A 72,089-nucleotide genomic window follows, 5' to 3' on the forward strand; every position below is an offset into this window, starting at 1 on the left:
ATAAGGGCTTTATTTTTTAATCTTCATATTCTCTTCAGTACCTGGCTTAATGCTTGACATATAGTAAATGCCTAGTAAATGTGTGTTGAGTGAATGAATCTTCAGGAATCTATAAACTGTCCTGGTTGGATTATGTAGCCTGTCATTTGTGCTTGGTTTCTTGGGATGGCTTTGGGTTTCTGACACCTTGAGTTAGGGATTAACTGAGATGCAGCTACCGTCAGTGCCTGAGAACATCACTAAAGGTTTGAGGGCGATGAGTGTAGCTGTGACTCAGACATTCACAGGCGAGAAGGACATGGGCCTTTGCTTTCTTGTTTCTGATTTTTGTCCTTAATCTCTTGTTATCTCTCTTTGAGTTCGGACTGAGCCTGTTTGGCTTTTTTGCTGTTTCTTCAGAACAGGGCCCTGGAGGAGCTCCCTGAGAGCGTGAACAGCTCTCATATGGTGCTGTGGTAGGCAGAGTTCTAAAATGGTACCCCCAAATTTACCCCTAATTCCAGACTGTGAATATGATGAGATATCATGCCTGTGATTATGTTACATTATGTGGCAAAAGGGATTTTGCAGATGTAACTAGGGTTACTAAGCAGTTGACTTTGAGTTTAACAAAAAGAGAAATTATTTAAGTGGGATTAATCTAATCACACAGGTCATTTAAAAGCAGGCATTTTTTCCAGCTGGTTTCAGAAGGGAAATCAGAGATATTAGAAGTGTGAAAGGGATTTGATTTAAGGGATGTTCTCCATTGCTGAGATGGAAGGGGCCTTGTGACCAGGACCTGAGAATAGCATCTAGTAGCTGAGAGTGGTCCCTAACAGGACAAATGTAGACCTCAGTCTTATAACTTCAAGAAACTGAATTCTCTGATCTACTAAATGGATATTTTGTACCTGATAGATTGAATTAGCTGTTTGTTTATTTTATTTTTAAAAATTGAGATAAAATTAAAATACACTGAAATGCATACAGATCTTAAGTGTACAATTTGGTTTTTGGTAAATGTATACACCCATGTAATCACCACCTGCATTGAGATGTAGAACATTTCCACGAACCCAAAATGCTCTCTTGTGCACCTTTGTTGTTAATTCCACCCCTATGGTGAGTTCTAACACCATTCATTACTATTGCCTATTCCTGAACTTCCTTTAAATGGCATCATATCATACATGCTCATTGTGTCTGCCTTCTGTGCACAGCATAGTGTTTTGGAGATTAATCTTATGTTGTTTTAGCCTAAGTTTGTGCCCTTTTTATTGCTAATTAGCATTCCATTGTATGGATATTCCGCAATCTGTTGATCCCTTCACACATTGAGGGATATTTGGGTTGTTTCCCCTTTTTGGCTACTGTGAATAATGTTACTGTGAACATTCGTATGTAACTCTTTGTGTGGATATCTGTTTTCATTTCTCTTGGGTAAATACTTAGGAGTGGGATTGCCGCACTGCATGTTTAACTTTATATGAAAATGCCAAGCTCTTTTCCAAACGGCAAGTTGTGCCATTATATGTCCCCCAGCAATATGTAAGAATACCGGTTGTTTCCCATCCTCACAACACTTGGTATTTTAAAGTTTAGCTCTTTTCCAATAATTTCTTTTCGAGTACCTCTCTGTGCCTTGCAGAATAGATTATTCTTCTCATGGGCATCTCATAGAATGTTCTCCAACTCCCCAGTTTTTCAATACTACCTATTTTAGGTCAGTGTTTTCTAACATAAAATATATGTGAGAATCACCTTGGAATTTTTAAAACTACACAAGCCCAAGTCTCACTCCAGACATACTGTACCAGCTTCTTCAGGGATGGTTTATAGACTTATCATCTATGTTGAAAAAGTTCTCTAGGAAATTCTGAATCGTACTTCTAGCTAAAAACCACTGCCTTTAGGCTCAAATTGTACCTATTATAGCAGGGGTTCTCCATCCTGGCTACACGTTAAATTTATCTGGGAAGCTTTAAAAAACTACCATTGCCTGGGTTCCACCCCACACCAATTAAATCAGGATCTGTGGGTGGGGCCTGAGTATCAGTTGTTTTTAAAATTTTCCCAGTCATTCTAAGTGTAGCCATATTTCTCATTGGATTTCTCTGTCTTCTCTTGTGGCATTTATCCATTTCTATCTTTGTATTATAGTAACTTTTCATGTCTTATCTCCTGTCTTAGGCTTTATGTTCCCTGGCATAGGGACTTTGCCTGTCTCATTTCTGTATCTTTCATGGAGTCTACCACTGAGCCTTATAGCACAGTAGGTGCTCAATAGGATTTCATGAATACAGGAACTAATCATCAGGAAAAGATTCTCAATCGTGGGTAGGTTGTGTCTTGTGTCTCAGGTTCACACGTTAATGCTACAAGGTCTTTGTCCTCCCTCGGGTCGGAGTTGTTGCTCATGATGACTGGCGTAGGTAACTCCCCTGTGAGAGAACAGGGACAACATTGCCCTGTTTGGTGTTTGTTTTCAGACATGTCGTTGGGACTAAGAATTATATGTTTATATGGGGTGGGGGGGCAGGGATGGGTAAAGAAACAGATCTAATTAGAATGGAAAAATTACACTAGAGAATAGTGGTAAAGAAAGTAAGAAATGTTCCTAAAGAGAAAGAAATTTGAACTTATCTGGTAGGCCAGGGTAGACCAATATAGATTCTTGAGTAGGAGAGTGAACCACTTTTTAGGAAGGTAATGAGGCAGTAGTATGCAAGGAAAATTTCAGTAGTGAGACCAGAGACAAGAAGTCAAGCTGTACTTCCAGCAGCCAAGTTGTTGAGGGTCTGGGTTATTAAGGTTTATGAGAACGGAGAGAATAACACAAGTGAGAGATATTAAAAAAGAATCAACAGGTTTTGATGACATATTTGTGTGGGAAACAAAAGAGCAAGGGCTGAAGGTATTTGCATGTATCATGAGTTCTGGGAAGGAGCAGGTGTAGAGATAGAGATGTAGGAGGCATCTGCAGAGAGGTCACTGAGCTGTGGAAAGAGGGTGGTGGAGGGAGACAAGCAGGGTCTGAGTACTAAATCTGGTGTGGGGGTGCAGTGCATCGGCTGTGGATGGGAGGAGGAGAGTGTCCAAGAAGGAAAAAGTTGTCTGTGGTCTTAGATGTTGTAAAAGTGAACAATGTGAGGATGGTGAAAATATCTTGGAATTTGGCCAAGAGATGGATACTGATTTTATGCTGCTTCCAGCAGTCTTGTGTCTGGAGGCACTACAGCAGAGGCCCTGGAGAAATGAGGTGATGAGGAAGGGGAAAGACAGCACACATGTTTCAATAGTTTGGAAGTGAAGGAGATGAGATAATAGGTTAATACTTAGTGGAATTAATTAATGATGGTTTTTCAGGCCAGAAGAGATCTGACCCTCTGAAGGAACTGGGGACAAGGAAGATAGAAGGTGCTGGAGAGATTTCTATGTGACTGAACCCGTGGAGACTCCTGTGCGTGAAAGCTGTATTGCTGCATTTGATTCACTGAAGACACCTGTGCGGGAAGGGTTACTTGTCCCTCAGAAAGAGGCTGGTTGAAATCTTCCTCATGAAATCATCTTCTTTCTGGGAGGAAAATAGGCATTTTCTTTCAGGCAGCTTGGAGCTTTGGCCTGTTGACTCTAGACAGACCTACTTTGTTAACAGGTGTGCAAATGAATTTAGCTAATTCTCTAATCACTAGATGAAATACCTATAGACTTAGAAATAGGCTTACTCTGTTAGCCAGTTCAGTGATTTCTCTTTCTTCTGCCTGTAAAGAAGACATTGTGTAAAGTAGTTTCAACTGTGAGGCAGCATGTTGATGTCTGATATATAATTTTTATTGTAAGTATAGAGCATATTTTACAAATAATTCCTAAGCAGCCTTAGCCAAGCAAAATTAAATAACACAGAATAGCGTGGATGAGGGGGAGGTATATACAGTCTGTGTCAGGGTTAGAAAACCCTGAAAGAGATACCTGAGTACAGAGAACTCCTAGGTAACCCTCTTTGAGGGGGCCTCTCAGACACAGCATGAGATCAAGTAATCAGGATTGAATAAAACCTTTCTCTCAAAAGCCCCAAAGAGATTCCATCTGCGTAGAAGGCTGGGTGGGAAGTACATTTGTCTCTCCTTCTCCTGCCCTTCCTTTTATCCTAAGACTCACAGACCCCATGAGAGAAAACAAATTTCAGAGGCTGTTCAAGAATCCTAGGGCCCAGTTATAATATTCCCCTTGTGTCCTAAGGAGCATCAGCACCAGTGCAGCTTTCTGGGTTGTAAACAATGCCAAGGACATGAGTGATAATGTTCCCTTCAGGGCGCTCCCACTTCTCAAGGACCAAATGCATCTTAGCAGGGGCCCAGCTTTCCTGAGAAAGTGAGTGGGGCAGACAGATAGAACATGCACAGGCAGACACATGGGATAGAACGGTGGCTGGTGATTGGCCCGAGAAGCTTGGAAACTGAGTTAGATCCATTTCCAGCCATGAAGGAGGAAAATGGCTTCTTGTTTTCTATTTGGAGCCCCTGACATAGAAGCCTTGAGGAGCTCCTGGCCAAGGGGACTTGAGGGATTTTGGTGGCTTCTTTTACCTAAGGCAGTCAGATTGGCTTACACAGCTAAGATAAGTAAAAATAACCCCTTTCACATAAATAAGCAGTTACAAAAATTAAAATGGCAGAATGTCTCAGAGAAAACCCAATTTCCCAAATTGTGCATTCTTTAACAATTATTTAAATTATCTCTGAAGGGTAGCTCTCTGATTTGTTTCCCAAATTCCCAGCAGATTGTCTCTGTTAACAGCTGACTGTTCCCTAAAGCTGTAACCCCTCCTTCTGTGGGCATTTACTTGAATAAAGCCCATAAAGTGATTAAAATGTGCGTGCATTTTCTTTTTGCATTTTCCAGTAGGAGTCGCCTATGGACCTTGGCAGATAGTTTTCCTAGTTGCTTCTAGTGGGTTCTCTGAAGACAGGCTTGCCAAAGGGCTTAGGTGGTATTCCCACTAAGCAGCAAGGTTCTTAGGCTCTGGTCCTACAGGTAGACACCCTAACAATATGTAGAATTTCCCAGTTCAGAATTGGTTCTATATTTGTTTTCCTGTGTCTTGTGGGTTCACCCTGGGCTTTGGATTGACTGAGAAGCGTTTACTTTTACTTTTTCTTTGTTCTTTTCTGGCACATGCATTTCAGTGGATAAGGACATACCTCTCAAGCTTATGGAAATTCAAGCTAGACTGGGATAGGACAGGACTGGGGTGGGAAGGTGACTGTGCTCTGAATAGGTAAGTTTAAAACAAGTCTCAGTCAGGAGAAGGGGAGGTGCGGGAGGTTCTGGCAACTCTCTGAGGGTCTGCTTTGCCAAATTTCAAAGACTAGGAAGGTTGGGTTTCCTACAGACTCCCAGATGTACCTATTCATGTATTGACACTGAAGGGAGGGTCTGTGACTGGGCAGCCTGGAGATGCCTCATTTGGGAATTAAAGGGAGGAAAAGAGGCTTCTTCCTCTTTTCCCTGAGGGAAAAAGGATCCTTCTAGTGATGGGGATGAGAAGCTTGGAATAAGTCAGCAGTGCAGCGAGCCTGGCAGGTTGCATTACTTCTTTTTTACATCTCAATAAACTACTTCTGTGGCTGATGAGGATGGGGAGGCTGAAGTTAGTTAGTTTCTTTGATTCCTGGGCATTGAAGTTCAGGGAAAAATATGCAACTTCATGGACCTGAAAGGCAGGAGCAGCGGTCAGTTAAATCAGTGTCACAGGTCAGGCCCTCACCTGGTCTAGTGTGTTTTAGTACCACGTGCTATCACCACTTTGAAACTTTTAGCTTTGGAGAAGGGCTTTTATCACCCATTATCTCTGCTTGCTAACACCCTGTGAATGATCACTGCAAGAGAGAGATTATAGTATTCGTACAACGGAATACGATGATACAGCAACAAGAATAAACCAACTACAAATGCATACAACAATATGAATGAATCTCACAAAACAAGTTTGAAGGAAAGAAGCCAGACACATATAAGGATATACTGTGTCTTTCATTTATGTAGGAGCATAAAGAGGCAAAACTAATCTAGTGCATTGGTAGTCAGGATAGTGGGTACTCTTTGGAGGCAAGTAACTGGAGGGTTTTTTGGGGGGAGGATGACATGTTTTGTTTCATGATGTTGGTGCTGCTTACATGGGTATGTTTAACTTGGGAAAATTCATACACTGTTAAGATATACTTATGATTTAAGTACTTTTCACTATATATCTGTATGCTATTGAAAGGTTAAGATGAGAAAAATTTGGTGAAATTATTACAAAGTAAAGGAACTAAGACCTCAGATCCATTAGAATGGAAATTATCCTTTTACAGTAATAGCAGAGTCAGACTGAAGGTAGAAGATGGGGAATGATCGAGGCCTTCTATGTGTTGGGCACTGTGCTGGGTGCTTTACATTTGTATCTCACGTAATTCCTTCAACTTCACTTTGAAGTAGGCAGCAACCCATTTTACAGATGATAAAGCTGAGGATCAGAAAGGGTAAGCTAGTTGTCCAAGGTCAAAGAGCTACTAAGAGTCTCAGCCATGATTCAAACACAGGATGGGGATAATTCCAAAGTCCACATGCTTGCAATGAGGTAGACTCATGGGGGTCATTTACAAACACTTCTTTGCTGCTGCACTGAGGAACTTAGACCGAAACCTCATCTCACAGTGATGTCTTCAAGAATAACCCCTTCTACACAGAGATATTTCCATGAGAAAGTGAACCAGTGAAACTGGCTGTGCTTACCTTGTTAGGGGAGTTGTCAGAGCGGCCCTGACCTGGGGAAGCAAAAGAAGAGTTACCAACCCATGGAAATACACAGCTGACTTATGGCCTTAGAACGATGGTGCTCCTAAGCTGTTGTGATTTCTAGCTGAAGGAGGTGGCCGGTAGTGGGAGGGTGGAGTGTGGAGATGGTCCATGATCACTTAAGGAATTGGCTATCCTCAGAGCGTCTGGTCCAGACCCAGGGCATTAGTACCAGAGGAGGGGCAGGAGTAGAGCCACAGGAGGCCTCGTCCACTTCTGAAGACTTTCCTGGTCAAAAGGCCTTGATTTTTATCCCTGATGTGTTTCTCAGCAACAGGTTTCAGTGGCCAGGTGGGGTATTGAGGCCCACAGCACTCAGAGCACCACAAAACAGGGAAAGTCTCACCCAAAGAGAATGCCCACATTCGTAAAGAAGCAGAGGGTTGGGGGAAGGAGGAGGCTGAGGAAATGGCTCCTGGAAACATGTCCATCTTACTCAGGCCTGTCGGGCCCAGGCAGTGTGAGCACGATTCCTGGGGCTATATCCCAGGGGAATCTTTTGTGGCTAAGAAGGGTGCGAGGACCTATGTCAACTTAAGGTTGGGAAGTGGAGATCCCCTCTAAGAATTCAGGAGGTAGGGAGTGGTTGGGAATCCAGGATGTCCTGCTAGGGCAGGACACGTGGTGGAACACACCAGCTGTCACTGGGTGAGGGACTTTACTTACTGTGGTTGGAGGCTGAGGGTTTGTGCTCTGTGAGAACATGCTGGTCACTTGCCCTAAATAAATATCAGACACTGTGACTGCTATTCCCGAGCATAAGATCTTTGCTCCTTGAATGAGGAAGGACACTGTCAGCAGATAATTCCTCAGGGCTCCTCAGTGTTCATTTATACCATAGTGGGTACTGCCTTTCCTCTGAGGTCCTCCATCCTCAGCCTACCCATGATTCCTTCTAGTGTTTACTCCTTTCCTGTTTGCTGGATGTGCACTAGGTCCATTCTTTATCAACTGCTCCTGAGCCTACTTCTACACTGACACCTTTCCCTTTTTGTAGGTAGATGCTGTTTTTTTTTTGTCACTTTATTTATTGCTCAAGAGGCCTTTGGTGTTTCTGCTTTTTCTTAGGTTCTCTTTCTGTCTTATCCCTCACTCCTGCTATGGTCGACAGAGCACATGACTCACTTTCTCCTGCCCCTCCTTTCTTTTTTTTTTTTAATAATTTTATTTATTTATTTATTTTTTCCCCCAAAGACCCAGTAGATAGTTGTATGTCATAGCTGCACATCCTTCTAGTTGCTGTATGTGGGACGTGGCCTCAGCATGGCCGGAGAAGCGGTGCATCGGTGCGGGCCCGGGATCGAAACCGGGCCGACAGCAGTGGAGCTTGCGCACTTAACCGCTAAGCCACGGGGCCGGCCCATGCCCCTCCTTTCATTTCCTCACTTTGTTTCCTTCTTGGGCCTTCGCTTCCCTGACTGGAGGGCAGAGTAACATAATTAGATCTGTCCCCTCTAAACCAGATGGGGATGGGAATAACCACGTCCAACAGGTAGTGGGGTATAGGAAGCATAAAGACCAGGGAAGAAGAGACCTGAGGGAATTAGTGCTGAGAAGCAGGGGTTTAGGAAGGAGGAGGAGCAGATCCAGGCCCAGAGATGGAGTTGAAGGCTCCTTCCCTCCCCCAAGCATAGCAGTTCACCTTGGAGAAGAGAAACACTAAGAAAGGCGATCATACCCTCCAGTCTTTCAGATGTAGAGAAAGGACACCGGTGCTATCAGAGCTGCCCCAGCCAGGACTCCAACCACGATGCCGTCAATAGCCCCAGCTGAGAGGCCAGCAGAATTTGGTTCTGTCATGGAAAGAAAAGAGAAGAATGAGTGAAGGTGATATTATTTTACAGTGGGGGTGCCCTGGGAAACAGCTCTCAACATGGCGTAGTCTCTACTGGTTCTTTCAACGAATAAGTTTTCTGTGGGCAGATTGCTGTGAGGTGATTAGCTGACTATATCCTTATAAATTTTTTCTCCCACTATATTTCTCGGTCGGTCGTCGGACTTGCCTCAGTCTCACCCTGGCCTTTCTGCACTCAGGTGTTTTTGAAGGCTCTGTAAATGTGAGAAAGGCTGATGGCTCTTTTTGTACGTTATAACTTCCCACGTTTTCATGGTTGCATCTTTTTCTGTGTACCAGGTGTGGCAGCCATGAATATGTGCCTCTCAGGTCTCTTGTGGTGGGGAGTTAATTGACAGAAGGCCTGGGCTAGTGCACTCTGAATTCCTCATGTCCATTCACCATCACCATTCACTGCACAGAGACCACACTTCCCACAGGCTCCCAGCAGGGATATGAAAGCAATCTCAATTCTGCGAGAGATGATTTTCCTCTGCTGGGTGACGTTAGCTCAAGGACTCCCTGTCAGCCTTGTAGACACTCTCTTAGAACTGCACTGCAAGCTAAAGCTCCCTTCCTTCTCTTTCTCCTTCACAAGGATCATGCATCATGGTCGGAGGAATCCCCCGGGCTCCTCACACTCCTGCCCCATATTCCTCACAGGCATTTTCCCCAGTAAATGTCTTGTATGTCTAGTCCCATCTTGGCTGTGATTCAGGATGAAAACTAACAAACCAGACAGGAAACTGTGCACTCAACTCCTTTTTTTTTCTCTCGTATATTTAATCAGTACCCGTGTTCCCAGTGATTTTCTGTGTTATACCTCCCATCCCCACAGTATATATTTCCTTTTGCATCTGTTTCTTCTTTTTTGTTTCTGTTGCCCTCACCTGTCAACTCAAGACTGATAATTGCTCATGTTAGCAATTATTATGAGGTGCTGTGCCAGGCTCTATGTTCTATAATTTACATATATCTCATTTGATTCATGTAATAAAGCTGTCAGACATTATTTCCATTTTAGAAATGAAAAATTGAGGCTTAAAGTGGTGAAAAAACTTGCCTAAAGTCACATTTCTAGTAAAAGGTGGATCCAGAGTCATGTAGTCCTTGCCTCTAGGGCTTCCTGATTTCATAAAGGCTAATGATAATAGAATAGAAGCTAACACTTATGCAACATTTCCTCTGACTGTGGCATTTTGCTAAAGGTTCAATTGAAAATTACATTAAATCTTTAAAACAATACCATGGAACAGGTACAATAATCCCTCAGTATCCATGGGGGACTGGTTCTAGAACTCCCGTCCCCACCCCCCGTCCCGGCAGATACCAAAATCTGTGGATGCTCAAATTCCTTATATAAAATGGTGTAGTATTTGCGTATAACCTACACACATCCTCCTGTATACTTTAAATCACCTCTAGATTACTTATAATACCTCATACAATGTAAATGTTATGTAAATAGTTCTTATACCATATTGTTTAGGGAATAATGACAAGAAATAAAAGTCTGCACATGTTCGGTATAGACGCAACCATAGTAGGCCTTTCGATCCTTGGTTGGTTGAATCTGTGGATCCAGAACATGTGGATACGGAGGGCTGACTGTGCTCTTACTGCAATTTTCAGTTGAGCCCTGAGGCTCAGAAAAGTTAAGAGTCTTGTACAAGAAGTTTATAATTGTAAATGCTTACATTAAAAAAGAAGAAAGATCTCCAATCAACAACGTAACTTTACAACTTAAGGAATTAGAAGAGAAGAACAAACTAAGCTGAAAGCCAGCTGAAAGAAGGAAGCAATAAAGATTAGAGTGGAGATAAATAAAGTAGACAATGGAAGAACAATATAGAAAATCAATAAAACCTAAAGTTGGTTTTTCAAGAAAGATGAACAAAATTGACAAAGGTATAATTAGATTGACTGAGAAAAAAAGAGAGAAGATTCAAATTACTAAAAACAGTAATGAAAGTGGGGACATGACTACCAATTCTACAGAAGAATAAGAATTTTAAGAGTACTATGAATAATTGCATGCCAACAAAGTTGGATAACGTAGTTAAATGGACAAATTCTATGAAACACAATACCTACAAAGATAGAATCATAAAGAAATAGAAAATATGAATAGACCTATAATTAGTAAGGAGATTGAATCAGTAAAAGCATTTGATAAAATTCAACATTCTTTCATGGTAAAAACACTCAAACTAGGAATAGAAGGAAGCTAAGTCAACATAAGACAAGCCGTGTATAAAAAACCCACAGCTAACATACTCAATGGTGAAAGACTTTAAGTTTTTGCTCCAAGATCAGGAACAAGTCATGGATGCCTCCTTTTGTCACTTCTGTTCAAAATAGTATTGGAAGTTCTAGCCAATAATTAGGCAAGAAAAAGAAATAAAAGTCATCCAAATTGGAAAGGAGAAGTAAAATTATCTCTGTTTGCAGATGATATGATCTTATATGTAGAAAACCCTAAAGATCCCACAAAAAACTGTTAGAACTAATAAACGAATTCAGCAAAGCTACAGGATACTCAGTCAACATGTAAAAATCAGTTGTGTTTCTATACAAGAACAATGAACAATTTGAAAAAGAAATTAAGAAAATTTTATTTACAATAGCATCAAAAAGAATAAATACCCAGGAATTAACTTAGCCAGGGAGGTGAAAGACTTACACACTGAAAAACTACAAAAACACTGCTGAAAGCAATTAAAGAAGGTATAAATAAATGGAAAGGCATTCCATATTTGTGTATTGGAAGACTTGATATTGTTAAGATGAAAACACTACCCAAAGTGATCTACACATTCAGTGCAATCCATATCAAAATGCCAAAGACCTTTTTTTTGCAGAAATAGAAAAATCCATCCTGAAATTCATGTGGAATTTCAAGAGACCCCAAATAGCCAAAACAATCTGGAAAAGAAGAACAAGTTGGAGGACTCACACTTCCTGACTTCAAAAATTACTACAAAGCTACAATAATCAAAACAGTGTGGTGCTAGCATAAAGACAGACATACAGACCGATGGAATAGAAAACCCAGAAATAAATCCTTGCAAATATGGTCAGACGTTTTTTGACAAGGGTATGAGACCATTCAATGGGGGAAAGGACAGTGTTTAAAACTAATGGTATTGGGAAAACTGTATATCCATGCAAAAGAATGAGGTTGAACTCGTATCTAACACCATATACAAAAAATTAACTCACAATGGATCAAAGATCTAAATGTGAGAGCTAAAACTATAAAACTCTTAGAAGAAAACACAGAGTGCAAGCTTCATGACATTTGATTTGGCAGTGATTTCTTGGATAAGAAACCAAAAGCACAGACAACAAAGAAAAAATAGATAAATTGGACCTTATCAAAATTAAAAACTTTTGTGGAGCAAAGAACATTTTCAAGAAAACAAAAAGACAACCCACAGAATGGGAGAAATAATTTGCAAATCATGTATGTGACAAAGAATTGATATCCAAATGTATTAAGAACCATTAGAACTCAACAAAACAACAAAAAGGGCCCAATTTAAAAATGATCAGAGGAACTGAATAGACATTTCTCTAAAGAGGATATACAAATGGCCAATAAGCACATGAAAAGATGCTCCATATCACTAATCATTAGGGAAATGCAAATCAAAACCACAACGAGATTCCACCTCACACCCATTAGGACGGCTATTGTTTAAAAACCCCCAAAAGAATACAAGTGTTGGCAAGGATGTGGAAAATTGGAACTTCTGTGCATTGCTAGTGGGAATGTAAAATGGTGCAGTGACTGTGGAAAATGGTATGGCAGTTCATTCAAAAATTGAACAAAGAATTGCCATTTGCTCCAGCAATTCCACTTCTGGTAAATATGGAAAAGAATTGAAAGTAGGGATTTGAACACCCGTGGTCATAGCAGCATTACTCACAATAGCCAAAAGATGGAAAGAACCAAAAAGTTCATCGACTGATGAATGATAAGTAAAATGTGATATATACATTCAAGGGAGGTAATTCAGCCTTAGAAAGCAATGAAATTCTGATATATGCTACAACATGGATGGAAGATTGACGACATTATGCTAAGTGAAATAAGCCAGACATGAAAGGACAAATACTGTATGATTCCACTTATACAAAGTACCTAGAATAGTCGAATTCATAGAGACAAAAAGTAGAATGATGGTTGCTAGGGACTGCGGTGGGGAAGTGGGGAGTTATTGTTTAATGGGTACAGAGTTTTAGTATAGTAAGATGGAAATTTCTAGATGGATAGTGGTAATGACAGGACAACAATATGCATGTGTTTAATGCCACTGAGCTGTTCAAGATGGTTAAAATGGTAAATCTTATGAATAATTTAGCACAAAATATTTTATGATTAAAAAAATGGTAACAGAAAAAAAAGAATCTTGTGCAGGTCGCACAGCAAATGCCAGACTCAGGATAAGAAACTTAGTATATTTGATTCAGAGACTGACCTCTTAAACAGTTTCCCATTCAGTTTACTGGAATGGTCTCTTAGTTGATATTCTGCCTCCTGTGTGTTCTATCCATTTTGCACAACAGTGGTAGAGTCACCTCCCCAGGAAGATGTAGGATGGGGCAGGTGGTCACTTACCATTCACATACAGTGTGAGGATGTCACTTTTGCTGGAACTGACGAGGTTGGAGACCTCACACTGATAATCCCCGGCATCCTCCCTCCTGACGGGGTCTATGGTGAGGGTGCTGTTGTCCTGGGACAGCTTCATCCTCTCTGTGAGCCATAGACTCTGGTTATTGAAGAACCACTGGATGGAGATCCCAGTGTCATTTGTGATGCAGGTCAGGACCACAGGTTCCTCATCTTCTGTGACTGTGGTGTTGCTGGCTTGGATGAAGGGCTGTGCAACTGAGTCTGTAGAGAAACGGTGGAGGTGAAAGAGAGTGGGCCTGGGGTCATTTTACTTCCTCAAAGATCTGAGCCAGTTCTCAGATCCCACAGAGAGCTATGTAAAGGTGACCCAGAGGATGGCCCTGACCCTGTGAACAATGGTGTAAGTATTTATTCGGGTGATAGTCTGTAAGGAGAGGGCTGCACCTTTTCCCTGACCCAGATCACCCCAGGATGACCACTGACCAGTTCCCCTGGACATCTCTGTAGTACCACTACCAGGAACCTCTTCTCAGGCCATGTGTCCTGCATTTTCATCATTAAGTGGAATTTTTCTCTCATGAACTTTTGTTGCCTTTTTTCTAGAACTTTCTTTGACTCTAAAAATATCAGGTCCTATTCCCTATATACACTTCCATGTATGTTGGAGAAGGCAGGCTAGCCAACTCTGTCCATCTCTGGGGCCAACGTAACTGTATGTAAGTAGCGAGGACATGTACTTGTTGCTAAATAAGTTGTTAGGGAATGAGGATGGCCCTGCACTGTCTTCATAACCTTAGTCATTGAAGCGTTTTCAATCAAAGGATTTCTCACCCTGAGAAGGACGTTTACTTCCGGGTCTATGGGTTAAATATCATGGTGAAGGAAAGCTCTAGAGAAGTGGTTACCAATTTAACAAAATACTGGCACTCTTAGGAATAGAGGGAAACTAGTGTAACGCAGTGAAGGCCTTATAGGGAAGTCCCACAGCTAGCATCATACTCAATGGTGAAACACTGAAAGCTTCTTTTCTTTTTTTGGTGAGAAAGAGTCACCCTGAGCTAACAACTGTGGTCGATCTTCCTCTTTTTTTGTTTGAGGAAGATTAGCCCTGAGTTAACTGTTGTGCCAGTCGTCGTCTATTTTGTATGTGGGTCGCCACCACAGCATGGCTGATGAGTGGTGTAGGTCCTCACACGGAGGTGAACCCCGGGAACCCGGGCCAGCGAAACAGAGCACGCTGAACTTAACCGCTACGCCATGGGGCCGGCCCTTACAGCTTTTCCTCTAAGATCAGGAAGAAGACAAGGATGCTCCTTTCACCACCCCTATGGAGCACAGTACAGAAGTTCAAGCCAGATCAATTGGTCAAGAAAAAGAAAGGGAAAGCCTCCAAATGGAAAAGAAGAAATACAATTACGCCTGTTTGCAGATGGCATTAACTTATATGCAGAAAACCATAAAGATTCTACAAAAACCTCTTAGACTAAGAAAGGAATTCAGCAATGTTGCAGGATACCAAATCAACGTATTTAAAATTAGTTGTCTTTCCATAGACTGACAATTAAGAATCTGAAAGGGAAGTTAAGAAAACAGTTCCATTTACAATAACATCAAAAAGAGTAAAATACTGGGGAATTAACGTAACCAAGGGGATCAAAGACTTGTACACTGAAAAACTAAAAGACATTGTGGAAAGGAATAAAAAGACATAAGTAAATGGAAAGACATTCTGTGTTCATGGATTGGAAGACTTAATATCGTTAAGATGACGATGATACCCAAAGTGATCTACACATCAAATGCAATCCCTATGAACGTCCCAATGACCTTTACTTTGCAGAAACAGAAAAAGCAACCCTAAACTACATGTGGGATTTCAAGGGAACAGAAATATCCAAGAGTATCTTCAAAAAAAACAAAGTTAGAGGACTCACACTTCCTGATTTCCAAATTTACTGCAAAGCTATGGTAATCAAACAGTGTGGTACAGGATAAAGACAGACATGTTGACCAATGGAATGGAAAAGAGAGCCCAGAAATAAACCCTCGCATATATTGTCTACAGATTTTGGACAGGGGTGCCCAGACCATTCAACGGGGAAAAGACAGTCTTTTCAACAAATGGTGTTGGGAAAGCGGGATATGCATGCAACACAGTGAGGTGGAACCCTTACCTAACACATTATACAAAAAATTACCTCAAAATGGATCAAAGACTGAAATGTAAAATCTCTTGGAAGAAAACATAGGGTGAAAGCTTCATGACTTTGGATTTGGCAATGATTTCTTGGACATGAATCCGAAGGCACAGGTAACAAAAGGAAAAATAGAAAAATTGACTTCACCAAAATTAAAAACTTTTGTGCATGAAAGAAGACTATCCACAAAGTGAAAAGACAACCCAAAGAATGGGAGAAAATATTTGCAAATCATATATCTGATAAGGGATGAACATCCAGAATATAGAGAACTACAGCTCAGCAACAATAAAAACCCAGTCAAAAAATGGGCAAAGCACCTGAGCAGACATTTCTCGAAAGAAGATACACAAATAGCCAATAAGCACATGAAAGGATGCTCAGCATCACTAATCATTAGGGAAACTCAAATCAAAAACACAGTGAGGTACCACCTCACACCCATTAGGATGGCTATTTAAAAGCAAAGAAACAAACAGAAAACAACAAGTGTTGGCGAGGATGTGGAGAAATCGAACTTCTGTGCATTGTTAGTGGGAATGTAAAATGGTGCAGCCACTGCGGAAAATGGTGTAGCAGTTCATTCGAAAATTGAAGGAAGAATTACCATTTGATCCAGCAATTCCACTTCTGGAAAATACCCCAAAGGACTGAAAGCAGGGATTTGAACAGATATGTGTCTACTCATGTTCATAGCAGCATTGTTCCCAGCAACCAGAGAGTGGAAGCAATGCAGAAGTTCAAAGATGGATGAATGATAAACAAAATGGGACATATCCATACAAGGGAATATTATTCAACCTTAACAAGGGATACAATTGTGGTATATGGTACACTATGGATGCAGACTTGAACACATTTATGCTAGGCGAAATAAGCCAGACACACAAAGGACTAATATCATCTGATTCCACTTATACTACTTACCTAGAACAGTCAAATTCATAGAGACAGAAACTAGAATGCTGGTTACCAGGGGCTACAGCAGGGAGTGAGAAGTTATTGTTTATTGGGTACAGAATTTAGTATAGTAAGATGAAAAAGTTTTGGAAATGGATAGCGGTGTTGGTTGCACAACAGTATGACTCTACTGATGCCACTGAAGTATACACTTAAAAATGGTTAAAACTGTAAGTCTTAGGTATATTTTATGACATTAAAAATGGTAACAGAAAGAAAAAGAAAGAATCTTGTGCGAGGTCACACAGTATAAGCCAGACTCAGGATGAGAAACTTACTACATTTGATTCAGAGACTGAGCTCTTAACTATTTTGCCATTTTGTTTATTGTAAGCATCTCCTAATGGATATTCTTCCCACTGTGACTTCTATCCGTTTTGCACAACATTGGGAGAGTCATGGTCCCGGGAAGATGTGGGATCGGAGAAGACGTCACTTACATTTCACATCCAGGCTGAGGAGGTCGCTTCTGCTGGAACTGACCAGGTTGGAGACCTCACACTGATAATCCCCGGCATCCTCTCTCCTGACGGGGTCTATGGTGAGGGTGCTGTTGTCCTGGGACAGCTTCACCCGCTCTGTGAGCCAGAGACTCTGGTTACTGAAGAACCACTGGATGGAGATCTCAGTGTCATTTGTGAGGCAGGTCAGGACTACGGAGTCCTTATATTCTGTGACTTTGGTGTTGCTGGCTTCGATGGAGGGCTGTGCCACTGGGTCTGTGGAGAAACAGAGGAGGTGACTGAGTGAGAGTGGGGCCGGGCTCTGGGGCTATGCTCCTTCCTCAGAGATCTCAGTCAGTTCAAAGATCCCACAGTGGGCTGTGCGAAGGTGACCAAGAGGATGGCCCTGGCCCTGTGCACAAGGTTTTAAGTATTCATTAAGGTGACAGTCTGTAAAGCGAGGGCTGCACCTCCTCTCTGACCTGCATATCACCCCAGGATGACCCCTGACCAATTCCCTGGACCCCTCTGTACTATCAGCACCAGGAACCTCTTCTCAGACCACATGTCCAGCATCCTCATAATCAAGTGGAATTGTTCTCTCCTGAACTTTTGTTGCCTCTTTTCCTAGAACTTTCTTTGACTCTAAAAATACCAGGTCCTATTTCCTACACACACTTCCGTGTATGTTGGAGAAGGCAGGCTAGCCAACTCTGTCCACCTCTGGGGCCAGTGGAACTGTATGTAAGTAGCGAAGACATGTACTTGTTGCTAAATAAGTTGTTAGGGAATGAGGATGGCCCTGCACTGTCTTCATAAGCTTAGTCATTGAAGCGTTTTCAATCAAAGGATGTCTCACCCTGAGAAGGACGTTTACTTCCGGTCTATGGGTTAAATATCATGGTGAAGGAAAGCTCTAGAGAAGTGGTTAGCGATTTAACAAAATACTGGCACTCTTAGGAAGAGAGGGAAACTAGTGCAACACAGTGAAGGCCTTATAGGGAAGTCCCACAGCTAGCATCATACTCAATGGTGAAACACTGAAAGCTTCTTTTCTTTTTTTGGTGAGAAAGAGTCACCCTGAGCTAACAACTGTGGTCGATCTTCCTCTTTTTTTGTTTGAGGAAGATTAGCCCTGAGTTAACTGTTGTGCCAGTCGTCGTCTATTTTGTATGTGGGTCGCCACCACAGCATGGCTGATGAGTGGTGTAGGTCCTCACACGGAGGTGAACCCCGGGAACCCGGGCCAGCGAAACAGAGCACGCTGAACTTAACCGCTACGCCATGGGGCCGGCCCTTACAGCTTTTCCTCTAAGATCAGGAAGAAGACAAGGATGCTCCTTTCACCCCCCCTATGGAGCACAGTACAGAAGTTCAAGCCAGATCAATTGGTCAAGAAAAAGAAAGGGAAAGCCTCCAAATGGAAAAGAAGAAATACAATTACGTCTGTTTGCAGATGGCATTAACTTATATGCAGAAAACCATAAAGATTCTACAAAAACCTCTTAGACCAAGAAAGGAATTCAGCAATGTTGCAGGATACCAAATCAACGCATTTAAAAATTAGTTGTGTTTCCATAGACTGACAATTAAGAATCTGAAAGGGAAGTTAAGAAAACAGTTCCATTTACAATAACATCAAAAAGAGTAAAATACTGGGGAATTAACGTAACCAAGGGGATCAAAGACTTGTACACTGAAAAACTAAAAGACATTGTGGAAAGGAATAAAAAGACATAAGTAAATGGAAAGACATTCTGTGTTCATGGATTGGAAGACTTAATATCGTTAAGATGACGATGATACCCAAAGTGATCTACACATCAAATGCAATCCCTATGAACGTCCCAATGACCTTTACTTTGCAGAAACAGAAAAAGCAACCCTAAACTACATGTGGGATTTCAAGGGAACAGAAATATCCAAGAGTATCTTCAAAAAAAACAAAGTTAGAGGACTCACACTTCCTGATTTCCAAATTTACTGCAAAGCTATGGTAACCAAACAGTGTGGTACTAGGATAAAGACAGACATGTTGACCAATGGAATGGAAAAGTGAGCCCAGAAATAAACCCTCGCATATATTGTCTACAGATTTTGGACAGGGGTGCCCAGACCATTCAACGGGGAAAAGACAGTCTTTTCAACAAATGGTGTTGGGAAAGCGGGATATGCATGCAACACAATGAGGTGGAACCCTTACCTAACACATTATACAAAAATTACCTCAAAATGGATCAAAGACTAAAATGAAAAATCTCTTGGAAGAAAACATAGGGTGAAAGCTTTATGACTTTGGATTTGGCAATGATTTCTTGGACATGAATCCGAAGGCACAGGTAACAAAAGGAAAATAGATAAATTGGACTTCACCAAAATTAAAAACTTTTGTGCATGAAAGAAGACTATCCACAAAGTGAAAAGACAACCCAAAGAATGGGAGAAAATATTTGCAAATCATATATCTGATAAGGGATGAACATCCAGAATATAGAGAACTACAGCTCAGCAACAATAAAAAACCCAGTCAAAAAATGGGCAAAGCACCTGAGCAGACATTTCTCGAAAGAAGATACACAAATAGCCAATAAGCACATGAAAGGATGCTCAGCATCACTAATCATTAGGGAAACTCAAATCAAAAACACAGTGAGGTACCACCTCACACCCATTAGGATGGCTATTTAAAAGCAAAGAAACAAACAGAAAACAACAAGTGTTGGCGAGGATGTGGAGAAATCGAACTTCTGTGCATTGTTAGTGGGAATGTAAAATGGTGCAGCCACTGCGGAAAATGGTGTAGCAGTTCATTCGAAAATTGAAGGAAGAATTACCATTTGATCCAGCAATTCCACTTCTGGAAAATACCCCAAAGGACTGAAAGCAGGGATTTGAACAGATATGTGTCTACTCATGTTCATAGCAGCATTGTTCCCAGCAACCAGAGAGTGGAAGCAATGCAGAAGTTCAAAGATGGATGAATGATAAACAAAATGGGACATATCCATACAAGGGAATATTATTCAACCTTAACAAGGGATACAATTGTGGTATATGGTACACTATGGATGCAGACTTGAACACATTTATGCTAGGCGAAATAAGCCAGACACACAAAGGACTAATATCATCTGATTCCACTTATACTACTTACCTAGAACAGTCAAATTCATAGAGACAGAAACTAGAATGCTGGTTACCAGGGGCTACAGCAGGGAGTGAGAAGTTATTGTTTATTGGGTACAGAATTTAGTATAGTAAGATGAAAAAAGTTTTGGAAATGGATAGCGGTGTTGGTTGCACAACAGTATGACTCTACTGATGCCACTGAAGTATACACTTAAAAATGGTTAAAACTGTAAGTCTTAGGTATATTTTATGACATTAAAAATGGTAACAGAAAGAAAAAGAAAGAATCTTGTGCGAGGTCACACAGTATAAGCCAGACTCAGGATGAGAAACTTACTACATTTGATTCAGAGACTGAGCTCTTAACTATTTTGCCATTTTGTTTATTGTAAGCATCTCCTAATGGATATTCTTCCCACTGTGACTTCTATCCGTTTTGCACAACATTGGGAGAGTCATGGTCCCGGGAAGATGTGGGATCGGAGAAGACGTCACTTACATTTCACATCCAGGCTGAGGAGGTCGCTTCTGCTGGAACTGACCAGGTTGGAGACCTCACACTGATAATCCCCGGCATCCTCTCTCCTGACGGGGTCTATGGTGAGGGTGCTGTTGTCCTGGGACAGCTTCACCCGCTCTGTGAGCCAGAGACTCTGGTTACTGAAGAACCACTGGATGGAGATCTCAGTGTCATTTGTGAGGCAGGTCAGGACTACGGAGTCCTTATATTCTGTGACTTTGGTGTTGCTGGCTTCGATGGAGGGCTGTGCCACTGGGTCTGTGGAGAAACAGAGGAGGTGACTGAGTGAGAGTGGGGCCGGGCTCTGGGGCTATGCTCCTTCCTCAGAGATCTCAGTCAGTTCAAAGATCCCACAGTGGGCTGTGCGAAGGTGACCAAGAGGATGGCCCTGGCCCTGTGCACAAGGTTTTAAGTATTCATTAAGGTGACAGTCTGTAAAGCGAGGGCTGCACCTCCTCTCTGACCCGCATATCACCCCAGGATGACCCCTGACCAATTCCCCTGGACCCCTCTGTACTATCAGCACCAGGAACCTCTTCTCAGACCACATGTCCAGCATCCTCATAATCAAGTGGAATTGTTCTCTCCTGAACTTTTGTTGCCTCTTTTCCTAGAACTTTCTTTGACTCTAAAAATACCAGGTCCTATTTCCTACACACACTTCCGTGTATGTTGGAGAAGGCAGGCTAGCCAACTCTGTCCACCTCTGGGGCCAGTGGAACTGTATGTAAGTAGCGAAGACATGTACTTGTTGCTAAATAAGTTGTTAGGGAATGAGGATGGCCCTGCACTGTCTTCATAAGCTTAGTCATTGAAGCGTTTTCAATCAAAGGATGTCTCACCCTGAGAAGGACGTTTACTTCCGGGTCTATGGGTTAAATATCATGGTGAAGGAAAGCTCTAGAGAAGTGGTTAGCGATTTAACAAAATACTGGCACTCTTAGGAAGAGAGGGAAACTAGTGCAACACAGTGAAGGCCTTATAGGGAAGTCCCACAGCTAGCATCATACTCAATGGTGAAACACTGAAAGCTTCTTTTCTTTTTTTGGTGAGAAAGAGTCACCCTGAGCTAACAACTGTGGTCGATCTTCCTCTTTTTGTTTGAGGAAGATTAGCCCTGAGTTAACTGTTGTGCCAGTCGCCGTCTATTTTGTTTGTGGGCCCCCACCACAGCATGGCTGATGAGTGGTGTAGGTCCTCACACGGAGGTGAACCCCGGGAACCCGGCCAGAGAAACAGAGCACGCTGAACTTAACCGCTACGCCATGGGGCCGGCCCTTACAGCTTTTCCTCTAAGATCAGGAAGAAGACAAGGATGCTCCTTTCACCCCCCCTATGGAGCACAGTACAGAAGTTCAAGCCAGATCAATTGGTCAAGAAAAAGAAAGGGAAAGCCTCCAAATGGAAAAGAAGAAATACAATTACGCCTGTTTGCAGATGGCATTAACTTATATGCAGAAAACCATAAAGATTCTACAAAAACCTCTTAGACTAAGAAAGCAATTCAGCAATGTTGCAGGATACCAAATCAACGCATTTAAAATTAGTTGTGTTTCCATAGACTGACAATTAAGAATCTGAAAGGGAAGTTAAGAAAACAGTTCCATTTACAATAACATCAAAAAGAGTAAAATACTGGGGAATTAACGTAACCAAGGGATCAAAGACTTGTACACTGAAAAACTAAAAGACATTGTGGAAAGGAATAAAAAGACATAAGTAAATGGAAAGACATTCTGTGTTCATGGATTGGAAGACTTAATATCGTTAAGATGACGATGATACCCAAAGTGATCTACACATCAAATGCAATCCCTATGAACGTCCCAATGACCTTTACTTTGCAGAAACAGAAAAAGCAACCCTAAACTACATGTGGGATTTCAAGGGAACAGAAATATCCAAGAGTATCTTCAAAAAAAACAAAGTTAGAGGACTCACACTTCCTGATTTCCAAATTTACTGCAAAGCTATGGTAACCAAACAGTGTGGTACTAGGATAAAGACAGACATGTTGACCAATGGAATGGAAAAGTGAGCCCAGAAATAAACCCTCGCATATATTGTCTACAGATTTTGGACAGGGGTGCCCAGACCATTCAACGGGGAAAAGACAGTCTTTTCAACAAATGGTGTTGGGAAAGCGGGATATGCATGCAACACAATGAGGTGGAACCCTTACCTAACACATTATACAAAAAATTACCTCAAAATGGATCAAAGACTGAAATGTAAAATCTCTTGGAAGAAAACATAGGGTGAAAGCTTCATGACTTTGGATTTGGCAATGATTTCTTGGACATGAATCCGAAGGCACAGGTAACAAAAGGAAAAATAGATAAATTGGACTTCACCAAAATTAAAAACTTTTGTGCATGAAAGAAGACTATCCACAAAGTGAAAAGACAACCCAAAGAATGGGAGAAAATATTTGCAAATCATATATCTGATAAGGGATGAACATCCAGAATATAGAGAACTACAGCTCAGCAACAATAAAAAACCCAGTCAAAAAATGGGCAAAGCACCTGAGCAGACATTTCTCGAAAGAAGATACACAAATAGCCAATAAGCACATGAAAGGATGCTCAGCATCACTAATCATTAGGGAAACTCAAATCAAAAACACAGTGAGGTACCACCTCACACCCATTAGGATGGCTATTTAAAAGCAAAGAAACAAACAGAAAACAACAAGTGTTGGCGAGGATGTGGAGAAATCGGAACTTCTGTGCATTGTTAGTGGGAATGTAAAATGGTGCAGCCACTGCGGAAAATGGTGTAGCAGTTCATTCGAAAATTGAAGGAAGAATTACCATTTGATCCAGCAATTCCACTTCTGGAAAATACCCCAAAGGACTGAAAGCAGGGATTTGAACAGATATGTGTCTACTCATGTTCATAGCAGCATTGTTCCCAGCAACCAGAGAGTGGAAGCAATGCAGAAGTTCAAAGATGGATGAATGATAAACAAAATGGGACATATCCATACAAGGGAATATTATTCAACCTTAACAAGGGATACAATTGTGGTATATGGTACACTATGGATGCAGACTTGAACACATTTATGCTAGGCGAAATAAGCCAGACACACAAAGGACTAATATCATCTGATTCCACTTATACTACTTACCTAGAACAGTCAAATTCATAGAGACAGAAACTAGAATGCTGGTTACCAGGGGCTACAGCAGGGAGTGAGAAGTTATTGTTTATTGGGTACAGAATTTAGTATAGTAAGATGAAAAAGTTTTGGAAATGGATAGCGGTGTTGGTTGCACAACAGTATGACTCTACTGATGCCACTGAAGTATACACTTAAAAATGGTTAAAACTGTAAGTCTTAGGTATATTTTATGACATTAAAAATGGTAACAGAAAGAAAAAGAAAGAATCTTGTGCGAGGTCACACAGTATAAGCCAGACTCAGGATGAGAAACTTACTACATTTGATTCAGAGACTGAGCTCTTAACTATTTTGCCATTTTGTTTATTGTAAGCATCTCCTAATGGATATTCTTCCCACTGTGACTTCTATCCATTTTGCACAACATTGGGAGAGTCATGGTCCCGGGAAGATGTGGGATCGGAGAAGACGTCACTTACATTTCACATCCAGGCTGAGGAGGTCGCTTCTGCTGGAACTGACCAGGTTGGAGACCTCACACTGATAATCCCCGGCATCCTCTCTCCTGACGGGGTCTATGGTGAGGGTGCTGTTGTCCTGGGACAGCTTCACCCGCTCTGTGAGCCAGAGACTCTGGTTACTGAAGAACCACTGGATGGAGATCTCAGTGTCATTTGTGAGGCAGGTCAGGACTACGGAGTCCTTATATTCTGTGACTTTGGTGTTGCTGGCTTCGATGGAGGGCTGTGCCACTGGGTCTGTGGAGAAACAGAGGAGGTGACTGAGTGAGAGTGGGGCCGGGCTCTGGGGCTATGCTCCTTCCTCAGAGATCTCAGTCAGTTCAAAGATCCCACAGTGGGCTGTGCGAAGGTGACCAAGAGGATGGCCCTGGCCCTGTGCACAAGGTTTTAAGTATTCATTAAGGTGACAGTCTGTAAAGCGAGGGCTGCACCTCCTCTCTGACCCGCATATCACCCCAGGATGACCCCTGACCAATTCCCCTGGACCCCTCTGTACTATCAGCACCAGGAACCTCTTCTCAGACCACATGTCCAGCATCCTCATAATCAAGTGGAATTGTTCTCTCCTGAACTTTTGTTGCCTCTTTTCCTAGAACTTTCTTTGACTCTAAAAATACCAGGTCCTATTTCCTACACACACTTCCGTGTATGTTGGAGAAGGCAGGCTAGCCAACTCTGTCCACCTCTGGGGCCAGTGGAACTGTATGTAAGTAGCGAAGACATGTACTTGTTGCTAAATAAGTTGTTAGGGAATGAGGATGGCCCTGCACTGTCTTCATAAGCTTAGTCATTGAAGCGTTTTCAATCAAAGGATGTCTCACCCTGAGAAGGACGTTTACTTCGGTCTATGGGTTAAATATCATGGTGAAGGAAAGCTCTAGAGAAGTGGTTAGCGATTTAACAAAATACTGGCACTCTTAGGAAGAGAGGGAAACTAGTGCAACACAGTGAAGGCCTTATAGGGAAGTCCCACAGCTAGCATCATACTCAATGGTGAAACACTGAAAGCTTCTTTTCTTTTTTTGGTGAGAAAGAGTCACCCTGAGCTAACAACTGTGGTCGATCTTCCTCTTTTTTTGTTTGAGGAAGATTAGCCCTGAGTTAACTGTTGTGCCAGTCGTCGTCTATTTTGTATGTGGGTCGCCACCACAGCATGGCTGATGAGTGGTGTAGGTCCTCACACGGAGGTGAACCCGGGAACCCGGGCCAGCGAAACAGAGCACGCTGAACTTAACCGCTACGCCATGGGGCCGGCCCTTACAGCTTTTCCTCTAAGATCAGGAAGAAGACAAGGATGCTCCTTTCACCACCCCTATGGAGCACAGTACAGAAGTTCAAGCCAGATCAATTGGTCAAGAAAAAGAAAGGGAAAGCCTCCAAATGGAAAAGAAGAAATACAATTACGTCTGTTTGCAGATGGCATTAACTTATATGCAGAAAACCATAAAGATTCTACAAAAACCTCTTAGACTAAGAAAGGAATTCAGCAATGTTGCAGGATACCAAATCAACGTACGAAAATTAGTTGTGTTTCCATAGACTGACAATTAAGAATCTGAAAGGGAAGTTAAGAAAACAGTTCCATTTACAATAACATCAAAAAGAGTAAAATACTGGGGAATTAACGTAACCAAGGGGATCAAAGACTTGTACACTGAAAAACTAAAAGACATTGTGGAAAGGAATAAAAAGACATAAGTAAATGGAAAGACATTCTGTGTTCATGGATTGGAAGACTTAATATCGTTAAGATGACGATGATACCCAAAGTGATCTACACATCAAATGCAATCCCTATGAACGTCCCAATGACCTTTACTTTGCAGAAACAGAAAAAGCAACCCTAAACTACATGTGGGATTTCAAGGGAACAGAAATATCCAAGAGTATCTTCAAAAAAAACAAAGTTAGAGGACTCACACTTCCTGATTTCCAAATTTACTGCAAAGCTATGGTAACCAAACAGTGTGGTACTAGGATAAAGACAGACATGTTGACCAATGGAATGGAAAAGAGAGCCCAGAAATAAACCCTCGCATATATTGTCTACAGATTTTGGACAGGGGTGCCCAGACCATTCAACGGGGAAAAGACAGTCTTTTCAACAAATGGTGTTGGGAAAGCGGGATATGCATGCAACACAATGAGGTGGAACCCTTACCTAACACATTATACAAAAATTACCTCAAAATGGATCAAAGACTGAAATGTAAAATCTCTTGGAAGAAAACATAGGGTGAAAGCTTCATGACTTTGGATTTGGCAATGATTTCTTGGACATGAATCCGAAGGCACAGGTAACAAAAGGAAAAATAGATAAATTGGACTTCACCAAAATTAAAAACTTTTGTGCATGAAAGAAGACTATCCACAAAGTGAAAAGACAACCCAAAGAATGGGAGAAAATATTTGCAAATCATATATCTGATAAGGGATGAACATCCAGAATATAGAGAACTACAGCTCAGCAACAATAAAAAACCCAGTCAAAAAATGGGCAAAGCACCTGAGCAGACATTTCTCGAAAGAAGATACACAAATAGCCAATAAGCACATGAAAGGATGCTCAGCATCACTAATCATTAGGGAAACTCAAATCAAAAACACAGTGAGGTACCACCTCACACCCATTAGGATGGCTATTTAAAAGCAAAGAAACAAACAGAAAACAACAAGTGTTGGCGAGGATGTGGAGAAATCGGAACTTCTGTGCATTGTTAGTGGGAATGTAAAATGGTGCAGCCACTGCAGAAAATGATGTAGCAGTTCATTTGAAAATTGAAGAAAGAATTACCATTTGATCCAGCAATTCCACTTCTGGAAAATACCCCAAAGGACTGAAAGCAGGGATTTGAACAGATATGTGTCTACTCATGTTCATAGCAGCATTGTTCCCAGCAACCAGAGAGTGGAAGCAATGCAGAAGTTCAAAGATGGATGAATGATAAACAAAATGGGACATATCCATACAAGGGAATATTATTCAACCTTAACAAGGGATACAATTGTGGTATATGGTACACTATGGATGCAGACTTGAACACATTTATGCTAGGCGAAATAAGCCAGACACACAAAGGACTAATATCATCTGATTCCACTTATACTACTTACCTAGAACAGTCAAATTCATAGAGACAGAAACTAGAATGCTGGTTACCAGGGGCTACAGCAGGGAGTGAGAAGTTATTGTTTATTGGGTACAGAATTTAGTATAGTAAGATGAAAAAAGTTTTGGAAATGGATAAGCGGTGTTGGTTGCACAACAGTATGACTCTACTGATGCCACTGAAGTATACACTTAAAAATGGTTAAAACTGTAAGTCTTAGGTATATTTTATGACATTAAAAATGGTAACAGAAAGAAAAAGAAAGAATCTTGTGCGAGGTCACACAGTATAAGCCAGACTCAGGATGAGAAACTTACTACATTTGATTCAGAGACTGAGCTCTTAACTATTTTGCCATTTTGTTTATTGTAAGCATCTCCTAATGGATATTCTTCCCCCTGTGACTTCTATCCATTTTGCACAACATTGGGAGAGTCATGGTCCCGGGAAGATGTGGGATCGGAGAAGACGTCACTTACATTTCACATCCAGGCTGAGGAGGTCGCTTCTGCTGGAACTGACCAGGTTGGAGACCTCACACTGATAATCCCCGGCATCCTCTCTCCTGACGGGGTCTATGGTGAGGGTGCTGTTGTCCTGGGACAGCTTCACCCGCTCTGTGAGCCAGAGACTCTGGTTACTGAAGAACCACTGGATGGAGATCTCAGTGTCATTTGTGAGGCAGGTCAGGACTACGGAGTCCTTATATTCTGTGACTTTGGTGTTGCTGGCTTCGATGGAGGGCTGTGCCACTGGGTCTGTGGAGAAACAGAGGAGGTGACTGAGTGAGAGTGGGGCCGGGCTCTGGGGCTATGCTCCTTCCTCAGAGATCTCAGTCAGTTCAAAGATCCCACAGTGGGCTGTGCGAAGGTGACCAAGAGGATGGCCCTGGCCCTGTGCACAAGGTTTTAAGTATTCATTAAGGTGACAGTCTGTAAAGCGAGGGCTGCACCTCCTCTCTGACCCGCATATCACCCCAGGATGACCCCTGACCAATTCCCCTGGACCCCTCTGTACTATCAGCACCAGGAACCTCTTCTCAGACCACATGTCCAGCATCCTCATAATCAAGTGGAATTGTTCTCTCCTGAACTTTTGTTGCCTCTTTTCCTAGAACTTTCTTTGACTCTAAAAATACCAGGTCCTATTTCCTACACACACTTCCGTGTATGTTGGAGAAGGCAGGCTAGCCAACTCTGTCCACCTCTGGGGCCAGTGGAACTGTATGTAAGTAGCGAAGACATGTACTTGTTGCTAAATAAGTTGTTAGGGAATGAGGATGGCCCTGCACTGTCTTCATAAGCTTAGTCATTGAAGCGTTTTCAATCAAAGGATGTCTCACCCTGAGAAGGACGTTTACTTCCGGGTCTATGGGTTAAATATCATGGTGAAGGAAAGCTCTAGAGAAGTGGTTAGCGATTTAACAAAATACTGGCACTCTTAGGAAGAGAGGGAAACTAGTGCAACACAGTGAAGGCCTTATAGGGAAGTCCCACAGCTAGCATCATACTCAATGGTGAAACACTGAAAGCTTCTTTTCTTTTTTTGGTGAGAAAGAGTCACCCTGAGCTAACAACTGTGGTCGATCTTCCTCTTTTTTTGTTTGAGGAAGATTAGCCCTGAGTTAACTGTTGTGCCAGTCGTCGTCTATTTTGTATGTGGGTCGCCACCACAGCATGGCTGATGAGTGGTGTAGGTCCTCACACGGAGGTGAACCCCGGGAACCCGGGCCAGCGAAACAGAGCACGCTGAACTTAACCGCTACGCCATGGGGCCGGCCCTTACAGCTTTTCCTCTAAGATCAGGAAGAAGACAAGGATGCTCCTTTCACCACCCCTATGGAGCACAGTACAGAAGTTCAAGCCAGATCAATTGGTCAAGAAAAAGAAAGGGAAAGCCTCCAAATGGAAAAGAAGAAATACAATTACGTCTGTTTGCAGATGGCATTAACTTATATGCAGAAAACCATAAAGATTCTACAAAAACCTCTTAGACTAAGAAAGGAATTCAGCAATGTTGCAGGATACCAAATCAACGTACGAAAATTAGTTGTGTTTCCATAGACTGACAATTAAGAATCTGAAAGGGAAGTTAAGAAAACAGTTCCATTTACAATAACATCAAAAAGAGTAAAATACTGGGGAATTAACGTAACCAAGGGGATCAAAGACTTGTACACTGAAAAACTAAAAGACATTGTGGAAAGGAATAAAAGACATAAGTAAATGGAAAGACATTCTGTGTTCATGGATTGGAAGACTTAATATCGTTAAGATGACGATGATACCCAAAGTGATCTACACATCAAATGCAATCCCTATGAACGTCCCAATGACCTTTACTTTGCAGAAACAGAAAAAGCAACCCTAAACTACATGTGGGATTTCAAGGGAACAGAAATATCCAAGAGTATCTTCAAAAAAAACAAAGTTAGAGGACTCACACTTCCTGATTTCCAAATTTACTGCAAAGCTATGGTAACCAAACAGTGTGGTACTAGGATAAAGACAGACATGTTGACCAATGGAATGGAAAAGTGAGCCCAGAAATAAACCCTCGCATATATTGTCTACAGATTTTGGACAGGGGTGCCCAGACCATTCAACGGGGAAAAGACAGTCTTTTCAACAAATGGTGTTGGGAAAGCGGGATATGCATGCAACACAATGAGGTGGAACCCTTACCTAACACATTATACAAAAAATTACCTCAAAATGGATCAAAGACTGAAATGTAAAATCTCTTGGAAGAAAACATAGGGTGAAAGCTTCATGACTTTGGATTTGGCAATGATTTCTTGGACATGAATCCGAAGGCACAGGTAACAAAAGGAAAAATAGATAAATTGGACTTCACCAAAATTAAAAACTTTTGTGCATGAAAGAAGACTATCCACAAAGTGAAAAAGACAACCCAAAGAATGGGAGAAAATATTTGCAAATCATATATCTGATAAGGGATGAACATCCAGAATATAGAGAACTACAGCTCAGCAACAATAAAAAACCCAGTCAAAAAATGGGCAAAGCACCTGAGCAGACATTTCTCGAAAGAAGATACACAAATAGCCAATAAGCACATGAAAGGATGCTCAGCATCACTAATCATTAGGGAAACTCAAATCAAAAACACAGTGAGGTACCACCTCACACCCATTAGGATGGCTATTTAAAAGCAAAGAAACAAACAGAAAACAACAAGTGTTGGCGAGGATGTGGAGAAATCGGAACTTCTGTGCATTGTTAGTGGGAATGTAAAATGGTGCAGCCACTGCGGAAAATGGTGTAGCAGTTCATTCGAAAATTGAAGGAAGAATTACCATTTGATCCAGCAATTCCACTTCTGGAAAATACCCCAAAGGACTGAAAGCAGGGATTTGAACAGATATGTGTCTACTCATGTTCATAGCAGCATTGTTCCCAGCAACCAGAGAGTGGAAGCAATGCAGAAGTTCAAAGATGGATGAATGATAAACAAAATGGGACATATCCATACAAGGGAATATTATTCAACCTTAACAAGGGATACAATTGTGGTATATGGTACACTATGGATGCAGACTTGAACACATTTATGCTAGGCGAAATAAGCCAGACACACAAAGGACTAATATCATCTGATTCCACTTATACTACTTACCTAGAACAGTCAAATTCATAGAGACAGAAACTAGAATGCTGGTTACCAGGGGCTACAGCAGGGAGTGAGAAGTTATTGTTTATTGGGTACAGAATTTAGTATAGTAAGATGAAAAAGTTTTGGAAATGGATAGCGGTGTTGGTTGCACAACAGTATGACTCTACTGATGCCACTGAAGTATACACTTAAAAATGGTTAAAACTGTAAGTCTTAGGTATATTTTATGACATTAAAAATGGTAACAGAAAGAAAAAGAAAGAATCTTGTGCGAGGTCACACAGTATAAGCCAGACTCAGGATGAGAAACTTACTACATTTGATTCAGAGACTGAGCTCTTAACTATTTTGCCATTTTGTTTATTGTAAGCATCTCCTAATGGATATTCTTCCCACTGTGACTTCTATCCATTTTGCACAACATTGGGAGAGTCATGGTCCCGGGAAGATGTGGGATCGGAGAAGACGTCACTTACATTTCACATCCAGGCTGAGGAGGTCGCTTCTGCTGGAACTGACCAGGTTGGAGACCTCACACTGATAATCCCCGGCATCCTCTCTCCTGCCGGGGTCTATGGTGAGGGTGCTGTTGTCCTGGGACAGCTTCACCCGCTCTGTGAGCCAGAGACTCTGGTTACTGAAGAACCACTGGATGGAGATCTCAGTGTCATTTGTGAGGCAGGTCAGGACTACGGAGTCCTTATATTCTGTGACTTTGGTGTTGCTGGCTTCGATGGAGGGCTGTGCCACTGGGTCTGTGGAGAAACAGAGGAGGTGACTGAGTGAGAGTGGGGCCGGGCTCTGGGGCTATGCTCCTTCCTCAGAGATCTCAGTCAGTTCAAAGATCCCACAGTGGGCTGTGCGAAGGTGACCAAGAGGATGGCCCTGGCCCTGTGCACAAGGTTTTAAGTATTCATTAAGGTGACAGTCTGTAAAGCGAGGGCTGCACCTCCTCTCTGACCCGCATATCACCCCAGGATGACCCCTGACCAATTCCCCTGGACCCCTCTGTACTATCAGCACCAGGAACCTCTTCTCAGACCACATGTCCAGCATCCTCATAATCAAGTGGAATTGTTCTCTCCTGAACTTTTGTTGCCTCTTTTCCTAGAACTTTCTTTGACTCTAAAAATACCAGGTCCTATTTCCTACACACACTTCCGTGTATGTTGGAGAAGGCAGGCTAGCCAACTCTGTCCACCTCTGGGGCCAGTGGAACTGTATGTAAGTAGCGAAGACATGTACTTGTTGCTAAATAAGTTGTTAGGGAATGAGGATGGCCCTGCACTGTCTTCATAAGCTTAGTCATTGAAGCGTTTTCAATCAAAGGATGTCTCACCCTGAGAAGGACGTTTCCTCCGGGGTCTATGGGTTAAATATCATGGTGAAGGAAAGCTCTAGAGAAGTGGTTAGCGATTTAACAAAATACTGGCACTCTTAGGAAGAGAGGGAAACTAGTGCAACACAGTGAAGGCCTTATAGGGAAGTCCCACAGCTAGCATCATACTCAATGGTGAAACACTGAAAGCTTCTTTTCTTTTTTTGGTGAGAAAGAGTCACCCTGAGCTAACAACTGTGGTCGATCTTCCTCTTTTTTTGTTTGAGGAAGATTAGCCCTGAGTTAACTGTTGTGCCAGTCGTCGTCTATTTTGTATGTGGGTCGCCACCACAGCATGGCTGATGAGTGGTGTAGGTCCTCACACGGAGGTGAACCCCGGGAACCCGGGCCAGCGAAACAGAGCATGCTGAACTTAACCGCTACGCCATGGGGCCGGCCCTTACAGCTTTTCCTCTAAGATCAGGAAGAAGACAAGGATGCTCCTTTCACCACCCCTATGGAGCACAGTACAGAAGTTCAAGCCAGATCAATTGGTCAAGAAAAAGAAAGGGAAAGCCTCCAAATGGAAAAGAAGAAATACAATTACGTCTGTTTGCAGATGGCATTAACTTATATGCAGAAAACCATAAAGATTCTACAAAAACCTCTTAGACTAAGAAAGGAATTCAGCAATGTTGCAGGATACCAAATCAACGTACGAAAATTAGTTGTGTTTCCATAGACTGACAATTAAGAATCTGAAAGGGAAGTTAAGAAAACAGTTCCATTTACAATAACATCAAAAAGAGTAAAATACTGGGGAATTAACGTAACCAAGGGGATCAAAGACTTGTACACTGAAAAACTAAAAGACATTGTGGAAAGGAATAAAAAGACATAAGTAAATGGAAAGACATTCTGTGTTCATGGATTGGAAGACTTAATATCGTTAAGATGACGATGATACCCAAAGTGATCTACACATTCAAATGCAATCCCTATGAACGTCCCAATGACCTTTACTTTGCAGAAACAGAAAAAGCAACCCTAAACTACATGTGGGATTTCAAGGGAACAGAAATATCCAAGAGTATCTTCAAAAAAAACAAAGTTAGAGGACTCACACTTCCTGATTTCCAAATTTACTGCAAAGCTATGGTAACCAAACAGTGTGGTACTAGGATAAAGACAGACATGTTGACCAATGGAATGGAAAAGAGAGCCCAGAAATAAACCCTCGCATATATTGTCTACAGATTTTGGACAGGGGTGCCCAGACCATTCAACGGGGAAAAGACAGTCTTTTCAACAAATGGTGTTGGGAAAGCGGGATATGCATGCAACACAATGAGGTGGAACCCTTACCTAACACATTATACAAAAATTACCTCAAAATGGATCAAAGACTGAAATGTAAAATCTCTTGGAAGAAAACATAGGGTGAAAGCTTCATGACTTTGGATTTGGCAATGATTTCTTGGACATGAATCCGAAGGCACAGGTAACAAAAGGAAAAATAGATAAATTGGACTTCACCAAAATTAAAAACTTTTGTGCATGAAAGAAGACTATCCACAAAGTGAAAAGACAACCCAAAGAATGGGAGAAAATATTTGCAAATCATATATCTGATAAGGGATGAACATCCAGAATATAGAGAACTACAGCTCAGCAACAATAAAAAACCCAGTCAAAAAATGGGCAAAGCACCTGAGCAGACATTTCTCGAAAGAAGATACACAAATAGCCAATAAGCACATGAAAGGATGCTCAGCATCACTAATCATTAGGAAACTCAAATCAAAAACACAGTGAGGTACCACCTCACACCCATTAGGATGGCTATTTAAAAGCAAAGAAACAAACAGAAAACAACAAGTGTTGGCGAGGATGTGGAGAAATCGGAACTTCTGTGCATTGTTAGTGGGAATGTAAAATGGTGCAGCCACTGCGGAAAATGGTGTAGCAGTTCATTCGAAAATTGAAGGAAGAATTACCATTTGATCCAGCAATTCCACTTCTGGAAAATACCCCAAAGGACTGAAAGCAGGGATTTGAACAGATATGTGTCTACTCATGTTCATAGCAGCATTGTTCCCAGCAACCAGAGAGTGGAAGCAATGCAGAAGTTCAAAGATGGATGAATGATAAACAAAATGGGACATATCCATACAAGGGAATATTATTCAACCTTAACAAGGGATACAATTGTGGTATATGGTACACTATGGATGCAGACTTGAACACATTTATGCTAGGCGAAATAAGCCAGACACACAAAGGACTAATATCATCTGATTCCACTTATACTACTTACCTAGAATAGTCAAATTCATAGAGACAGAAACTAGAATGCTGGTTACCAGGGGCTACAGCAGGGAGTGAGAAGTTATTGTTTATTGGGTACAGAATTTAGTATAGTAAGATGAAAAAAGTTTTGGAAATGGATAGCGGTGTTGGTTGCACAACAGTATGACTCTACTGATGCCACTGAAGTATACACTTAAAAATGGTTAAAACTGTAAGTCTTAGGTATATTTTATGACATTAAAAATGGTAACAGAAAGAAAAAGAAAGAATCTTGTGCGAGGTCACACAGTATAAGCCAGACTCAGGATGAGAAACTTACTACATTTGATTCAGAGACTGAGCTCTTAACTATTTTGCCATTTTGTTTATTGTAAGCATCTCCTAATGGATATTCTTCCCCCTGTGACTTCTATCCATTTTGCACAACATTGGGAGAGTCATGGTCCCGGGAAGATGTGGGATCGGACAAGACGTCACTTACATTTCACATCCAGGCTGAGGAGGTCGCTTCTGCTGGAACTGACCAGGTTGGAGACCTCACACTGATAATCCCCGGCATCCTCTCTCCTGACGGGGTCTATGGTGAGGGTGCTGTTGTCCTGGGACAGCTTCACCCGCTCTGTGAGCCAGAGACTCTGGTTACTGAAGAACCACTGGATGGAGATCTCAGTGTCATTTGTGAGGCAGGTCAGGACTACGGAGTCCTTATATTCTGTGACTTTGGTGTTGCTGGCTTCGATGGAGGGCTGTGCCACTGGGTCTGTGGAGAAACAGAGGAGGTGACTGAGTGAGAGTGGGGCCGGGCTCTGGGGCTATGCTCCTTCCTCAGAGATCTCAGTCAGTTCAAAGATCCCACAGTGGGCTGTGCGAAGGTGACCAAGAGGATGGCCCTGGCCCTGTGCACAAGGTTTTAAGTATTCATTAAGGTGACAGTCTGTAAAGCGAGGGCTGCACCTCCTCTCTGACCCGCATATCACCCCAGGATGACCCCTGACCAATTCCCCTGGACCCCTCTGTACTATCAGCACCAGGAACCTCTTCTCAGACCACATGTCCAGCATCCTCATAATCAAGTGGAATTGTTCTCTCCTGAACTTTTGTTGCCTCTTTTCCTAGAACTTTCTTTGACTCTAAAAATACCAGGTCCTATTTCCTACACACACTTCCGTGTATGTTGGAGAAGGCAGGCTAGCCAACTCTGTCCACCTCTGGGGCCAGTGGAACTGTATGTAAGTAGCGAAGACATGTACTTGTTGCTAAATAAGTTGTTAGGGAATGAGGATGGCACTGCAATGTCTTCATAAGCTTAGTCATTGAAGCGTTTTCAATCAAAGGATTTCTCACCCTGAGAAGGACGTTTACTTCCGGGTCTATGGGTTAAATATCATGGTGAAGGAAAGCTCTAGAGAAGTGGTTAGCGATTTAACAAAATACTGGCACTCTTAGGAAGAGAGGGAAACTAGTGCAACACAGTGAAGGCCTTATAGGGAAGTCCCACAGCTAGCATCATACTCAATGGTGAAACACTGAAAGCTTCTTTTCTTTTTTTGGTGAGAAAGAGTCACCCTGAGCTAACAACTGTGGTCGATCTTCCTCTTTTTTTGTTTGAGGAAGATTAGCCCTGAGTTAACTGTTGTGCCAGTCGTCGTCTATTTTGTATGTGGGTCGCCACCACAGCATGGCTGATGAGTGGTGTAGGTCCTCACACGGAGGTGAACCCCGGGAACCCGGGCCAGCGAAACAGAGCATGCTGAACTTAACCGCTACGCCATGGGGCCGGCCCTTACAGCTTTTCCTCTAAGATCAGGAAGAAGACAAGGATGCTCCTTTCACCACCCCTATGGAGCACAGTACAGAAGTTCAAGCCAGATCAATTGGTCAAGAAAAAGAAAGGGAAAGCCTCCAAATGGAAAAGAAGAAATACAATTACGTCTGTTTGCAGATGGCATTAACTTATATGCAGAAAACCATAAAGATTCTACAAAAACCTCTTAGACTAAGAAAGGAATTCAGCAATGTTGCAGGATACCAAATCAATGTACGAAAATTAGTTGTCTTTCCATAGACTGACAATTAAGAATCTGAAAGGGAAGTTAAGAAAACAGTTCCATTTACAATAACATCAAAAAGAGTAAAATACTGGGGAATTAACGTAACCAAGGGGATCAAAGACTTGTACACTGAAAAACTAAAAGACATTGTGGAAAGGAATAAAAAGACATAAGTAAATGGAAAGACATTCTGTGTTCATGGATTGGAAGACTTAATATCGTTAAGATGACGATGATACCCAAAGTGATCTACACATTCAAATGCAATCCCTATGAACGTCCCAATGACCTTTACTTTGCAGAAACAGAAAAAGCAACCCTAAACTACATGTGGGATTTCAAGGGAACAGAAATATCCAAGAGTATCTTCAAAAAAACAAAGTTAGAGGACTCACACTTCCTGATTTCCAAATTTACTGCAAAGCTATGGTAATCAAACAGTGTGGTACTAGGATAAAGACAGACATGTTGACCAATGGAATGGAAAAGAGAGCCCAGAAATAAACCCTCGCATATATTGTCTACAGATTTTGGACAGGGGTGCCCAGACCATTCAACGGGAAAAGACAGTCTTTTCAACAAATGGTGTTGGGAAAGCGGGATATGCATGCAACACAATGAGGTGGAACCCTTACCTAACACATTATACAAATATTACCTCAAAATGGATCAAAGACTGAAATGTAAAATCTCTTGGAAGAAAACATAGGGTGAAAGCTTCATGACTTTGGATTTGGCAATGATTTCTTGGACATGAATCCGAAGGCACAGGTAACAAAAGGAAAAATAGATAAATTGGACTTCACCAAAATTAAAAACTTTTGTGCATGAAAGAAGACTATCCACAAAGTGAAAAGACAACCCAAAGAATGGGAGAAAATATTTGCAAATCATATATCTGATAAGGGATGAACATCCAGAATATAGAGAACTACAGCTCAGCAACAATAAAAAACCCAGTCAAAAAATGGGCAAAGCACCTGAGCAGACATTTCTCGAAAGAAGATACACAAATAGCCAATAAGCACATGAAAGGATGCTCAGCATCACTAATCATTAGGGAAACTCAAATCAAAAACACAGTGAGGTACCACCTCACACCCATTAGGATGGCTATTTAAAAGCAAAGAAACAAACAGAAAACAACAAGTGTTGGCGAGGATGTGGAGAAATCGGAACTTCTGTGCATTGTTAGTGGGAATGTAAAATGGTGCAGCCACTGCGGAAAATGGTGTAGCAGTTCATTCGAAAATTGAAGGAAGAATTACCATTTGATCCAGCAATTCCACTTCTGGAAAATACCCCAAAGGACTGAAAGCAGGGATTTGAACAGATATGTGTCTACTCATGTTCATAGCAGCATTGTTCCCAGCAACCAGAGAGTGGAAGCAATGCAGAAGTTCAAAGATGGATGAATGATAAACAAAATGGGACATATCCATACAAGGGAATATTATTCAACCTTAACAAGGGATACAATTGTGGTATATGGTACACTATGGATGCAGACTTGAACACATTTATGCTAGGCGAAATAAGCCAGACACACAAAGGACTAATATCATCTGATTCCACTTATACTACTTACCTAGAATAGTCAAATTCATAGAGACAGAAACTAGAATGCTGGTTACCAGGGGCTACAGCAGGGAGTGAGAAGTTATTGTTTATTGGGTACAGAATTTAGTATAGTAAGATGAAAAAAGTTTTGGAAATGGATAGCGGTGTTGGTTGCACAACAGTATGACTCTACTGATGCCACTGAAGTATACACTTAAAAATGGTTAAAACTGTAAGTCTTAGGTATATTTTATGACATTAAAAATGGTAACAGAAAGAAAAAGAAAGAATCTTGTGCGAGGTCACACAGTATAAGCCAGACTCAGGATGAGAAACTTACTACATTTGATTCAGAGACTGAGCTCTTAACTATTTTGCCATTTTGTTTATTGTAAGCATCTCCTAATGGATATTCTTCCCCCTGTGACTTCTATCCATTTTGCACAACATTGGGAGAGTCATGGTCCCGGGAAGATGTGGGATCGGACAAGACGTCACTTACATTTCACATCCAGGCTGAGGAGGTCGCTTCTGCTGGAACTGACCAGGTTGGAGACCTCACACTGATAATCCCCGGCATCCTCTCTCTGACGGGGTCTATGGTGAGGGTGCTGTTGTCCTGGGACAGCTTCACCCGCTCTGTGAGCCAGAGACTCTGGTTACTGAAGAACCACTGGATGGAGATCTCAGTGTCATTTGTGAGGCAGGTCAGGACTACGGAGTCCTTATATTCTGTGACTTTGGTGTTGCTGGCTTCGATGGAGGGCTGTGCCACTGGGTCTGTGGAGAAACAGAGGAGGTGACTGAGTGAGAGTGGGGCCGGGCTCTGGGGCTATGCTCCTTCCTCAGAGATCTCAGTCAGTTCAAAGATCCCACAGTGGGCTGTGCGAAGGTGACCAAGAGGATGGCCCTGGCCCTGTGCACAAGGTTTTAAGTATTCATTAAGGTGACAGTCTGTAAAGCGAGGGCTGCACCTCCTCTCTGACCCGCATATCACCCCAGGATGACCCCTGACCAATTCCCCTGGACCCCTCTGTACTATCAGCACCAGGAACCTCTTCTCAGACCACATGTCCAGCATCCTCATAATCAAGTGGAATTGTTCTCTCCTGAACTTTTGTTGCCTCTTTTCCTAGAACTTTCTTTGACTCTAAAAATACCAGGTCCTATTTCCTACACACACTTCCGTGTATGTTGGAGAAGGCAGGCTAGCCAACTCTGTCCACCTCTGGGGCCAGTGGAACTGTATGTAAGTAGCGAAGACATGTACTTGTTGCTAAATAAGTTGTTAGGGAATGAGGATGGCACTGCAATGTCTTCATAAGCTTAGTCATTGAAGCGTTTTCAATCAAAGGATTTCTCACCCTGAGAAGGACGTTTACTTCCGGGTCTATGGGTTAAATATCATGGTGAAGGAAAGCTCTAGAGAAGTGGTTAGCGATTTAACAAAATACTGGCACTCTTAGGAAGAGAGGGAAACTAGTGCAACACAGTGAAGGCCTTATAGGGAAGTCCCACAGCTAGCATCATACTCAATGGTGAAACACTGAAAGCTTCTTTTCTTTTTTTGGTGAGAAAGAGTCACCCTGAGCTAACAACTGTGGTCGATCTTCCTCTTTTTGTTTGAGGAAGATTAGCCCTGAGTTAACTGTTGTGCCAGTCGTCGTCTATTTTGTATGTGGGTCGCCACCACAGCATGGCTGATGGGTGGTGTAGGTCCTCACACGGAGGTGAACCCGGGAACCCGGGCCAGCGAAACAGAGCATGCTGAACTTAACCGCTACGCCATGGGGCCGGCCCTTACAGCTTTTCCTCTAAGATCAGGAAGAAGACAAGGATGCTCCTTTCACCACCCCTATGGAGCACAGTACAGAAGTTCAAGCCAGATCAATTGGTCAAGAAAAAGAAAGGGAAAGCCTCCAAATGGAAAAGAAGAAATACAATTACGTCTGTTTGCAGATGGCATTAACTTATATGCAGAAAACCATAAAGATTCTACAAAAACCTCTTAGACTAAGAAAGGAATTCAGCAATGTTGCAGGATACCAAATCAATGTACGAAAATTAGTTGTCTTTCCATAGACTGACAATTAAGAATCTGAAAGGGAAGTTAAGAAAACAGTTCCATTTACAATAACATCAAAAAGAGTAAAATACTGGGGAATTAACGTAACCAAGGGGATCAAAGACTTGTACACTGAAAAACTAAAAGACATTGTGGAAAGGAATAAAAAGACATAAGTAAATGGAAAGACATTCTGTGTTCATGGATTGGAAGACTTAATATCGTTAAGATGACGATGATACCCAAAGTGATCTACACATTCAAATGCAATCCCTATGAACGTCCCAATGACCTTTACTTTGCAGAAACAGAAAAAGCAACCCTAAACTACATGTGGGATTTCAAGGGAACAGAAATATCCAAGAGTATCTTCAAAAAAAACAAAGTTAGAGGACTCACACTTCCTGATTTCCAAATTTACTGCAAAGCTATGGTAATCAAACAGTGTGGTACTAGGATAAAGACAGACATGTTGACCAATGGAATGGAAAAGAGAGCCCAGAAATAAACCCTCGCATATATTGTCTACAGATTTTGGACAGGGGTGCCCAGACCATTCAACGGGGAAAAGACAGTCTTTTCAACAAATGGTGTTGGGAAAGCGGGATATGCATGCAACACAATGAGGTGGAACCCTTACCTAACACATTATACAAAAAATTACCTCAAAATGGATCAAAGACTGAAATGTAAAATCTCTTGGAAGAAAACATAGGGTGAAAGCTTCATGACTTTGGATTTGGCAATGATTTCTTGGACATGAATCCGAAGGCACAGGTAACAAAAGGAAAAATAGATAAATTGGACTTCACCAAAATTAAAAACTTTTGTGCATGAAAGAAGACTATCCACAAAGTGAAAAGACAACCCAAAGAATGGGAGAAAATATTTGCAAATCATATATCTGATAAGGGATGAACATCCAGAATATAGAGAACTACAGCTCAGCAACAATAAAAAACCCAGTCAAAAAATGGGCAAAGCACCTGAGCAGACATTTCTCGAAAGAAGATACACAAATAGCCAATAAGCACATGAAAGGATGCTCAGCATCACTAATCATTAGGGAAACTCAAATCAAAAACACAGTGAGCGGGCCGGCCCTGTGGCTTGGTGGTTAAGTGCGCGCGCTGCGATGCTGGTGGCCCGGGTTCGGATCCCGGGTGCGCATCGAGGCACCACTTCTCCATTCATCCTGAGGCCGAGTCCCACATACAGCAACTAGAAGGATGTGCAGCTACGACATACAACTATCCACTGGGGCTTTGGGGGGAAAAAATAAAATAAATAAAATCTTTAAAAAAAAAAAAAAAAAAAAAAAAAAAAAAAAAAACACAGTGAGGTACCACCTCACACCCATTAGGATGGCTATTTAAAAGCAAAGAAACAAACAGAAAACAACAAGTGTTGGCGAGGATGTGGAGAAATCGGAACTTCTGTGCATTGTTAGTGGGAATGTAAAATGGTGCAGCCACTGCGGAAAATGGTGTAGCAGTTCATTCGAAAATTGAAGGAAGAATTACCATTTGATCCAGCAATTCCACTTCTGGAAAATACCCCAAAGGACTGAAAGCAGGGATTTGAACAGATATGTGTCTACTCATGTTCATAGCAGCATTGTTCCCAGCAACCAGAGAGTGGAAGCAATGCAGAAGTTCAAAGATGGATGAATGATAAACAAAATGGGACATATCCATACAAGGGAATATTATTCAACCTTAACAAGGGATACAATTGTGGTATATGGTACACTATGGATGCAGACTTGAACACATTTATGCTAGGCGAAATAAGCCAGACACACAAAGGACTAATATCATCTGATTCCACTTATACTACTTACCTAGAATAGTCAAATTCATAGAGACAGAAACTAGAATGCTGGTTACCAGGGGCTACAGCAGGGAGTGAGAAGTTATTGTTTATTGGGTACAGAATTTAGTATAGTAAGATGAAAAAAGTTTTGGAAATGGATAGCGGTGTTGGTTGCACAACAGTATGACTCTACTGATGCCACTGAAGTATACACTTAAAAATGGTTAAAACTGTAAGTCTTAGGTATATTTTATGACATTAAAAATGGTAACAGAAAGAAAAAGAAAGAATCTTGTGCGAGGTCACACAGTATAAGCCAGACTCAGGATGAGAAACTTACTACATTTGATTCAGAGACTGAGCTCTTAACTATTTTGCCATTTTGTTTATTGTAAGCATCTCCTAATGGATATTCTTCCCCTGTGACTTCTATCCATTTTGCACAACATTGGGAGAGTCATGGTCCCGGGAAGATGTGGGATCGGACAAGACGTCACTTACATTTCACATCCAGGCTGAGGAGGTCGCTTCTGCTGGAACTGACCAGGTTGGAGACCTCACACTGATAATCCCCGGCATCCTCTCTCCTGACGGGGTCTATGGTGAGGGTGCTGTTGTCCTGGGACAGCTTCACCCGCTCTGTGAGCCAGAGACTCTGGTTACTGAAGAACCACTGGATGGAGATCTCAGTGTCATTTGTGAGGCAGGTCAGGACTACGGAGTCCTTATATTCTGTGACTTTGGTGTTGCTGGCTTCGATGGAGGGCTGTGCCACTGGGTCTGTGGAGAAACAGAGGAGGTGACTGAGTGAGAGTGGGGCCGGGCTCTGGGGCTATGCTCCTTCCTCAGAGATCTCAGTCAGTTCAAAGATCCCACAGTGGGCTGTGCGAAGGTGACCAAGAGGATGGCCCTGGCCCTGTGCACAAGGTTTTAAGTATTCATTAAGGTGACAGTCTGTAAAGCGAGGGCTGCACCTCCTCTCTGACCTGCATATCACCCCAGGATGACCCCTGACCAATTCCCCTGGACCCCTCTTTACTATCAGCACCAGGAACCTCTTCTCAGACCACATGTCCAGCATCCTCATAATCAAGTGGAATTGTTCTCTCCTGAACTTTTGTTGCCTCTTTTCCTAGAACTTTCTTTGACTCTAAAAATACCAGGTCCTATTTCCTACACACACTTCCGTGTATGTTGGAGAAGGCAGGCTAGCCAACTCTGTCCACCTCTGGGGCCAGTGGAACTGTATGTAAGTAGCGAAGACATGTACTTGTTGCTAAATAAGTTGTTAGGGAATGAGGATGGCACTGCAATGTCTTCATAAGCTTAGTCATTGAAGCGTTTTCAATCAAAGGATTTCTCACCCTGAGAAGGACGTTTACTTCCGGGTCTATGGGTTAAATATCATGGTGAAGGAAAGCTCTAGAGAAGTGGTTAGCGATTTAACAAAATACTGGCACTCTTAGGAAGAGAGGGAAACTAGTGCAACACAGTGAAGGCCTTATAGGGAAGTCCCACAGCTAGCATCATACTCAATGGTGAAACACTGAAAGCTTCTTTTCTTTTTTTGGTGAGAAAGAGTCACCCTGAGCTAACAACTGTGGTCGATCTTCCTCTTTTTTTGTTTGAGGAAGATTAGCCCTGAGTTAACTGTTGTGCCAGTCGTCGTCTATTTTGTATGTGGGTCGCCACCACAGCATGGCTGATGAGTGGTGTAGGTCCTCACACGGAGGTGAACCCCGGGAACCCGGGCCAGCGAAACAGAGCACGCTGAACTTAACCGCTACGCCATGGGGCCGGCCCTTACAGCTTTTCCTCTAAGATCAGGAAGAAGACAAGGATGCTCCTTTCACCACCCCTATGGAGCACAGTACAGAAGTTCAAGCCAGATCAATTGGTCAAGAAAAAGAAAGGGAAAGCCTCCAAATGGAAAAGAAGAAATACAATTACGTCTGTTTGCAGATGGCATTAACTTATATGCAGAAAACCATAAAGATTCTACAAAAACCTCTTAGACTAAGAAAGGAATTCAGCAATGTTGCAGGATACCAAATCAATGTACGAAAATTAGTTGTCTTTCCATAGACTGACAATTAAGAATCTGAAAGGGAAGTTAAGAAAACAGTTCCATTTACAATAACATCAAAAAGAGTAAAATACTGGGGAATTAACGTAACCAAGGGGATCAAAGACTTGTACACTGAAAAACTAAAAGACATTGTGGAAAGGAATAAAAAGACATAAGTAAATGGAAAGACATTCTGTGTTCATGGATTGGAAGACTTAATATCGTTAAGATGACGATGATACCCAAAGTGATCTACACATTCAAATGCAATCCCTATGAACGTCCCAATGACCTTTACTTTGCAGAAACAGAAAAAGCAACCCTAAACTACATGTGGGATTTCAAGGGAACAGAAATATCCAAGAGTATCTTCAAAAAAAACAAAGTTAGAGGACTCACACTTCCTGATTTCCAAATTTACTGCAAAGCTATGGTAATCAAACAGTGTGGTACTAGGATAAAGACAGACATGTTGACCAATGGAATGGAAAAGAGAGCCCAGAAATAAACCCTCGCATATATTGTCTACAGATTTTGGACAGGGGTGCCCAGACCATTCAACGGGGAAAAGACAGTCTTTTCAACAAATGGTGTTGGGAAAGCGGGATAGGCATGCAACACAATGAGGTGGAACCCTTACCTAACACATTATACAAAAAATTACCTCAAAATGGATCAAAGACTGAAATGTAAAATCTCTTGGAAGAAAACATAGGGTGAAAGCTTCATGACTTTGGATTTGGCAATGATTTCTTGGACATGAATCCGAAGGCACAGGTAACAAAAGGAAAAATAGATAAATTGGACTTCACCAAAATTAAAAACTTTTGTGTATGGAAGAAGACTATCCACAAAGTGAAAAGACAACCCAAAGAATGGGAGAAAATATTTGCAAATCATATATCTGATAAGGGATGAACATCCAGAATATAGAGAACTACAGCTCAGCAACAATAAAAAACCCAGTCAAAAAATGGGCAAAGCACCTGAGCAGACATTTCTCGAAAGAAGATACACAAATAGCCAATAAGCACATGAAAGGATGCTCAGCATCACTAATCATTAGGGAAACTCAAATCAAAAACACAGTGAGGTACCACCTCACACCCATTAGGATGGCTATTTAAAAGCAAAGAAACAAACAGAAAACAACAAGTGTTGGCGAGGATGTGGAGAAATCGGAACTTCTGTGCATTGTTAGTGGGAATGTAAAATGGTGCAGCCACTGCGGAAAATGGTGTAGCAGTTCATTCAAAAATTGAAGAAAGAATTACCATTTGATCCAGCAATTCCACTTCTGGAAAATACCCCAAAGGACTGAAAGCAGGGATTTGAACAGATATGTGTCTACTCATGTTCATAGCAGCATTGTTCCCAGCAACCAGAGAGTGGAAGCAATGCAGAAGTTCAAAGATGGATGAATGATAAACAAAATGGGACATATCCATACAAGGGAATATTATTCAACCTTAACAAGGGATACAATTGTGGTATATGGTACACTATGGATGCAGACTTGAACACATTTATGCTAGGTGAAATAAGCCAGACACACAAAGGACTAATATCATCTGATTCCACTTATACTACTTACCTAGAATAGTCAAATTCATAGAGACAGAAACTAGAATGCTGGTTACCAGGGGCTACAGCAGGGAGTGAGAAGTTATTGTTCATTGGGTACAGAATTTAGTATAGTAAGATGAAAAAAGTTTTGGAAATGGATAGCGGTGTTGGTTGCACAACAGTATGACTCTACTGATGCCACTGAAGTATACACTTAAAAATGGTTAAAACTGTAAGTCTTAGGTATATTTTATGACATTAAAATTGGTAACAGAAAGAAAAAGAAAGAATCTTGTGCGAGGTCACACAGTATAAGCCAGACTCAGGATGAGAAACTTACTACATTTGATTCAGAGACTGAGCTCTTAACTATTTTGCCATTTTGTTTATTGTAAGCATCTCCTAATGGATATTCTTCCCACTGTGACTTCTATCCATTTTGCACAACATTGGGAGAGTCATGGTCCCGGGAAGATGTGGGATCGGACAAGACGTCACTTACATTTCACATCCAGGCTGAGGAGGTCGCTTCTGCTGGAACTGACCAGGTTGGAGACCTCACACTGATAATCCCCGGCATCCTCTCTCCTGACGGGGTCTATGGTGAGGGTGCTGTTGTCCTGGGACAGCTTCACCCGCTCTGTGAGCCAGAGACTCTGGTTACTGAAGAACCACTGGATGGAGATCTCAGTGTCATTTGTGAGGCAGGTCAGGACTACGGAGTCCTTATATTCTGTGACTTTGGTGTTGCTGGCTTCGATGGAGGGCTGTGCCACTGGGTCTGTGGAGAAACAGAGGAGGTGACTGAGTGAGAGTGGGGCCGGGCTCTGGGGCTATGCTCCTTCCTCAGAGATCTCAGTCAGTTCAAAGATCCCACAGTGGGCTGTGCGAAGGTGACCAAGAGGATGGCCCTGGCCCTGTGCACAAGGTTTTAAGTATTCATTAAGGTGACAGTCTGTAAAGCGAGGGCTGCACCTCCTCTCTGACCCGCATATCACCCCAGGATGACCCCTGACCAATTCCCCTGGACCCCTCTGTACTATCAGCACGAGGAACCTCTTCTCAGACCACATGTCCAGCATCCTCATAATCAAGTGGAATTGTTCTCTCCTGAACTTTTGTTGCCTCTTTTCCTAGAACTTTCTTTGACTCTAAAAATATCAGGTCCTATTTCCTACACACACTTCCGTGTATGTTGGAGAAGGCAGGCTAGCCAACTCTGTCCACCTCTGGGGCCAGTGGAACTGTATGTAAGTAGCGAAGACATGTACTTGTTGCTAAATAAGTTGTTAGGGAATGAGGATGGCCCTGCACTGTCTTCATAAGCTTAGTCATTGAAGCGTTTTCAATCAAAGGATTTCTCACCCTGAGAAGGACGTTTACTTCCGGGTCTATGGGTTAAATATCATGGTGAAGGAAAGCTCTAGAGAAGTGGTTAGCGATTTAACAAAATACTGGCACTCTTAGGAAGAGAGGGAAACTAGTGCAACACAGTGAAGGCCTTATAGGGAAGTCCACAGCTAGCATCATACTCAATGGTGAAACACTGAAAGCTTCTTTTCTTTTTTTTGGTGAGAAAGAGTCACCCTGAGCTAACATCTGTGGTTTATCTTCCTCTTTTTTTGTTTGAGGAAGATTAGCCCTGAGTTAACTGTTGTGCCAGTCGTCGTCTATTTTGTATGTGGGTGGCCACCACAGCATGGCTGATGAGTGGTGCAGGTCCTCACACGGAGCTGAACCCGGGAACCCAGGCCAGCGAAACAGAGCACGCTGAACTTAACCACTACGCCATCGGGCCGGCCGTTACAGCTTTTCCTCTAAGATCAGGAAGAAGACAAGGATGCTCCTTTCACCACCCCTATGGAGCACAGTACAGAAGTTCAAGCCAGATCAATTGGTCAAGAAAAAGAAAGGGAAAGCCTCCAAATGGAAAAGAAGAATTACAATCATGTTTTTTTGCAGATGGCATGAACCTGTAAGTAGAAAACCATAAAGATTCTGCAAGAAACTTTTACAACTAGGAAATGGATTCAGCAAATTTGCTGGATAGAAAATCCACATACAAATATCAGTTGTCTTTTTGCAGAGTAACAATCAACAATCTGAAAGGGAAATTAAGAATACATTTCCATTTACAGTAACATCAAAAAGAGTAAAATACTTCGAAAGTAATTCAGCAAAGGAGCTGAAAACTTGAACACTGAAAAACTACAGAGCATTGGTAAAAAAAAATAAGGCATAAATAAATGGAAAGATATTCTTTCTTCATGGATTATAAGACTTAATATGGTTTAGGTGACTATAATACTAAAGGTGATCTACCTATTAAATGCAATGTATCAAAGTCCCAGTGACATTTTTATGAAGAAATAGAAATACCCATCCCATTGCAACATAAGAGTAAAATACCTAGGAATCCACTTGACAAAAGAGGTGAAAGATCTGTACTCTAAAAATTATAAATCTTTGCTGAAAGAAATTTAAGAAGACACAAAGAAATAGAAAGATATTCCATGCTCTTGGATGGGAAGAATTAACATAGTTAAGATTTCCCTACTTCCTAAAGCAATCTATAGATTCAATACAATCCCTATCAAAGTTCCAACCACACTTTTCACAGAAATAGAACAAAAAAATCCTAAAATTTATATGGAACAACAAAAGACCCCAATAGCCAAAGGAATCCTGAGAAAAAAGAACAAAGGTGGAGGTATCACACTCCCTGATTTCAAAATATACTACAAAGCAATAGTAACCAAAACAGCATGGTACTGGCACAAAAACAGACACACAGATCAATCGAATAGAATCAAAAGCCCAGAAATAAACCCACACATCTATGGACGGCTAATTTTCGACAAAGGAGCCAAGAATATACAATGGAGAAAGGAAAGTCTCTTCAACAAATGGTGTTGGCAAAACTGGACAGCCACATGCAAAAAAAAATGAACATAGGCCATTATCTTACACCATACACAAAAATTAACTCCAAATGGATTAAAGACTTGAATGTAAGACCTAAAGCCATGAAACTTCTAGAAGAAAACATAGGAAGTACACTCTTCGACATCAGGGTCAGCAACATAGTTTCAAGCACCATGTTTGACCAGGTAAGAGAAACAATAGAAAAAATAAACAAATGGGACTACAGAAAACTGAAAAGCTTCTGCACAGCGAAGGAATCCATCAAGAAAACGAAAAGAAAACCTAACAATAGGGAGAAGATATTTGCAAACCATATATCTGATAAAGGGTTAATCTCCAAAATCTATATTTAAGAACTCATACATCTCAACAACAGAAAAACTAACAACCCAATTAAAAAATGGGCAAAAGACCTGAACAGACCTTTCTCCAAAGAAGATATAGAGATGGCCCACAGGCACATGAAAAGATGTTCAACATCATTAAGTATCAGGGAAATGCAAATCAAAACTACAACGAGATATCACCTCACTCCCGAAGAATGGCTATAATTAACAAGACAGGAAACAACAAGTGTTGGAGAGGATGTGAAGAGAAGAGAACACTGCTGGTGGGAGTGCAAAGTGGTGCAGCCACTATGGAAAACAGTATGGAGATTCCTCAAAAAATTAAGAATAGAACTACCATACAACCCAGCTATTCCACTGCTGGGTATTTATCCAAAGAACACGAAAACACCAATGCCTAAAGATACATGCACCCCTGTGTTCATTGCAGCATTATTCACAATAGCAGTATTATTCACAAGACTTGGAAGCAACCTAAGTGCCCACCAAGGGATGAATGGATGAAGAAGATGTGGTATATATACACAATGGAATACTACTCAGCCGTAAGAAACGACGAAATCCAGCCATTTGTGACAACATGGATGGACATTGAGGGTATTATGCTAAGCGAAATAAGTCAGAGGGAGAAGGTCAAATATCATATGATCTCACTCATAAGTAGAAGATAAAAACACCAACAAAAAAACATAGAGACAGAGATTGGTTTGGTGGTTATCAGGGGAGGAGGGGAGGGAGCAGGGCGAAAGGAATGATTAGGCACATGTGTGTGATGATGGATTGTAATTAGTATTTGGGTGGTGAACATGATATAATCAATGCAGAAATAGAAGTATAATGATGGATGTCTGAAATTTATACAATGTTACAAATCAATGTTACTGCAATAAAAAAATAAAGAAATAGAAAATTAAAAAAAAAAGAAAAAATAGAAAATAAAGCGACCAAGGTAGGGGAAAGCAAAACTTGCAAGCAAAAATGATAAAAATAACTTATGTCCACTTTGCTCATTTTCTCACAACAACCATGGCCTCTAAATGCTCATGCCTTGTGCTGGCCTGGAGGTGCCAAATATTTAAGAAAGAGATGATGTTATGCTTGTTAGAAATATTGTTTTCTCCATCCACAAATGAATGTTGATTAATAAATCATGTAATAACAACAACAACAACAAAAAAGAAAAACCCATCCTAAAATTCATGTGGAATTTCAAGGGATCCCAAATATCCAAAACAATCTTGAAAAAGAACAAAGTTAGGGGACGCACACTTCTTGGTTTCAAAATTTACTACGAAGCTGCGGTAATCAAAACAGTGTGGTACTAGCATAAAGACAGACATATAGACTAATAGAATAGAATAGAGAGCTCAGAAATAAATCATTGCATATGTCATCAAATGATTTTTGACAGGGATGCCAAGACCATTTAATGGGGAAAAGACAGTCTTTTTAACAGACAGTGTTGGGAAAACTAGATATCCCTGCAAAGAAATGAATTTGAACACTTATTTAACACCACATGCAAAAAATTAACTCAAGATGGATCCAAGACCTAAATGTAAGAGCTAAAACTATAAAAGCTCTTTGAAGAAAACATAGAGTGAGAGCTTCATACTTTGGATTTGGCAATGTTTCATTGGACCTGAAACCAAAGATACAGGCAAGAAAAAGAAGAACAGATAAATTGGACTTCAACAAAATTAAAAACTTTCATGCATCAAAGAACAACTTCAACAAAGTGAAAAGACAATGCAGAGAGTAAAGGAAATATTCGTGAATCATATATCTGATAAGGGATTACCATTCAGAATATATAGAGAACTACATGTCAACAACAGAAAATCCAATCAAAAAATGGCAAAGGACTTGAACAGACATTTCTCGAAAGAAGATACACAAATGGCCAATACGCACGTGAAAAGATGCTCAGCCTCACTAATCATGAGGGAAATGCAAATCAAAAACACAATGAGATACCACCTCATGCCCACTAGGATGGTTATTATAAAACAAACCAACAGAAAATAAGTGTTGGCCAGGATATGGAGAAATTGGAACTTCTGTGCATTGCTAGTGGGAATGTAAAATGGTGCAGCTACTGTGGAAAATGTTATGGCAGGTCATCCAAAACTGAACAAAGAATTGCCATTTGATCCAGCAATTCTGCTTCTGGTAAATATGGAAAAGAATTAAAAGTAGGGATTTGAACACCCGTGGTCATAGCAGCATTATTCACAATAGCCAAAAGATGAAAAGAACCAAAAAGTTCATCGACTGATGAATGATAAGCAAAATGTGATATATACATACAAGGGAATGTAATTCAGCCTTAGAAAGGAATGAAATTCTGATATATGCTACAACATGGATGGAACATTGACGACATTATGCTAAGTGAAATACGCCAGACACGAAAGGACAAATACTGTATGATTCCACTTACACAAAGTACCTAGAATAGTCAAATTCATAGAGACAGAAAGTAGAATGATGGTTGCTAGGGACTGCGGTGGGGAAGTGGGGAGTTATTGTTTAATGGGTACAGAGTTTTAGTATAGTAAGACGGAAAATTTCTAGATGGATAGTGGGAATGACAGCACAACAATGTGAATGCATTTAATTGCATTAAATGCTATACACTTACAGATGCCTAAATGGTAAATCTTATGAATATTTTAGCACAAAACATTTTCCACTTAAAAAATGGTAACAGAAAAAAAAAAAATCTTGTGTGTGGTTGCACAGAAAATGCCAGACCCAGGATGAGAAACTTAGAATATTTGATTCGGAGACTAAGCTGTTAACCACTTTGCCATTCTGTTTACTATAATGATCTCTTAATTGATATTCTGCCTCCTATGACTTCTATCCATGCTGCACAACAGTGGTAGAGTCATCTTCCCAGGAGCATGTAGTATGGGGCAAGTGGTCACTTACATTTCACATCCAGCCTGAGGAGGTCGCTTTTGCTGGAACTGACCAGGTTGGAGACTTCACACTGATATTCCCCAGCATCCTCCCTCCTGACAGGGTCTATGGTGAGGGTGCTGTTGTCCTGGGACAGCTTCATCCTCTCTGTGAGCCATAGACTCTGGTTATTGAAGAACCACTGGATGGAGATCTCAGTGTCATTTGTGAGGCAGGTCAGGACCACAGCGTCCTTATTTTCTGTGACTGTGGTGTTGCTGGCTTGGATGAAAGGCTGTGCCACTGAGTCTATGGAGAAACAGAGGAGGTGACTGACTGAGAGTGGGGCTGGAGCCTGGGGCCACGGTGCCTCCTCAGAGATCTCAGCCAGTTCTCACATCCCACAGTCAGCTATGTAAAGGTGACCCAGAGGATGGCCCTGACCCTGTGAACAATGTTGTAAGTATTTATTCAGGTGACAGTCTGTAAGGAGAGGGCTGCACCTTTTCCCTGACCCAGATCACCCCAGGATGACCACTGACCAGTTCCCCTGGACATCTCTGTAGTACCACTACCAGGAACCTCTTCTCAGGCCATGTGTCCTGCATTTTCATCATTAAGTGGAATTTTTCTCTCATGAACTTTTGTTGCCTTTTTTCTAGAACTTTCTTTGACTCTAAAAAGATCAGGTCCTATTCCCTATACACACTTTCGTGTGTGTTGGGGAAGGCAGGCTGTCCATGTCTGGGGCCAAGGGAACTTTATGTAAGTAGGGAAGGCATTTGCTTCTTGTTAAATAATTTGTTAGGGGATGGGGATGGCCCTGTCCAGACTTCATAAGCTTAGGCATTGAAGAGTTTTCAGTCAAAGGATTTCTCACTCTGAAGAGTAATTTTACTTTCAGGTCTGTGGATTGAATATCACAGTGAAGGAAATCTCTAGAGAAGTGGTTACTGATTTAACAAAATACCGGCACTCTTAGGAATAGAAGGAAACTAGTGCAACATAGTGAAGGCTTTACATGAAAGGCCCACAGCTTGCAGCATATTCAGTGGTGAAACACTGAAAGATTTTCCTTTAAGATCATTGAGGGTATTATGCAAAGTGAGATAAGTCAGAGGGAGAAGGTCAAATACCATATGATTTCCTTCATTAAGTAGTAGATAATAACAACAATAAACACATAGAGACAGAGATTGGATTCGTGGTTACCAGAGGGGAACGGGGGAGGGAGGAGGGCCAAGGGGATAATTCGGCACGAGTGTGGTGATGGGTTGTAATTAGTATTCGGGTGGTGAACATGACGCAATCTATGCAGAAATAGAAGTATAATGATGTACACCTGAAATTTATACAATGTTATAAACCAATCTTACTGCAATAAACAAAAAATAAAAAAAAAATAGTAACAGAAAAAGAAAGAATCTTGTATAAAGTCACACAGGAAATGCCAGACCCACGATAAGAAACTTCGTATATTTGATTCAGAGACTGAGGTCTTAACCACTTTGCCATTCTGTATACTGTATTGGTCCCTTGGTTGATATTCTGCCCTCTGTAGCTTCTATCCATTTTGCACGACATTGGTAGAGTCATCCATCCTCCCAGGAAGATATGGGATGGGACAAGTGGTCATTTACCTTTCACCTCCAGCCTGAGGAGGTCACTTTTGCTGGAACTGACCAGGTTGGAGACCTCACACTGATAATCGCCAGCATCCTCCCTCCTGACAGGGTCTATGGTGAGGGTGCTGTTGTCCTGGGACAGCTTCATCCGCTCTGTGAGCCAGATACTCTGGTTATTGAAGAACCACTGGGTGGAGATCCCAGTGTCATTTGTGAGGCAAGTCAGGACCACAGCATCCTTATTTTCTGTGACTATGGTGTTGCTGGCTTGGATGGAGGGCTGTGCCACTGGATCTGTGGAGAAATAGAGGAGGTGACTGAGTGAGAGTGGGCCTGGGGCCACAGTCCTTCCTCAGCCAGTTCTCAGATCCCACTGTGAGCTGTGTGAAGGAGACCGAGAGGATGGCTCTGGCCCTTATAGAAGGACGGTTTTTGTTCAGGTGACAGTCTGTACGGGGAGGGCTGCACCTCCTCTCTGACCCCCTAATAACACCAGTATGAACGCAGACTGGTTCCCCATGTCATCTCCATAGTATCAGCTCCAGAAACCTCTTCTCAGCCCATGTATTCAGCATCCTCATCATCAGGTGGAATTTTTCTCCCATTAGCTTTTGTGTGACCCTTTGCTAGAGCTTTCTGTGACTTTATGAAAGATCAGACGTGCTCTTGGGTATGGTAGCTTTAAATAGAGAAGTGAAGGTGTTTCTTTTGTTAAATAGTTTATTAGAGAATGATCATGGGCCAGCCAGTCATCATCACCTTAGGACCCGGAGAAGTTCCAATCTAAAGGATTTCTCAATCTGAATAGGACTTTTACTTCTTGGCTCATGGATTTAGTATCACAGAGAAGGATATCTCTAGAGAGAAGTGGTCACAGTTTTAATAAAATGCTGGTACACTTAGCCCTCTCTGTAAACTCTAAACTTTTTGGCACTGCTCCTTCCATCCCATGAAGGGACTGCGTGGATGAATCTACCTATTTTTCCAAGTGTGCACCATAATTCACTGTTCTCCTCTGGTATACGTATGTGCTGGTGTCACACAGTGTCATACAGTTGGTGACTTCAGAGCCAGGACACAGCTCAGCGGAGTCTGCACCGAGGCTTGCTCTTTTCCCATTTTCCTGCAGCCTGGCCTGAGAAAGGCTCTGGTGTCAGTGGGTGGCACAATTTGGCCAGATTGAGGACAGGCTGCCCATGTACCTTCTCCACATGCCCCTGTCCCACCACAGGTGGCATCAGAGCAGAGTCAGTCATAAGGTGAGCCAGGAACAGAAGGACCTTCTTCCTTCTCCCTCTGTGAAGCCCCTTCCACTGTATGGGGCTTTCTGGGGCTGAGAGAACTCCCTCCCCACATTCCAGGCTGGACCCACATCTGCCCTGGGAAATCAGAGAGCAAGGGGAGGAAGAGTCTGCAGAGATGTCGTGGGAGGGTTCAGGAACAGGATGGACACAAGATGGGCAATAGCTTTCGGGAGGCTCTTTCATGAAAACCAGACAGATTTCCACCCCAAAGCCTGGTGCCAATGGCCCAGGGAGCCACTTACCAGAGACTGTAATAGTCTTGACTGTGGTCCTATTGAAGCCAGTGACAGAGTTATGGACGAGGCAGGTATAGGATCCACTATCATTTGCAGTGATGTTGGGGATAAAGAGCTCCTGTGTGGATTGCTGGGGCCTCCCATTAATAAGCCAAGAATACTGTGCAGGTGGATTAGAGGCCGCGTGGCAGGAGAGGCTGAGGTTTGCCCCTGCACGGTAATAGGAGTCTGAGGGGGAAATGGTGGGGGCAGCCGGGCCATCTGGAGCAAACAGAATAAAGCCATTTGTGATGTAATCAGAGGGAAGGGGAAGCTCCTGGTCTGTACGAGGGCCACAGTGTCCTTCTGAGCCAGATCACAACCTTGTTTTAAAAACTCCCAACCATGACCCCTCTGTGTTCACTCATCCTGAGTCTGAGACATTAACCTGTTTGTCCCATCACAGGTTTTTGACCCCGAGCCTCTCAAGACAGCAGCAGCCCGTCCCCTCCTAGTCTTGGCTCAAGGCTGGGCCTGCCCAGATTTGCCTGACACAGGAAGTCATGGCCAGCCTGGTGTCCAGGGTTGAGGGTCTGTGTACACAAATCTGAGAGGGATGAATGTGGCCTGACCTCTGGTAGTGTGGATTTGGGCACACACCCTGGGCCAGGAAGGGACAGAAGTTACTCACAGAGAACATTGAGGTAGAATGGATCACTGCGACGGGCACTCACTGGGTTGCGGGTTTCACACTCATAGGGTCCTGTGTCATTCCTTGTGACACGGAGTAAAGTGAGAATCCTGTTGTCCAGGGACAGCTCCAGCCAAGTGCTGTCCAGGAGGCTCTGATTGTTGATCAGCCACAGGTAGGTGGTGTCCTGAGTCTCAGCTTCACATGTTAACACTACACGGTCCTCATGCTCCACGGGGCTGGAGTTGTTGCATGTGACGTTGGGTTTGGTTAACTCCGCTGCACAGATAACAGAGAGAATATTGCCTTGTGTGGGACCTTTGATTCCTCTAAAGGCCTCTTCAATCAGAATTGGCATCTCTCACCTCTCTGCCAACCCAAGTCCTTAAAAGAATAAGGCAGGTCTGTGTATCCTAAGGCAAATGCATAAGGATCTGAGCACTCAGTTAATGTAAGGCCACCTGCTCTATGTCTGGGAGAAAACACAGACTTTGCCAAGTCAAATAAGCCTCAGGGTTGGTCATGGAAAGACAAAGGACCGGGAGTCAGAGACCACCCAGTGCTTCTCCTTGTTCTTCACTGACCAGCTAACTGTCTGACCAACCTTGGGGTCCTCACTTGGAAAGTGTGGGTGCTGAGGCCCTTTCTATTACACAGACCTACCTCATCTAGTGTAGATGAGTTTTCCCTGAGGCCTTGCTTTCCAGGGTTATCCTAGAGATGGGTAATGATGGGCCTTCCTATAGTTCTTAAACCCAGAGAGGACTGAGCAGCATAGCCTGGAACTGGGTATTTGAGCAGAAATACTATACTGGGAGATCAGGAGGAAGCCCAGAGGTCAGTTCAGTACTCAGGCTGCAGGGCCACGAAGTGGGGCAGGTCTGCCCAGGTGTTCCATGGTGACTGGCATGAGACTGACTCCATAAAGGATAGAGCAGAGTTAAGACTAGAAATGATCCATAAAAGAATGAGGGGGACAGGCGGGGGCTGGCTGGCTTTGAGAGCAGAACCATGTGCTCTGCCCTTGGTCTTTAAAGTCTCTTCTCCCACTGCAGAGGGCAGTGAGGACCATGTTGATCTTTCTTGAAATACAAGTCGATTTTTTCAAATGCAGAAGGGTGACCAGTACAAAGGGGAGGAGCTGGAGTCTAGCCTTCATGGACCATTTTTAAATAAAATTATGAGACAGAAATCTGAGAAAAAGTTAAATTTTTTCCATATTGAAAATTAATATTAATGCCCCAAAGATTTAACACCAGTTTCTGGAGGAATATCTCTCTAGAGAGCACTAAAGGTCGTAGACCAAGTTCTGCAGTGCAACCAGGATCACATTATCATCAAAGGAAGGTGCTACAGTGGGTTTGAAATCAGTGGCCCCCTGGGTAGAGAGAGACATGTGAGTCCTGTTATGAGGACAGAATTGATTAGGTGGCAAGTCTGACGTGTCTCTGTTATATAAAGGGAGGAATGCTACCAAATTAGTTGAAATGATATGTGTTATGTTAGTATATTTAGGAAAGCGGTCTCTGTCACCAATTTATATGGTCAGTCAGGCAAAATGGGAAGAAGGTCCAAAGCTTGCATGTGGCTCTGTTTCAACCTCCAGAAACATAAGTTTGATCAAATTTATCCAAATTGGGCAATGTCTAAGTGAAAGGACAGAGGCTGGTGGATCTCACCATCTCTGAGCATCCTACCCTACAGTAAAGGTGTCATTATGAGACTTATGTGTGTGAAATAGTAGGACAGTGCAGGGTCTGGCCAGCCCCACCTTGGGAAGGTCTCAGGAACCACTAGATTAATGGGAGCCTCAACAGGATGAGATGTGAGTCAGGAGTCAAAGGGGTGAAATGAGCCTGTGAGCTTTTGAGGACTGCAGACCTGTCCTTCTGCTTTTGACTTCCTGGTTGAATCATGTAGAGAATCATGTCCCTGTCCCATGGCATATTCCACTTGTTGCCATTGTGGAGGGAAAGAGCCCTGGATGGTGGCACAGTGGAAGCCCATTCTCCTGGTGACTTGGGGTAACTAGCTCATGATGGAGCCTCAAGGGGCTGCTGCTCCCACTTATTTCTCTGTCTTGACTATTGCCAGGAGGGTGGGACTGGCTACAGGTGTTAGTGGGAGAATTCCGGGAGGCTTAAGAGTGGAAGAAGCTGTGCAGAATAGGGTCAGTCCCAGCTGGAATGAAGCGGGAGGATGATGAGGGACACGGAATGTGCAAAGAGAGCCAGAAACATCCAAGGTCAGAGCAGTGGGGGTTACCAGTGACATCAAAGACCTTAGGCACCAAGAGCCCACGGCTCTCCCAGGGACAGGGCTAGAACGGCCTTAAAAACTTCTATTTTCTGAGCAGCCCCACAGTCATGATACTCTTTTCTCGGAGTGGCATTAGGGGCTGGTGGTGAGAGGGATGGAACATGGGTCTCAGCCCCTGGAGAGACAGAGAACAAGTGTGGTCATAAACTAGGATTCTGAACCCAGGTTCCAGTCTGTGAAGAGGTTAGGGATCATTCATTCATTTACCATTCATTCCTTCCCTCCTTCTTGAAAGAGCAATTGAGTTTTGGGTCCTGTGCTGGTTGCAAGGGTAGAGTGGGGAATGAGAAAGCAAAGTCCTTCCCTTTATACTCCAGTGGGAATGACACCAACACATCAGGAAACAAAGTGATTTCAAGTTCAGTGCAGGGAGATGTGGATCAGCCACCTGAGGGGGCGGCCTGGATTTTCCCTGCATTGACTCTGATTGTTGATGCAGGTAATTTGGTTCTTGAGTAAAAACAAGTTAAATCTCCATTTGCTGTCACTCTCCAGATCAGAAAATCTACCTTGAGCTGTGGATCTCTAAGAAGAAACTGTTTGATCTGATCCATAAGGCCCCCAAGGTGGTGGAGAGATCGGGGCTATGGCTGAACTAAGATCTTGCCATGACTCTGATCTGCCACTCATAGTCTATGTGACCCTGTTTCAATGACTGTTTCTCCCTGTGCCTCAGTTTCCCCCAAATAAAATTAGGTAAATGGTCTCTGGATTAATATGTTGTCTGTGAATTATCCTTAAAACATCCCCAAATACTTGCCCTAAAGCTTAGTACGGAGGAGCTGCCCAAATAAATGGCATTCTAGAGAGATAGCTCCCTGTATCTGGTCCCTGGTGGATGAGGAGCTGCCAGGAGCATCTTCTGTCCTCCGTTCCTCTCTGTGGATGGTGACCATCCTCTGGAGTCCCCTACGCCCCCAGGGCAGTTGGCTAATGGCCTGGGGACCTTGTCCATCTGCGCTCTCCATGCCAAGTCTCAGGTGAAGGATCAGGCTCCGCCCCTGCCCAGCTGTGGCTCTTTGGGCTGGGCCCTGGCTGTGACCAGCTCAGGAGCCTTGGGATTCGGGCAGCCAGGAAATCATTGTTCCCAGTCAACCCTGTCCAGGTCGCCAAAATCTAACCCTGGCACTGGCTGCCCAAGGTCACTGGAGTCAGGAGCCCTGAGACAGGGGTCTGGGCAGGGGCTTCCCAGATATAGCGTCCCTGTGAGGATCCCAGGGGACCCCTCAGGCTAGGCCCTGACGGCGCTGTGCAGAGGTTTCCTCATGGTCATGTTCACGGGGAGGAGCCCAGGGGGCTGGACAGAGACTGATCTCCGTCTGCTGAGTTACTCTCATCAGATTGATTCTTCTCTCTGCAGGGAATGTCTGCAAGACCTGGATTCTGGGAAAGGAATTCCGATCTTATGAAGTTTGTCTCCATTGTATGTGTCCTGCACTAAATGCTCAAACCTCAACATGAGACGTAATGCAGAGGCGGATGTAGGCACAGTCCAGGCCTGTTAATCCTGTGTGTGTGTCACCCCACCCAACCCAAGCGATCAGAGAGGAATCACTCACGGTATACGTGGAGCTGTCCAGTTCCTACTTGACTTAGAAAACTTTTTGTCCAGGCTTGTAGCGTGTAGTATCCTATGTCCTCCTGGGTGACGTTCTGCAACAGCAGGGATCCATTGGGGTATATCGTTTCCCGACCACTGTATACGGGCCCTGGGGTAATTTCTTGTGTGTCTATCACATATGTTGCAATTTGTTGATTGGGATCGACTCTGTCCGCTTTGAACCAGCCATAGCCTATGAGATTCTCTGTCAGATTGTGGACAAGTAGAAGAACATCCTTCCCTTGGACACCATTGGGTGGCACTGATTCAATAGTGAGTTGAGCAGTGGTGGGCGGTTTCCAGATGACTGAGAGTAGGAGGGAAGAGAGAGAGATCAATCAATATTTGGACCTATGTACTGGGATGGAAAGATGAGGCCCTGGGTCCTGAACAGGTCTCTTCATCTCTTAGACCTGGAGTGTCTGTGTGTGTGTGTGTGTGTGTGTGTGTGTGTGTGTGTGTGTGTGTGTGTGCCTGTGTCTGTGTCTACTGGTCAAGGTCAGGACCATGACCACCATTACGTCAGCCCCTCTGGGCTTGTGATTTCCTCTGTTCCCAACACTCTTCCCAGGTGTCTGCCTGGCTCACTCCCTCACTGCCCTCAGAGCCCTGCTCACTCTCAGGGGCATCCTTGGGAGATGCCTTCCCTGACTTCCCCTCTAAAGGCCCTCTGTCTTCACCGTCTGACCTTTCCCAGCTCTGTTCCCTTCAGAAAAAGCAATCCTAAACTTCATGTGGAATTTCAAGGGAACCGAAATATCCAAGAGTATTTTCAAAAAGATCAAAGTTAGAGGACTCACACTTCCTGATTTCAAAATTCACTGCAAAGCTATGGTAACCAAACAGTGTGGTACTAGGATAAAGACAGACATCTTGACCAATGAAATGGAATAGAGAGCCCAGAAATAGACCTTCGCATATATTGTCTAATGATTTTTGACAGGGGTGCCCAAACCATTCAATGGGGAAAAGATAGTCTTTTCAACAAATGGTGTTGGGAAAGCTAGATAGGCATGCAAAACAATGAGGTGGAACCCTTACTTCACACATTATGCAAAAAATTAACTCAAAATGGATCAAAGACCGTAATGTAAAATCTCTTGGAAGAAAACATAGGGTGAAAGTTTCATGACTTTGGATTTGGCAATGATTTCTTGGACATGAATCCGAAGGCACAGGTAACAAAATGAAAAACAGATAAATTGGACTTCACCAAAATTAAAAACTTTTGTGCATGAAAGAAGACTATCCATAAAGTGAAAAGACAACCCAAAGAATGGGAGAAAATATTTGCAAATCATATATCTGATAAGGGATGAACATCCAGAATATAGAGAACTACAGCTCAGCAACAATAAAAAACCCAGTCAAAAAATGGGCAAAGCACCTGAGCAGACATTTCTCGAAAGAAGATACACAAATAGCCAATAAGCACATGAAAGGATGCTCAGCATCACTAACCGTTAAGGAATTTCAAATCAAAAACACCATGAGGTACCACCTCACACCCATTAGGATGGCTATTTAAAAACAAAGAAACAAACAGAAAACAACAAGTGTTGGCGAGAATGTGGAGAAATTGGAACTTCGGTGCATTGCTAGTGGGAATGTAAAATGGTGCAGCCACTGCGGAAAATGGTGTAGCAGTTGATCCGAAAATTGAACAAAGAATATCCATTTGATCCAGCAATTCCACTTCTGGATAAATACCCCAAAGGACTGAAAGCAGGGATTTGAACAGATATGTGTCTACTCATGTTCACAGCAGCATTATTCACAACAACCAGAGGGTGGAAACAATCCAGAAGTTCACAGATGGATGAATGATAAACAAAATGTGACATACACGTACAAGGGAATATTATTCAACCTTAACAAGGGATACAATTCTGGTATATGGTACAATATGGATGCAACCTTGAACATATTTATGCTGGGTGAAATAAGCCAGACAGAAAAAGGAGTAATATCATCTGATTCCACTCATACTACTTACCTAGAATAGTCAAATTCATAGAGAGAGAAACTACAATGGTGGTTACCAGGGGCTAAAGCAGGGAGTGAGAAATTATTGTTTATTGGGTACAGAATTTAGTATAGTAAGATGAAAAAGTTTTGGAAATGGATAGCGGTGTTGATGCACAACAGTATGACTCTACTGATGCCACTGAAGTATACACTTAAAAATGGTTAAAACTGTAAATCTTAGGTATATTTTATGACATTAAAAATGGTAACAGAAAGAAAAAAAAGGACTCTTGTGCGAGGTCACACAGTATAAGCCAGACTCAGGATGAGAAACTTCCTACATTTGATTCAGAGACTGAGCTCTTAAGTATTTTGCCATTTTGTTTATTGTAATCATCTCCTAATGGATATTCTGCCCCCTGTGGCTTCTATCCATTTTGCACAACATTGGGAGTGTCATCGTCCCGGGAACATGTAGGATCAGACAAGACGTCACTTACATTTCACATCCAGGCTGAGGAGGTCGCTTCTGCTGGAACTGACCAGGTTGGAGACCTCACACTGATAATCCCCGGCATCCTCTCTCCTGACGGGGTCTATGGTGAGGGTGCTGTTGTCCTGGGACAGCTTCATCTGCTCTGTGAGCCAGAGACTCTGGTTACTGAAGAACCACTGGATGGAGATCCCAGTGTCATTTGTGAGGCAGGTCAGGACCACAGCGTCCTTATGTTCTGTGACTGTAGTGTTGGTGGCTTGTATGGAGGGCTGTGCCACTGGATCTGTGGAGAAACAAAGGAGGTGACTGAGTGAGAGTAGGGCTGGGGTCACAGTCGTTCCTCAGCCAGTTCTCAGATCCCACTGTGAGCTGTGTAAAGGTGACCGAGATGATGGCTCTGGCCTCTATAGAAGGACGAGTGTTTTTGTTCAGGTGACAGTCTGTACGGGGAGGGCTGCACCTCCTCTCTGAGCCCTTAATAACGCCAGCATGACCGCAGACTGGTTCCCCATGTCATCTCCATAGTATCATCACCCAAAACCTCTTCTCAGCCCATGTATCCAGCATCCTCATCATCAGGTGGAATTTTTCTCCCATTAGCTTTTGTGTGACCCTTTGTTAGAGCTTTCTGTGACTTTATGAAAGATCAGGCGTGCTCTTGGGTATGGTAGCTTTAAATAGAGAAGTGAAGGTGTTTCTTTTGCTAAATAGTTTGTTAGAGAATCAACATGGCCCAGCCAGTCATCATGACCTTAGGACCTGGAGAAGTTCCAAGCTAGGGTTTCTCAATCTGAATAGGACTTTTACTTCTTGGTTCGTGGATTGAGTATCACAGAGAAGGAAATCTCTAGAGAGAAGTGGTCACAGTTTTAATAAAATGCTGGTACACTTAGCCCTCTCTGTAAACTCTAAACTTTTTGGCACTGCTCCTTCCATCCCATGAAGGGACTTCATGGATGAATCTACCTATTTTTCCAAGTGCTCACCATAATTCACTGTTCTCCTTTGGTATAGGTATGTGCTAGTGTCTCACAGTGTCATATAGCTGGTGACTTCAGAGCCAGGACACAGCTGAGTCTCTTTTCCCATTTTCCTGCAGCCTGGCCTGAGAAAGACTCTGGTGTCAGTGGGTGGCACAATTTGGCTAGATTGAGGACAGGCTGCCCATGTTTCTTCCCTACATGCCCCTGTCCCACCACAGGTGGCATCAGAGCAGAGTCAGTCATAAGGTGAGCCAGGAACAGAAGTACCTTCTTCCTTCTCCCTCTGTGAAGCCCCCTCCACTGTATGGGGCTTTCTGGGGCTGAGAGAACCCCCTCCCCACATTCCAGGCTGGACCCACATCTGCTCTGGGAAATCAGAGAGCAAGGGGAGGAAGAGTCTGCAGAGATGTCGTGGGAGGGTTCAGGAACAGGATGGACACAAGATGGGCAATAGCTTTCGGGAGGTTCTTTCCTGAAAACCAGACAGATTTCCACCCCAAAGCCTGGTACCAATGGTCCAGGGAGCCACTTACCGGACACTGTAATAGTCTTGAGTGCGGTCGTATTGAAGCCAGTGACAGAGTTATGGACGAGGCAGGTATAGGATCCACTATCATTTGCAGTGATGTTGGGGATAAAGAGCTCCTGTGTGGATTGCTGGGGCCTCCCATTAATAAGCCAAGAATACTGTGCAGGTGGATTAGAGGCCGCGTGGCAGGAGAGGCTGAGGTTTGCTCCTGGACGGTAATAGGAGTCTGAGGGGGAAATGGTGGGGGCATCCGGGCCATCTGGAGAAAACAGAATCAAGCCACACATGATGTAATCAGAGGGAAAGGGAAGCTCCTGGTCTATACTAGGGCGACAGTATCCTTCTGAGCCAGGTCCCAACCTTGCTTTAAAAACTCCCAACCATGACCCCTCTGTGTTCACTCATCCTGAGTCTGAGACATTAACCTGTTTGTCCCATCACAGATTATTGACCCCGAGCCTCTCAAGACAGCAGCAGCCCGTCCCCTCCTAGTCTTGGCTCAAGGCTGGGCCTGCCCAGATTTGCCTGAGACAGGAAGTCATGGCCAGCCTGGTGTCCAGGACTGAGGGTCTGTGTACTTGAATCTGAGAGGGATGGATGTGGCCTGGCCTCTGGTAGTGTGGATTTGGGCAGACACCCTGGGCCAGGTAGGGACAGAAGTTACTCACAGAGAACATTGAGGTAGAATGGGTCACTGCGACGGGCACTCACTGGGTTCCGGGTTTCACATTCATAGGGTCCTGTGTCATTCCTTGTGACACGGAGTAAAGTGAGAGTCCTGTTGTCCGGGGACAGCTCCAGCCAGGTGCTGTCCAGGAGGCTCTGATTGTTGTTCAGCCACAGGTAGGTGGTGTCCTGAGTCTCAGGTTCACATGTTAACACTACACGGTCCTCATGCTCCACGGGGCTGGACTTGTTGCATGTGACGTTGGGTTTGGTTAACTCCGCTGTGTAGATAGAGAGAATATTGCCTTGTGTGGGACCTTTGATTCCTCTAAAGGCCTCTTCAATCAGAATTGGCATCTCTCACCTCTCTGCCAACCCAAGTCCTTAAAAGAATAAGGCAGGTCTGTGTATCCCATGGCAAATGCATAAAGATCTGGGCAGAGAATGTAAGGCCACCTGCTCTATGTCTGGGAGAAAACACAGACTTTCCCAAGTCAAATAAGCCTCAGGGTTGGTCATGGAAAGACACAGGACCGGGAGTCAGAGACCACCCAGTGCTTCTCCTTGTTCTTCACTGACCAGATAACTGTCTGACCAACCTTGGGGTCCTCACCTGGAAAGTGTGCGTGCTGAGGCCTTTTCTATTACACAGACCTACCTCATCTAGTGTAGATGAGTTTTCCCTGAGGCCTTGCTTTCCAGGGTTATCCTAGAGATGGGTAATGATGGGCCTACCTATAGTTCTTAAACCCGGGGAGGACTGAGCAACATAGCCTGGAACTGGGTATTTGAGCAGAAATACTATACTGGGAGATCAGGAGCAAGCACAGAGGTCAGTTCCGTACTCAGGCTGCAGGGCCACGAAGTGGGGCAGGTCTGCCCAGGTGTTCCATGGTGACTGGCATGAGACAGTGACTCCATAAAGGATAGAGCAGAATTAAGGCTAGATATGATCCAGGAAAGAGTGAGGGGGACAGGCAGGGGCTGGCTGGCTTTGAGAGCAGAACCATGTGCTCTGCCCTTGGTCTTTAAAGTCTCTTCTCCCACTGCAGAGGGCAGTGAGGACCATGTTGATCTTTCTTGAAATATAAGTAGATGTTTTCAAATGCAGAAGAGTGACCAGTAGAAAGGTCGGAGGGTGGAATGTAGCCCTCACGGACCGTTTTTAAATAAAATTATGAGACAGAAATCTGAGAAGTTAAATTTTTTCCATATTGAAAGTTAATATTAATGCCCCAAAGATGTAACACCAGTTTCTGGAGGAATATCTCTCTAGAGAGCACTAAAGGTCGTAGACCAAGTTCTGCAGTCCAACCAGGATCACATTATCATCAAAGGAAGGTGCTACAGTGGGTTTGAAATCAGTGGCCCCCTGGGTAGAGAGAGACATGTGAGTCCTGTTATGAGGACAGAATTGATTAGGTGGCAAGTCTGACGTGTCTCTGTTACAAAAAGGGAGGAATGCTACCAAATTAGTTGAAATGATATGTGTTATGTTAGTAAATTTAGGAAAGAAGTCTCTGCCACCAATTTATATGGTCAGTCAGGCAAAATGGGAAGAAGGTCCAAAGCTTGTATGTGGCTCTCTTTTGACCTCCGGAAACATAAGGTTGATCAAATTTATCCAAATTGGGCAATGTCTAAGTGAAAGGACAGAGGCTGGTGGATCTCACCCTCTGTGAGCATCCCACCCTATGGTAAAGGTGTCATCATGAGGACTTCTGTGTGTGAAATAGGCAGTAAACCAGTCAGACAGTGCAGGGTCTGGTCAGCCCCACCTTGGGAAGGTCCCAGGAACCACTAGATTAATGGGAGCCTCACCAGGATGAGGATGTGAGTCAGGAGTCAAACAGGTGAAATCAGCCTGTGAGCTTTTGAGGACTGCAGACCTGTCCTCCTACCTTTGACTCCCTGGTTGAATCACATAGAGAATCACGCCCCTGTCCCATGGCATATTCCACTTGTTGACATTGTGGAGGGGAAAAGCCCTGGATGGTGGTACAGTGGAAGCTCATTCTCCTGGTGACTTGGGGTAACTAGCTCATGATGGAGCCTCAAGGGGCTGCTGCTCCCACTTATTTCTCTGTCCTTGACTATTGCCAGGAGGGTGGGTCTGGCTACAGGTGTTAGTGCGAGAATTCGGGGAGGCTTAAGAGTGGAAGAAGCTGTGCGGAACAGGGTCAGTCCCAGCTGGAATGAAGGGGGAGGATGATGAGGGACATGGAAGGTGCAAAGAGAGCCAGAAACCTCCAAGGTCAGAGCAGTGGGGGTTACCAGTGACATCAAAGACCTTAGGCACCAAGAGCCCATGGCTCTCCCAGGGACAGGGCCAGAACGGCCTTAAAAACTCTTCTATTTTCTGAGCAGCCCCACAATCATGATACTCTTTTCTCAGAGTGGCTTTAGGGGCTGGTGGTGAGAGGGATGGAACATGGGTCTCAGCCCCTGGAGAGACAGAGAACAAGTGTGATCATAAACTAGGATTCTGAACCCAGGTTCCAGTCTGGGAGGAGATTATGGATCATTCATTCATTCATTCACCAATCATTCCTTCCCTCCTTCACAAAAGAGCAATTGTGTTGTTGGGACCTGTGCTGGTTGCAGGTGTAGAGTGGGGAGTAAGAAAACAAAGTCCTTTCCTTTATACTCCAGTGGGAGTGACACCAACACATCAGGAACCAAATAAGTGATTTTAAGTTCAGTGTAGGGAGATGTGGATCAGCCACCTGAGGAGGTGGCCTGGACTTTCCCTGCATTGACTCTGATTGTTGATGCAGGTAATTTGGTTCTTGAGTAAAAACAGGTTAAATCTCCTCTTGCTGTCACTCTCCTACCAGAAAATCTACCTTGAGCTGTGGATCTCTAAGAAGAAGCTGTTTGATCTGATCCAACGGCTGGTTTTGGGGTCCATAGATGTCCCCAGGGTGGTGGAGCGATCGGGGCTGTGGCTTCACTAAGATCTTGCCATGACTCTGATCTGCCACTCATAGCCTATGTGACCCTGATTCAATGACTGTATCACCTTGTGCCTCAGTTTCCCCCAAATAAAATCAGGTAAATTGTCTCTGGATTAATATGTTGTCTGTGAATTATCCTTAAAACATCCCCAAATACTTGCCCTAAAGCTTAGTACTGAGGAGCTGCCCAAATAAATGGCATTCTAGAGAGACACCTCCCTGGGCCTGATCCCTGGTGGATGAGGAGCTGCAGGAGCATCTTCTGTCCTCCGTTCCTTTCTGTGGATGGTGACCATCCTTTAGAGTCCCCTATACCCCCAGGGCAGTTGGCTAATGGCCTGGGGACCTTGTCCATCTGCGTTCTCCATGCCAAGCCTCAGGTGAAGGATCAGGCTCCGCCCCTGCCCAGCTGTGGCTCTTTGGGCTGAGCCCTGGCTGGTGACCAGCTCCGGAGCCTGGGACTAGGGCAGCCAGGAAATCATTGTTCCCAGTCAACCCTGTCCAGGTGGCCAAAATCTAACCCTGGCACAGGCTGCCCAAGGTAACTGGAGTCAGGAGCCCTGAGACAGGGGTCTGGGCAGGGGCTTCCCAGATATAGCTTCCCTGTGAGGATCCCAGGGGGCCCCTCAGGCCAGGCCCTGTCGGAGCTGTGCAGAGTCTTCCTCATGGTCATGTTCATGGGGAGGAGCCCAGGGGGCTGGACTGAGACTGATCTCCCTCTGCTGAGTTACTCTCATCAGATTGATTCTTCTCTCTGCAGGGAATGTCTGCAAGACCTGGATTCTGGGAAAGGAATTCCGATCTTATGAAGTTTGTCTCCATTGTATGTGTCCTGCACTAAATGCTCAAACCTCAACACGAGACGTAATGCAGAGGCGGATGTAGGCACAGTCCAGGCCTGTTAATCCTGTGTGTGTGTCACCCCACCCAACCCAAGAGGTCAGAGAGGAATCACTCACGGTATACGTGGAGCTGTCCAGTTCCTACGTGACTTTGAAAATTTTTTGTCCAGGCTTGTAGGGTGTAGTATCCTATGTCCTCCTGGGTGACGTTCTGGAACAGCAGGGATCCATTTGGGTATATTGTCTCCCGACCACTGTATACAGGCCCTTGGGTAATTTCTTGTGTGTCTATCATATATGCTGCAATTTGTTGATTGGGATCGACTCTGTCTGCTTTGAACCAGCCATAGCCTATGAGATTCTCTGTCAGATTGTGGACAAGCAGAAGAACATCCTTCCCTTGGACACCATTGGGCGGCACTGATTCAATAGTGAGTTGAGCAGTGGTGGGCGGGTTCCAGAAGGTTATGAGTAAGACTAGGAGGGAAGAGAGAGAGATCAATCAATATTTGGACCTATGTACTGGGATGGAAAGATGAGGCCCTGGGTCCTGAACAGGTCTCTTCATCTCTTAGACTTGGAGTGCGTGTGTGTGTGTGTGTGTCTGTGTGTGTGTGTGTGTCTGTGTCTGTGTCTACTGGTCAAGGTCAGGAGCATGACCACCATTACGTCAGCCCCTCTGGGCTTGTGATTTCCTCTGTTCCCAACACTCTTCCCAGGTGTCTGCCTGGCTCACTCCCTCACTGCCCTCAGAGCCCTGCTCACTCTCAGGGGCATCCTTGGGAGATGCCTTCCCTGACCTCCTCTCTAAAGACCCTCTGTCTTCACTGTCTGACCTTTCCCTGCTCTGTTCCCTTCATGACACTTGTGTGTCCCTGACATCACATTCAGATTTCTTTGATTGTCTGTGTTTCTCTCCATAGAATGTGAGCTCCTGAGGGCAGGGACTTGTGTGATCTTGTGGTACCTCCAGTGCCTGGAACAGGCTGCAAACACCTTGGATGAATGAATGAGTGTTCTCAGGGCCCTCTTCGTCCTGGTGTTTGTTTGTCAATTTCTGAGGTTTATTAGCAATGACCATGTTTGGTGCCCCTGGTTATGTTCTTTTTCTGAAGTATCACTTGGATATAGTTGTCTTATTTTCAAAATGTAACTTCAAAAAAATATTGCAGTTATGAGTTTCCTACCCCTCACCAACTCCAGTTCACTAAAATTTTCCTGTTGCTGAGCCCCCTCCACCCATCCTACTCTGAGCCCATGTCCTCTACTCTCAGGTCCAAACAAAAGTCCTCTGTCCTCTCTCAGAGCCCTGTCCTCCCCAGGAGACCCCAGCAATCTCTGTCCTCTATCTACTGCCCACCTTCAGGGAATCGTCCCCTCTTACCTGCCAGCAGGAGACCCTGCCAGGGGCTGTGCCCTCTGTGGGCAGGGGCTGAGGGGGGCTCCATGGTGTCTGCTGCCTGCTCTGTCCCTCCCTCTGTGAGAAGAGCCTGGGCTCCAGAAGTGCTCACAACTGCCGCTGTCCAGATGCTCCAGCTCTGCTGTCCTTCCTGCCTCTGCACTGAGCCTCCTCCAGGGGCAGGAGTGCTTAGTGGGGTCACATGCACTGGGGGCGGGGTCTCTGCCCAGGTCCCTCCCTCTCCTCCTCTCATTCGTGCCTCCTTGGACCTCTCCTTCCCCTTTCTGTCTACATTTTGTTTCCCTGGCAACAGTGGAGGCCTCTCCCTCTTTAGCTGTGATTCCCTCCATACACACACATAAACACAGACACAGAGACAGACAGACACACACACCCTTGTTTGGACAAGCACAAGCCTGGGGCACTGCTGCCCTGGGCAGTCCCCACAACTCTGGGTCAGAGTGCACAGTCAGTGTCCCCTGCAGCCCTTTCTCTTTCACATTTGACTTTTCCCTTCAGAGCCGGGGTTCTGGGGCTGTATCGGGAACTCTTGTCACAGGGATGTCACTCCTGCTCTGAGTCACAATCACCTGTGGAACTTTGTAGCTACAAATTTGTGAATGCCTAGGGGACACCTTAGAAACGCTACTTTAGCAGCTGCCCAGGTTTGTGGATACCCAGCCAGGCTGAGACCCCATTTTGTGGGGTGGGGCAGCCTCTCCCCTTCTCTTGTTCAGAGTCAGAAGATTCTGTTAAGATGCAGATTCTGCCCCGGCAGGTGTGAGGTGGACCCGAGAGTCTGCCTCTAACGAGCTTTCAGGTGATGCTGATCACACTGGCCTGGGGGGCACACTTTCAATAGCAAGGCTGATGGGGACCCCTGACCCTGAGAGGGATGACCCACACACCCCAGCATTGGCCTCTGCTGTGTCCTGGCCTTGGGGTCTGTCAGCACCACGCAGATACCCAAGGGTCTCCAAACCCGGGGAGTTATTTTTGTTTGTGACACAGAAACCCAGCCTGGCACCAGTGTCTTCCCCGTGTCCTCAAATGCTCTGGGAAGGTTGGATTTCCTCCCCACAGGAAGGCCACAGAGATGACTCGGGGGGTGAGAAAGGGGCAAGCTGAGTGATGACTGGTGAGGGTACCCATCCTCCATCTCTGAGTGTCACCAGCCTGGCCTCTGCTTCCAGGGACAGAGACCCAGTAGCGGTGTCATTTTAATCTGCAGTTCTTGGGTGTGAAGGGGGAGGTTTCCTGAGTATCCCAGGTGAGAGGATGGTGTTGGTGGGAGGTCAGGTGGCTGTGGGCTCCTTGGTCCTCAGGAGAAGGCTTCAAGGAGACCACCCCCATCTCCATGTGTGTTGGCTGAGCTGTGGCTCAGAGCCTGTCCATGTGTTCCCTGACCATCCTGGAGTTCTCTGTCCTCTGCTTGGCTGACTTTCCTGTGGTCACCTGCCTTCCCCATGGGTGGTGCCAGGCAGGTGGTGGGGACATGCTCAGGGACCCCTGACAAGGCAGGCTACTCTGAGGCCCCTAGAAGGAATGGGCAGGACAGAGCAGGCATGTAGGAGGGGCCCAGAAGTGTCTGTTAAAGGGAGGGATGGAAATCAGGCTCCTTCTCCACCTCCTTAGCCAAAGCCACTTTCATGTGTTGTCTGTGTGTCCCAATGTCGCCCCCTGGAGGGCATGAAGAGACCAGTGGCCAATGTCAGGGTCTGCACCAGGGATGCTGACCAGGCTCCAGAGGTGTGAGCCGATCCTGAGCTGTGGGCAGATGTGGTCATTGACCTCCAGGCTGAGAGGCTGGTAAGTCTGGGTTCTGTGCTTTGGGGATCCCAGGCTGCCAGACTCCACCTCAGTGCAGGGAGAGCCCAGGGAGAGGTCAGATGTTGCCCAGAGCATTCTTGGTCTAGTGTCAGAAGAACTGTCCCCTGGGGGATGTGCTGTCTCAGGGTGAGCTTTCTGTCCCTGAGATTTAAAGAGTGGGGTAGAGTGTCTCTTTAAGCTTTTGGGAGAGGACAGTGCCCCGGGGGTTAGGCCTCAGAATGTCCTGTTTCCTCCATCATAGCACTGGGGTCTTGCATCAAGTCAACCGTGTCCCTGTCCGTTGTCTGCTCTAGGCCTCCCCACAGAGCCCAGGAGCTGCAGCAGCTCCACGTGGAGACTCAGACAGGGGATCCCCTAATTTCCACTGTTAGGAGAGGGGAGGCGCCCATGGGACCCTCAGCACCTCTGAGATGGAAGCAAACAGATCCTGGTTCTTCTGTTCAATCCTGGGTGGGAAGTTCCTCTCATTCCTCAGGATGCCTTGAGCTGGTAGGATGCCTTCATGGGACCACAGTCAGGTGTCCCCACAGACCAGGGACCCTGGAGGGGGGGAATTGTCCCCTGATTCTTTTGAGGTCAAGGTGGGGCTCCCTCCTCTCCTGGTGGTAAGTCCACCTGGTGTTGAGAATTCAGAGTTTGTCCCAGGTCAGGTCTCTGTGAGAAGAGGAGGGACACAGGTTGCTGGCTCAGGGCCTCCAAGGAGAGAAGTCACTTTCAAGGTAGAGGGGTGAGGGGGTGTGATCTTCTGGGAGTGAATAGGGATTTGACCCCCCACTGTTAGGAGGCCC

The 72,089-nt window shown here is 43.6% G+C and overlaps 2 protein-coding genes and 1 long non-coding RNA gene across 3 annotated transcripts in view; 1 reads left to right on the forward strand and 2 right to left on the reverse strand.

Moving 5' to 3' along the window:
* LOC147912871 (uncharacterized) overlaps window positions 1-4,839 on the forward strand; it is a 214,153-nt gene extending 209,314 nt beyond the window's left edge. The window contains exon 6 of the long non-coding RNA XR_015549500.1: window positions 3,349-4,839. This is a non-coding gene — a long non-coding RNA (uncharacterized LOC147912871). The remainder of the gene's footprint in view (window positions 1-3,348) is intronic.
* Window positions 4,840-8,511: 3,672 nt separating this feature from the next.
* On the reverse strand, window positions 8,512-56,070 carry LOC101397744 (obscurin-like). The gene is made up of 15 exons (XM_087421932.1): window positions 55,713-56,070; window positions 53,518-53,796; window positions 51,908-52,186; window positions 46,201-46,479; window positions 42,566-42,844; window positions 38,848-38,964; window positions 38,687-38,803; window positions 35,055-35,333; window positions 31,422-31,700; window positions 27,789-28,067; window positions 24,158-24,436; window positions 20,528-20,806; window positions 16,897-17,175; window positions 13,281-13,559; window positions 8,512-8,615 (listed from the first exon to the last, which is right to left on the reverse strand). Exons 1-15 carry the CDS (start codon window positions 56,068-56,070, stop codon window positions 8,512-8,514), a joined length of 3,765 nt encoding a protein of 1,254 aa, XP_087278058.1.
* Window positions 56,071-62,091: 6,021 nt separating this feature from the next.
* LOC101398570 (cell adhesion molecule CEACAM1-like) lies at window positions 62,092-69,528 on the reverse strand. The gene is made up of 5 exons (XM_087421697.1): window positions 69,457-69,528; window positions 68,190-68,549; window positions 64,276-64,554; window positions 63,612-63,866; window positions 62,092-62,378 (listed from the first exon to the last, which is right to left on the reverse strand). The coding sequence occupies exons 1-5, from the start codon at window positions 69,518-69,520 to the stop codon at window positions 62,092-62,094; spliced, it is 1,245 nt and encodes a 414-aa protein (XP_087277823.1). The 5' UTR covers window positions 69,521-69,528.
* Between the last annotated feature and the right edge of the window lie 2,561 nt (window positions 69,529-72,089).

Source organism: Ceratotherium simum, chromosome 33 (genome assembly GCF_057802395.1).
Source record: "Ceratotherium simum simum isolate JZ-2026a chromosome 33, ASM5780239v1, whole genome shotgun sequence".
NCBI lineage: Eukaryota > Metazoa > Chordata > Mammalia > Perissodactyla > Rhinocerotidae > Ceratotherium > Ceratotherium simum.

Bases quoted from the DNA above. Each gene is read 5' to 3' on its own strand.
- LOC101397744 (XM_087421932.1), bottom strand. From the start codon at position 56,070: ATGCCAATTCTGATTGAAGAGGCCTTTAGAGGAATCAAAGGTCCCACA. The intron at 53,797-55,712 runs GTGAGTAACTTC...ATTTCTCCACAG, and splicing joins ATTCTACCTCAATGTTCTCT to ATCCAGTGGCACAGCCCTCC. The intron at 42,845-46,200 runs GTAAGTGACGTC...GTTTCTCCACAG, and splicing joins CCTCAGCCTGGATGTGAAAT to ACCCAGTGGCACAGCCCTCC.
- LOC101398570 (XM_087421697.1), bottom strand. From the start codon at position 69,520: ATGGAGCCCCCCTCAGCCCCTGCCCACAGAGGGCACAGCCCCTGGCAG. The intron at 63,867-64,275 runs GTGAGTAACTTC...TGTTTTCTCCAG, and splicing joins ATTCTACCTCAATGTTCTCT to ATGGCCCGGATGCCCCCACC. The intron at 62,379-63,611 runs GTAAGTGGCTCC...GTTTCTCCACAG, and splicing joins CAAGACTATTACAGTGTCCG to ATCCAGTGGCACAGCCCTCC.